Here is a 72,089-nt window from a genome sequence, read left to right on the forward strand (position 1 = left end):
CACGATTCATCGACCGAGAGTGCATGCAGGTCCCCTACCCTCTTGATTGAAGCCAATGCAATCAGGAGAACTGTCTTCATGGACAGGATTTTTAGCTCAACAGACTGCAAAGGCTCAAATGGGGGACCCTGAAGTGCTCTGAGCACCAGGGCTAAGTCCCAAGAGGGTATCGAGGTAGAACGAGGAGGATTTAGTCTCCTCGCACCTCTGAGGAACCTGACGATTAAGTCGTGCTTACCTAAGGATTTACCATCTACTGCATCGTGATACGCCGCTATTGCTGCGACGTACACTTTGAGGGTGGAGGGAGACAGCCTTCGATCCAACCCATCCTGCAGGAAGGAAAGCACAACGTTAATCGAACACTTTCGGGGGTCTTCCCGGCGGGAAGAGCACCACTCGACGAACAGGTTCCACTTCAGAGAGTAGAGGCGCCTCGTAGAGGGGGATCTAGCTGAAGCGATGGTGTCTACCACTGCTTGTGGTAGGCCACCTAGAACCTCCGCGTCCCGTCCAGGGACCAGACATGGAGATTCCAGAGGTCTGGACGCGGGTGCCATAGAGTGCCCCGCCCCTGAGAAAGCAGGTCCTTCCTCAGGGGGATCGGCCAGGGAGGGGCTGTCGCGAGGAGTGAGAGTTCTGGGAACCAGGTCCGGTTGGGCCAGTAGGGCGCAACTAACAAGACCTGCTCCTCGTCCTCCCTGACCTTGCACAGTGTCTGTGCGAGAAGGCTCACTGGGGGAAACGCATACTTGCGTAGGTCGCCATTCGCCCGGAGGTGTCGACTGGCGAGAGAGCTCGTCGGCTGTCTGGTTCAGCGCACCTGGGATGTGAATGGCACGAAGTGACCTCACAAACTTCTGACTCCACAGGAGGAGATGGCGGGCGAGCCGGAGCATGCAACGGGAGCGTAGACCACCCTGACGGTTGATGTACGCAACGGCCGCAGTGCTGTCTGAACGGACCAGTACGTGCTTGCCTCGAAGCGGTTTCTTGAACCGGGCCAGGGCAAGACGTACCGCCAGTAACTCTAGGCAATTGATATGCCAACGCAGTTGGGGCCCCGTCCACAGACCCGAAACTGCGTGCCCGTTGTACGTGGCCCCCCAGCCCGTGAATGAGGCATCCGTGAAGACCACAGCATGCCTCGACACCTGTTCTAGGGACACTCCGGCCCGGAGAAACGAGGGGTCTGACCACGGACTGAAGGTTTGGCGACAGTAAGGAGTAACTAGGACCCGGTACTGACCGCTCTGCCACGCCCATCTCGGGACTCGGTCGTGCAACCAGCGTTGAAGCGGTCTCATATGAAGCAATCCGAGCGGCGTTACCGCGGCTGCAGATGCCATATGCCCCAGGAGCCTCTGAAATAATTTCAGTGGGACCGCTGTCCTGCCTTTGAACGTATTCAAGCAGTTCAACACTGACCGGACGCGCTCTGGAGTGAGGCGCGCTGTCCGGCTGACCGAATCCAGCTCCATACCGAGATAAGAGATCCTCTGCGCGGGGCAGAGTTTGCTCTTCTCCCGGTTGACCCGAAGTCCCAACAGGCTGAGGTGACTGAGCACCATGTCCCTGTGTTCGCACAACTGCTCCCGAGACTGGGCGAGTATGAGCCAGTCGTCGAGATAGTTGAGTAAGCGAACGCCGCGTTCTCTGAGCGGAACAATGGCTGCCTCGACGACCTTCGTGAAGACGCGAGGCGACAGGGACAGCCCGAAGGGCAAGACTTTGCACTGATATGCCCTCCCCTCGAACGCAAAGCGCAGGAACGGTCTGTGTCGAGGAAGGATAGAGACATGAAAGTACGCGTCCTTCAGGTTGATCGCTGCGAACCAATCTTGGGGACGGATGCATTGGAAAATGCGTTTCTGCGTTAACATTTTGAACGGAAGCTTGTGCAGGGCCCGATTCAGAATGCGCAGGTCCAAGATTGGCCTTAACCGACCCCCTTTCTTGGGTACAATGAAGTAGGGGCTGTAGAACCCCGACCTCATATCGGCAGGAGGAACCGGCTCGACCGCGCCCTTCGCCAGCAGGACATCGATCTCGGACCGCAAGACATGGGCATCGCTGCTCCGCACGGAGGTGAAGAGGATGCCCCTGTACTTGGGAGGCCGGCGTGCGAATTGAATCGCATAGCCGAGTCTGATGGTACGGATGAGCCAGCGAGACGGCCTGGGGAGACCTAGCCAGGCCCCCAGAGACCGAACTAGCGGGATCAACGGCACCACAGACGTACCCGGGGTGAGGCAGCGAGGTGGAGTATTCAGACCCGACTCGGGAGGCCCGGAGGCGGCCCGGAGTGTTGCCTGAATACTCCAGGTGGGGCAGAGAGTGGGTGAGAAGGCCCGGGGGCATCCTCGGTGCCCAATCTGCTGCCCCCTGGTGAGGGGTGAGAGGGGAGGAAAGGAGTGGCAAGGCCCGGGGGCGTCGCACACTGCCAACCTGTCCCTCTCTGGGCTCAGGGAGGGAAGAACTGCTCTGAGAATGTGGGTACCGCTGGACTCCGGGGAGCCAGCGGCAGGACCGAAACCAAAAAAAAATATTCTCCCCCCGGTCCTCCTCCGGGGGAGGGAGGGGTGCGGACACCGTCTCCCCGAGCAATTCCTCTCTCTCTGGGCTGCCCGTTTCAGGGTTGCTTGCCCTTGTGCTTGCTAGCAGGCTCGCGGGACCCTGGACGGGTTGGGCACCTCCCTTGCGCCCGGCCACCTGCTGCCTGGGTGGAGGCGGACGCAGGGTGGCGCCCTCGGCGACAAGCAGATGGAGGTGCTGCGGCCGACGACTGGGTGTAGGCAGCAGCTGGTCGTCGGGGCAGGTTTTTTTAATTTATTATTTTTTTATTATTTTTTATTTTTTATTTTTTAGCCACCTCCGTCTGCTTCTGGGCCACCAAGAACTGCTGGGCGAAGTTCTCGTTGGCGTCGCCGAAGAGGCCAGCCTGACAGACAGGGGCGATGAGGAACCGAACTTCGTCGGGCTCACGCATATCTGCCAGGTTTAGCCCCAGCTTCCTGGACCACTGGTGTGGACATCGCCTGACCCAGGGAGCGTGCAGTGACTTTTGTCACTCCGGAGAGCGAGGTCCATCACCGCACGCAGTTCCTGCATAACCCCTGGGTCGGGACTACCCTCATGCATGCAGGACAGAGGGCAGTGAGAGAGGGAAAAACTTATACAGGTTATGGCCCTTTTGGTGTTCCATATTTTGACACCAAATAGTTCCATGCTGTTAAATTTTTCCAATGCACATCCGGGAAGCCACCCCGGAAAGCATTGCTGACAACTCTGAATCTGATTCAGCATGAGCCAGGGGCGCCGCTAGCAATTTTGGGCCCTATGAAAGAATTTGATGTTGGGCCCTCTACCACACCAATCTAGCTATCCAAGATCATCTCAGGGGGCCCCAAAAGTGTGTGGGCCCTTAGAATCGTCCTAACTTTCCCCCCCTTAGCTGCGCCCCTGGCATGAGCACACACCATTATAGTGGGAAACTCAGCATTATCATTTCCAGCGCATAACAGCCCTCTCTCCGATGCAGCAATTGACATCTGTCCTCCGCCAGAGCGCCAAATGAAACGCTAACCCTTTTTTTTTTTTTTTTTTTTTTTAAAAGGACCAGCAATCCCATCTGTAAGCTACCAGCAGGCATGTGAGACAATGAGCGTGGCCGTCAGACTTGACGGCACACAGCGTGCTGAACAATCCAGCCCCTATGAAAGAGCAAGGTGAACAACGCGCCGACGTGGTCATGTTCTCGTGAGAGAACATGAACCACCCACAAACAAAGTCTCAGCACGCTCGTGATGCGATAGAGGAGTGGGGGCCCGAAGAGATGTACTCGGCGGGGAAGCCCCACTGTAATCCTCAGGTCACCAGCGCTTATTAGCCAAAGTAATCCTTTTCTGGAGCCCCAGAAAAGAAACTAGATCGGGGAATAAGTGAAGGGACTCAACCCCGTTTGATGTTTCATAGTCTCGACCGCGCATCAGAGCGCAGAGTGACGCGCTGGGTTGCCGTGACAACTCCCGCTATCAGCCGGCGCGAGACGGCACACGGCGCGCTGAACGCTCAGCCCTTACGAGAAAGGTGAGACGAACAACGCGCCGACGTGACCATGCTCTCCTGAGAGAGCATGGATCACCCACGAAAGCAATCACACATGTTTATATGCGAGAGAGATCGTGGCCGTCAAATGAGGACAGGAAACAACCGCATCCAGAAACACACGGTTTGAATGACATCTTGAAAAAGACGCAGGGTCAAACCGTGTTGCTCTTTTAGTGACAGAGAGAAGAGAAAACCGCTCCGAACGTGCCGAGGCACACAGGGGAATAGCCGCGGCTTACAGCGGTTTAAAGGTGCAAGCCCGCTGTAAGCACTCAGAGGGAAACGCCCAGCGAACCAACAGTTTCACTTCTGGACGCGACCACCGCTGTATAGCACCGTCACACCGACACAGGAACAGGTAAGCTGATCTTCTCTCGTAATGTCTTGAAACTCGTTCATAGAACACACTCTTCGCAGGAAGCATGAAAGCTCGGCTCCGAAGGTGAAAGCAATATGCGGTACTTCCACTTCCGTATTTATACCCGCAATGCGGGGCGGCGCGTGGAATGCGTGCACCGCATGCCAATGTCCATTGGCTCGTTTTTAATACACTCGAAGTAGATTGGTCTCTGAAACAGATCCCAATTCGTCGGTCAGTTCCGACGTACGTCGAACGTGACCGACTGAAAGGGAACACAAATTATCATTCCAGGTTCAATGTAACTTTGGCTCAATAGACAATATTTGCAGCATAATATTACACAAAATAAACTTTAATAAACGTTTTGACTTGCACTCTGAATATTCCTTTAATATGGCATTTTGTGGGAAGCCCAGTGACCTTGTAACATTTTCTTCTATATGTAATTTGTATACAAAATTAACGATCAATGTAAAATATAAGGAATTCATGCATTTACAAACCTCATTTGGATAAATATTAGGGATACCACAATTCTAAACACAATATTGATTACGACATATGATCCATTTCAGTAAGTGTTAATGTATCCTCAATATACCTTAAGATATTAATTCATGTTTATTCTTTAGGAAGACATGATCACTAGTGGCTGCTCCTGTACAGTGATCAGTCACGCCACATTAAAGAGCGTCAAAATGGCATTTATCGTTTGAATTTCGTGATAAAATGAATTTAATATGTTTGTGTGGGAATGTAGTTAACATGACATTATTTTATATAGAAGGCATGGCAAAATTAAACAGTTAAATCTGACACAATTTTCTCTATTAGGCATGGCTGTCTAGTAGGAATGACACAATTTGCTTAGTAGTCTTGACTAAATGAATTTAAAGGGTTCAACAAATTAAAATTAGCCCATGATTTACTCTCCCTCAATTCATCCTAGGTGTGTATTCTTCTTTCAGACGAACACAATCTGAGTTATATTGAAAAAGTCCAAGCTTTATAATCCATCATCATAAAAGTGCATCTTTCCATCATAAAAGTGCATCCATCCATCATAAAAATGCATCCATCCATCATAAAAGTGCATCTATCATCATAAAAAGTGCATCTATCCATCATAAAAGTGCATCCATCCATCATAAAAGTGCATCTATCCATCATAAAAATGCATCTATCCATCATAAAAGTGCATCCATTCATCATAAAAGTGCATCCATCATCATAAAAGTGCATCCATCCATCATAAAAGTGCATCTATCCATCATAAAAGTGCATCCATTCATCATAAAAGTGCATCCATCATCATAAAAGTGCATCAATCCATCATAAAAGTGCATCTATCCATCATAAAAGTGCATCCATCCATCATAAAAGTGCATCTGTCCATCATAAAAGTGCATCTATCCATCATAAAAGTGCATCCATTCATCATAAAAGTGCATCCATCATCATAAAAGTGCATCCATCCATCATAAAAGTGCATCTATCCATCATAAAAGTGCATCCATCCATCATAAAAGTGCATCTGTCCATCATAAAAGTGCATCTATCCATCATAAAAGTGCATCCATCCATCATAAAAGTGCATCTGTCCATCATAAAAGTGCATCCATCCATCATAAAAGTGCATCTGTCCATCATAAAAGTGCATCCATCCATCATAAAAGTGCATCTGTCCATCATAAAAGTGCATCCATCCATCATAAAAGTGCATCCATCCATTATAACAGTGCATCCATCCATCATAAAAGTGCATCTATCCATCATAAAAGTGCATCCATCCATCATAAAAGTGCATCTGTCCATCATAAAAGTGCATCCATCCATCATAAAAGTGCATCTATCCATCATAAAAGTGCATCCATCCATCATAAAAGTGCATCCATCCATCATAAAAGTGCATCTGTCCATCATAAAAGTGCATCCATCCATCCATCATAAAAGTGCATCCGTCCATCATAAAAGTGCATCTGTCCATCATAAAAGTGCATCTATCCATCATAAAAATGCATCTATCCATCATAAAAGTGCATCCATTCATCATAAAAGTGCATCCATCATCATAAAAGTGCATCCATTCATCATAAAAGTGCACCTGTCCATCATAAAAGTGCATCCATCCATCATAAAAGTGCATCCATCCATCATAAAAGTGCATCCGTCTATCATAAAAGTGCATCTATCCATCATAAAAATGCATCTATCCATCATAAAAATGCATCTATCCATCATAAAAGTGCATCCATTCATCATAAAAGTGCATCCATCATCATAAAAGTGCATCCATCCATCATAAAAGTGCATCCATCATAAAAGTGCATCTATCCATCATAAAAATGCATCTATCCATCATAAAAGTGCATCCATTCATCATAAAAGTGCATCCATCATCATAAAAGTGCATCCATCCATCATAAAAGTGCACCTGTCCATCATAAAAGTGCATCCATCCATCATAAAAGTGCATCCGTCTATCATAAAAGTGCATCTATCCATCATAAAAATGCATCTATCCATCATAAAAATGCATCTATCCATCATAAAAGTGCATCCATTCATCATAAAAGTGCATCCATCCATCATAAAAGTGCATCTGTCCATCATAAAAGTGCATCTATCCATCATAAAAGTGCATCCATCCATCATAAAAGTGCACCCATCCATCATAAAAGTGCATCCGTCCATCATAAAAGTGCATCTGTCCATCATAAAAGTGCATCTATCCATCATAAAAGTGCATCCATCCATCATAAAAGTGCATCTGTCCATCATAAAAGTGCATCCATCCATCATAAAAGTGCATCTGTCCATCATAAAAGTGCATCCATCCATCATAAAAGTGCATCCATCCATCATAAAAGTGCATCCATCCATCATAAAAGTGCATCTGTCCATCATAAAAGTGCATCCATCCATCATAAAAGTGCATCTATCCATCATAAAAGTGCATCCATCCATCATAAAAGTGCATCCATCCATCATAAAAGTGCATCTGTCCATCATAAAAGTGCATCCATCCATCATAAATCCATCATAAAAAGTGCATCCATCCATCATAAAAGTGCATCTGAAAGTGCATCCATCCATCATAAAAGTGCATCTGTCCATCGCGGCTCTGGACGGTTAATAAAGGCCTTCTGAAGTGAAGTTGCACGTTTGTGTAAGAAACATATACATACTTAAAACTTTTGTGACGAGTCCACCCAGAGGAATCAGCGTCGCCCCGGCAACTACACACCTGCACATCATCACCATGGGCTGATCGGTCACAGCTGCACCGCATCAGCTCAGAGACATAAAAGCAGCTACGGCTGAGCAGACGGACAGACTCTGGTCTCGAGCTGAATGCACTGCTGGACTAACCTCTCTTTGTTGTTCTCCCCCAGAAAGCAGCGAGTGACCGACAGCCCACTTCACTGGAGCACGTTTGGACACCCACTTTTCATGAGGATTGAGCACCATCGAGCACAAGGATCACCAGCCATCACGCACCGGCTCACTGACTGTTTTCACCTTTTGCACGAGCACTGTAATAAATCCACCCTCCGGGGCCTTTTCACTCAACCTGCCTTGTCGTGTGATTCCTCACCCCGTGACAGTGGTGGAGAATGCGGGCAGAAGCGTGAGGAATCACCGACAAGTTCACCGCACCCAAAATCCTAATCTTCTCTGTTTGTTTTTTTTCTGCACGCCAGGACCCGGAAGTAGCGCGCTCGCTCCCCGAAGATGGAGGAAGTGTTGCAGCGCCTCACGGAGGTGAGCATCCGCCAGCAACAAATCGCGCAACATCTCGCCACCCGCCAGGGCAGGACGGAAGATGAACTGACCGCCATCCGTCTTGCCGCTGCCCAGCGCGTTCCGCTACCTGATCCGCGTGCCCAAGCCACCCGCCTGCTGCCGAAGATGACGGCGGATGATGACGTGGAGGCTTTCCTGCAGGTATTTGAAACGACTGCGCAAAGTGAGGAGTGGCCAGAGGGCGATTGGGCACGCGCGCTGGCACCACTACTCACTGGAGAAGCCCAGCGGGCTTATTTCTCACTTCCCCGTGCGATCGCTGAGGATTATGGCGAAGTCAAGCGTGAAATCCTAGCGAGGTTGGGACTCTCATCCATCTGTGCCACCCAGCAGTTTCACGAATGGGAATTCAAGCCCCGGGTGCCAGCCCGTGCCCAAGCCGCCGAACTCAAACGCATCGCTCAACATTGGCTGATGGAAGGAGGTCCCACGGCAGCTCAGGTAGCGGAACGGGTGGTGGTCGATCGCCTCCTCCGTGCTCTTCCCCGTCCCATCCGGCAGGCGGTCGGTATGAGAAATCCATCCAACACCGCGGAACTCGTGGAGGCGATCGAGCTGGCGGATGCCATTCACCACCGTGAGGCAGGGGAGCGAGCGTTGCCATTCCCCCGGAGGGTGGTCCAGGAGCGACGGCCGCTCGAAGGCGCCCCGCGACCAGTAGGCAGGCCGACGGTTCCCCCGCCGCGAGACGAGCCCATGCCCAGCGCCGAATCCATGCCGCCTCCGCAGGCTGCATCGTCCACCAGCGGATGCCATCGGGAGCCCCGGAAGCAGACGTGGTGATCGACGGGAGACACTTCAGAGCCCTGCTGGACTCCGGCAGTACGGTCACCCTCATCCAGCCAGGGGTGTGCGGGTCCCGAGGAGGCGAGAAGAGCTTCCTCCCCATCACCTGTGTTCACGGAGACACTCGCCAAGTGCCGACCCGTCGAGTCACCATCTCATCGCCCCAAGGCACCTGGCCGGTGGAAGTCGGCGTGGTCGAGGATCTTCCGGTGGCCGTACTGCTGGGTAGAGACTGGCCGGGCTTCAACGCCCTGCTCACCGCCGCCACTCAGCCTGCCAGCCGGGAGGGGAACCGTCGAAGACGGAGACGGCCGCGTGGACCCCGCCGCCGACCAGCCCTTCTAGCCTACGACAGCGGGAGAGATGGTGAGTCCCCCTCCCAATCCACTAATCCATTTCTTGATGTGTATCAGCAGGCTGCCGGAGGGGGCTCCTTCGCCAAGGAACAACGGGAGGACGATCGCCTGAAGCACTGCTGGTCCAAAGTGCGGGTCATCGACGGGAAAGACGTCCTCCCACGGCCCCATCCTCTCCCGCATTTTGTCGTTGAGAATGGCCTGCTATACTGTGTCGCACAGCGGAGGGGGGAGGAGAAAAAATTGTTAGTTGTTCCTCGGACCAAGACCGAAACCATCCTGGAGCTGGCCCATTCCCATCCTATGGCAGGTCACCTCGGGGCAGCTAACACCACCCAACGCATCCGCGACCGGTTCCACTGGCCTGGGCTGGAGGCCGAGGTGAAGAGGTTCTGCCAGGCCTGCCCGACCTGCCAAGTCACGTCGCCCAGGACTCCTCCCCCCAGTCCACTCATTCCGCTGCCCATCATCGAGGTGCCCTTCGAGCGGATTGGGATGGACATAGTGGGGCCGTTGCCAAAGTCTGCCCGTGGCCACGAGCACATCCTGGTCATCGTCGATTATGCCACCCGGTACCCCGAAGCGATTCCCCTCCGCAAGGCCACCGCGAAGAACATCGCCCAGGAGCTGTTCCTGCTGGCCAGCCGGGTGGGCATACCAACGGAGATACTGACTGACCAGGGTACTCCGTTCATGTCCCGGCTAATGGCAGATCTCTGCAGGCTGCTGCGGGTGAAGCAGTTGAGGACCACAGTCTACCACCCACAAACGGACGGGCTGGTGGAAAGGTTCAACCAGACCCTCAAGCAGATGCTGAGACGTGTGGCGGCGGAGGATAAGCGGGATTGGGACCTCATGATTCCTTATGTGCTCTTCGGGATCCGCGAAGCACCCCAGGCCTCAACTGGCTTCACCCCCTTCGAGCTTCTCTTCGGCCGCCAACCACGAGGGCTCCTGGACATCGCCCGAGAAGCTTGGGAGCAGCAGCCTGCCCCTCATCGCACCCTCATCGAGCACGTCCGCCAGATGAGGGAACGGATCGACCGGGTGATGCCATTAGTCCGGGAACACCTCAGCAAGGCTCAACAAGCGCAGCAACGCCGTTATGACCGGGCTTATGACCGGGCAGCCCAACCACGGGAGTTCCAACCGGGAGACCGCGTCATGGTCCGGGTCCCCAGCTCTGCCTGCAAGTTCCTGGCCACCTGGAAGGGTCCGTATACTGTGATTGAGAAGATTGGGCCAGTCACGTACCGCCTGAGACAGCCGGGACGACGCCAGACAGAGCAACTCTATCACATCAACCTCCTGAAGAAGTGGGTGGGGACCCGGGACCAGGTGGCGGCCCTAAGCATCACCGATCCCGTGGTTGTAGACGTCAACCCCCATCTTTCGGCTGCCCAGAAGGCGGAGCTGCAGCACCTGGTCAGTCAGTTCCAGGATGTGTTCTCGACCCAGCCCGGGCAGACCAACGTGGTCCAACATGACGTCAGAACACCACCAGGAGTCATCGTCAGGCAACGGCCCTACCGTGTCCCGGAGGCTCGTCGGCAGGCTATTGAGGAAGAGATTCAACAAATGCTGAAGTTGGGGGTAATCGAACCATCCCGGAGCCCGTGGTCCAGCCCCATTGTGATGGTCCCAAAGCCGGATGGCACCCTCCGCTTTTGCAACGACTTCCGACGCCTGAACGAAGTCTCCGAATTCGACGGGTACCCCATGCCTCGGGTCGACGAGCTGCTGGATCGACTGGGAAGGGCCCGGTACATCAGCACCTTGGACCTCACCAAAGGCTATTGGCAGGTACCACTCTCTGAAACCGCTAAACCCAAGACTGCTTTCTCGACCCCCAGTGGCCACTGGCAGTACCGGACCCTTCTCTTCGGCCTCCACGGGGCCCCAGCGACCTTCCAACGGATGATGGACATCATCCTAAGGCCCCACCAGGCCTACGCGGCGGCCTACATCGATGATGTCGTCATCCATTCCGTAACTCAAAACAGACCTAGAGAAAATATATGAATGACTAATATATGAAACTTTTGAACAGTAGTGTATGTTTGAGGTTTTGCTTACTAGACATCTGGAGATTTTCTTCGACAGGAGTGCAGGCCATCAGCATGGAAGAATCTAGAAACATAAACAATTTACTACAGAGCCAATATAATGTCAGGTTTATTAGAAGGAAACAAGCTAGAGCAGAGGTGAAATGCAGATAATAGAAAGTAGAATATACAGAGTATACATAGAATCATTTCTTAACAGAATTTGTTTTAGGCTTACTTAATTTTACATTGCTCAGTGTTACTTACGTTTGGATGTCAGAACCTTGAAAATTGTAAAAGAAAATAACATGCATGGTGAAATAGATAATATATTTTGTGGGGTAACACTTTAGTATGGGAAAAATATTCGCTATTAAAGGGATAGTTCACCCAAAAATGAAAATTCTGTCATCATTTACTCACCCTCAGGTTGTTCCAAACCTGTATGAGTTTCTTTGTTCTGCTGAACACAAAAGAAGATATTTTGAAGAATGTTTGTATCCAAGCAGATAGAGCAAATATTGACTACCATAGTAGGGAAAAACATACTATGGTAGTTAATGGTTGCTCTATCTGCTATCTGAGTTTCCTACTTCTCTGTCAGCAGCCCATGGGTCCTCCTTTGCCTCCGTTGTTGTAGAATTATGTATTTTTCCTGAAATTACAGAAAAAAAATTCTTGAATGTAATGTTATTAAATAATTAAACATTAAATGTAATCGATTCAAAAACCCTTATGATGCCAAATAAAAGGAGGACCGTGACGTCGCCCGGTATGGCGCAGCCGGGGCCCCACCCTGGAGCCAGGCCTGGGGTTGGGGCTCGTATGCGAGCGCCTGGTGGCCGGGCCTTCCCCCACGGGGTCCGGCCGGGCTCAGCCCAAAGGAGCGACGTGGGGACACCTTCCCGTGGGCCCACCACTCACGGGAGGGACCGTAAGGGGCCGGTGCAAAGCGAATCGGGCAGCAGTCGAAGGCGGGGGCCTAGACGACCCGATCCCTGGACACGGAAACTAGCTCTTGGGACATGGAATGTCACCTCGCTGGCGGGGAAAGAGCCTGAGCTTGTGCGTGAGGTTGAGAGGTTCCGACTAGAGATAGTCGGAATCACCTCCGCGCACGGCTTGGGCTCTGGAACCACACTTCTCGAGAGGGGATGGACTCTTCACCAGTCTGGAGTTGCCCATGGTGAGAGGCGGCGGGCTGGTGTGGGTTTGCTTATAGCCCCCCAGCTCTGCCGCCATGTGTTGGAGTTTACCCCGGTGAACGAGAGGGTCGTTTCCCTGCGGCTTCGGCTCGGGGATAGGTCTCTCACTGTTGTGTGTGCCTACGGGCCAAACAGCAGTGCAGAGTACCCGACCTTCTTGGTGTCCCTGGGAGGGGTGCTGGAGAGTGCTCCGACTGGGGACTCCGTCGTTCTACTGGGGGACTTCAACGCCCACGTGGGCAATGACAGTGAAACCTGGAGGGGCGTGATTGGGAGGAACGGCCCCCCTGATCTGAACCCGAGTGGTGTTAAGTTATTGGACTTCTGTGCTAGTTACAGTTTGTCCATAACGAACACCATGTTCAAGCATAAGGGTGTCCATCAGTGCACATGGCACCAGGACACCCTAGGTCGTAGGTCAATGATCGACTTCGTGGTCGTTTCATCTGACCTGCGGCCGTATGTCTTGGACACTCGGGTGAAGAGAGGGGCGGAGCTGTCAACTGATCACCACCTGGTGGTGAGTTGGATCCGATGGCGGGGGAGGAAGCTGGATAGACTCGGTAGACCCAAACGTACTGTGAGGGTCTGCTGGGAACGTTTGGCCGAGTCTCCTGTCAGAGAGATCTTCAACTCCTGCCTCCGGCAGAGCTTCGACCGGATCCCGAGGGAGGCTGGAGATATTGAGTCCGAGTGGACCATGTTCTCCACCTCCATTGTCAAAGCGGCTGCTCGGAGCTGTGGACGCAAGGTCTCCGGTGCCTGTCGAGGCGGCAATCCCCGAACCCGGTGGTGGACACCGGAAGTAAGGGATGCCGTCAAGCTGAAGAAGGAGTCCTATCGGGCCTGGCTGGCTTGTGGGACTCCTGAGGCAGCTGACAGGTACCGGCAGGCTAAACGGACTGCAGCCCGGGTGGTGGTGGAGGCAAAAACTCGGGCCTGGGAGGAGTTCGGTGAGGCCATGGAAAAGGACTATCGGCTGGCCTCGAAGAGATTCTGGCAAACCGTCCGGCGCCTCAGGAGGGGGAAGCAGTGCCCTATCAACACTGTTTACAGTGGCGATGGGCGGCTGTTGACCTCAACTGGGGATGTTGTCGGACGGTGGAAGGAATACTTCGAGGATCTCCTCAATCCCGCCGTCACGTCTTCCATTGAGGAAGCAGAGGCTGGGGGCTCAGAGGAGGACTCGTCCATCACCCAAGCTGAAGTCACCGAGGTGGTCAAGAAACTCCTCGGTGGCAAGGCACCGGGGGTGGATGAGATCCGCCCTGAGTACCTCAAGTCTCTGGATGTTGTGGGGCTGTCTTGGCTGAAACGCCTCTGCAGCATCGCGTGGCGGTCGGGGACAGTGCCTCTGGGATGGCAGACCGGGGTGGTGGTTCCTCTTTTTAAAAAGGGGGACCGGAGGGTGTGTTCCAACTATAGGGGGATCACACTTCTCAGCCTCCCCGGGAAAGTCTATGCCAGGGTACTGGAGAGGAGAATTCGGCCGATAGTGGAACCTCGGATTCAGGAGGAACAGTGTGGTTTTCGTCCTGGTCGTGGAACACTGGACCAGCTCTATACCCTCTACAGGGTGCTAGAGGGTTCATGGGAGTTTGCCCAACCAGTCCACATTTGTTTTGTGGATTTGGAGAAGGCTTTCGACTGTGTCCCTCGCGGCGCCCTGTGGAGGGTGCTGGGGGAATATGGGGTCCGGGGTCCTTTGCTGAGGGCTGTCCGGTCCCTGTATGACCGAAGCAGGAGTTTGGTCCGCATTGCCGGCAGTAAGTCAGACTTGTTCCCGGTGCATGTTGGACTCCGGCAGGGCTGCCCTTTGTCGCCGGTTCTGTTCATAATTTTTATGGACAGAATTTCTAGGCGCAGCCAAGGGCCGGAGGGTGTCAGGTTTGGGGACCACACGGTTTCGTCTCTGCTCTTTGCGGATGACGTTGTCGTGTTGGCCCCTTCTAACCAGGACCTTCAGCATGCACTGGGACGGTTTGCAGCCGAGTGTGAAGCGGCTGGGATGGGGATCAGCACCTCCAAATCCGAGGCCATGGTCCTCAGTCGGAAAAGGGTGGCTTGCCCACTCCAGGTTGGTGGAGAGTTCCTGCCCCAAGTGGAGGAGTTCAAGTATCTAGGGGTCTTGTTCACGAGTGAGGGGAGGATGGAACGGGAGATTGACAGACGGATCGGTGCAGCTTCTGCAGTAATGCGGTCGATGTACCGGTCTGTCGTGGTGAAGAAAGAGCTAAGCCGTAAGGCGAAGCTCTCGATTTACCGGTCAATCTACGTTCCTACTCTCACCTATGGTCATGAGCTTTGGGTCATGACCGAAAGGACAAGATCCCGGATACAGGTGGCCGAAATGAGTTTTCTCCGCAGGGTGGCTGGGCGCTCCCTTAGAGATAGGGTGAGAAGCTCAGTCACTCGGGAGGAACTCGGAGTAGAGCCGCTGCTCCTCCACATCGAGAGGGGACAGCTGAGGTGGCTCGGGCATCTGTTCCGGATGCCTCCTGAACGCCTTCCCGGGAAGGTGTTTCGGGCATGTCCAACCGGGAGGAGGCCCCGGGGAAGACCAAGGACACGCTGGAGGGACTATGTCTCACGGCTGGCCTTGGAACGCCTCGGTGTCCCCCCGGAAGAGCTGGAAGAAGTGTCTAGGGAGAGGGAAGTCTGGGCATCTCTGCTTAGACTGCTGCCCCCGCGACCCGGCCCCGGATAAGCAGAAGAAGATGGATGGATGGATGGATGTAATCGATATAATTTATTTACCATGAAAGATAATTTCGTTTCATTTGATTTTCACGCTTCCTGTAAGGGATGCCATTAACATAACTTATAGTAAGTTAGTTTAAAGTTAAATAAATTAGCTTACATCCAATTACCCATTGACAGATTGCCAGCAAAACCTAACAAAACTCTCAAAGCCTCTCTTCTGCACATAAAGACGTGATTAGGAACGCAAACTTTCATAAGAGTTAACGTTAAGTAAGTTATAACGTTAGCCTATTAGCAAATCTGTTGTGAGATGCTAACAGACTTTTTCAAAGATACTGAACTATTTCAATAAAGTAAATATTAGACTGAAGCGTGTCAATTACAGGTAAGAAACGTGTCAGGAACAGTTTTATATTATGTGTGTGTGATTTTAGGGACTAAACTCACCTGAAAGCAGAGAAAACAACAGTGAGAGCGTGTCCGTCCGTTACTGTGGTGTTGTTGCTGCCAGGGCGACTCGGCCCGTTTCCATGGTCACGATGAATGGACTCGCGCAAACAGATAAGCGCGGCATCGGCCTCCAGTAGAGTGCCGACCCAAAGCCGACGAGCTGGAAATAAAGCGTTATTCGCCTATGCCTGGCCTTATTCGCCTATGCCTGGCCGATACTTATTAGATGTTATAGATAGGAGGCCGACGTCCCACTCTGCGGCCGACGTCGGCCAGACGTACGTGTGCTATCTGGGAAATAATATAATCAAAAGAATCTTACTAAACGGTTTCAAACTAATCCTAAACTAAGAAAAGAAAGCAAAGAACAAGTTTTCAGCGTTCACAAGCATGACAGATGCTGATTTGGATGGTGTTGTGAACTTCAGTTGTTTCTTGAAGAAGAGACCAGGAGACGTCGGATCAAAACAGAAGTGATTCTTTTAATGAGAACTCTCTGTGCTGCAGGTCGTCCGAAAAGTCTGATTTAACAGTACAAAATAAGGCAATTTATCTACATTTCAGGGGGAGTGGTTATACAGCAGAGGAGGAGACATTCAAACAAAGGAATGCATATGTTGTGTAGGTAAAGGGCACACCCTACTTTGAAATCCCTACCAGTCCTATTGAATCAGCATAACTATTCGCATGCTAATGCTAGAGAAAAGAGAGAAAAGACAAAAGGGGCAACGTCTGGGCTCCGGAAAGGTGGGATCTCAGGGATCTGACTCATTTAAAACACAATAGAGAAAACAGGTCTGGCAGGAAAGGAGACTCTTGCTAGAGCCTCTGAAAATCAGTAAAACAGGTCTGGAAGATTTGCGTAGCAGACTAATTAATCGGATATCATAATTTTTACCTAAAATGCTAAATGCAATGTACTCTCTAAAATTTGTAATCCCACAATTCCCCTCTTTGGGAGTTCAAATAACTCCCAGATAATACAAATTTAAACCTTCATCAGTCCATTCTATAGCTTATGTTTTTTAGCATAAGCCCCATCGTCTAGTCATGTAACTTGGAAAAAGTTACAGGCACATTTCACTTGCTCTGTGTTGATTGTCTGTAGTGACGAATGACATGCTGCCACAGAAACAAACATGCCACTAGGGTCCGTGTAGTTCATTACGGGTAATATTCTTTTGTGGTTGGAACAGTCCTTGTGAGTCCTTTGTTGACCTTACAGGTTTCCGAACCATGAAGAATTATCTTCAGTCATTTGATGTAATTTTGCTGAAAGATCAAGGATGTCTTGTTGGATTTTTGTTCAAGAGTCCTTGACCACCATGTTTGCGCATAAGTGAGTCCTTGAATGCAGCCATCTTCTTTGTTGGTGGTAGGAGAGCAACCAGGGTGCACCTGCCATTGAATTGGCTGAGCAGGATGTTATATATGTAATATCTTTTAGTAATTCCTAGTTAGCTGTTTAGGCTTAATACTTAGGAAAATAAAGATATAATAAAGACACAACACACCACGAGTGTTCACTGTCAAACTGTCTTCTTATTCTGTTCTTTTCAGTTGTCACAACAAGGATACAAGCGTACAGGGCTCCACCTAGTGGTAAGTACCAGCATATATCACATCTCCCTTTTTTTTAACTTTTTTTTTTTTTTAAACACCATTTACCACAACATAACCTTGTTACCAAATCTAATTGCAAATTAGAAAGTCAGTATAGTAATTCAAATCCAAAAAAAACAACAACAAAGTTACAGATGAACAGAATTCAGTCTCTACTTTACTTTAGTTAACAACTAGTGTATTTTAGCAAGAATAACGCTTTGGAGGTCTAACCACTCTACCAGAACGTGTGACTTTCACAGTTTCTTCAACAACACCTTCAGGCATTGAAGACATCTTTTCAGGTGTTGGTAGAGGTGGCAATGCCTGTTTTGTAACCACCACATCTGGAATACAGTCAGTTATAACTGGATTGAATGAGTCCTGAATGTGTGAATTCTGGAAACTCAACTCTTTTGTCTGGAGCAGGTGTTTTCGATTTCTTCTATAGATTTCTCCACCCTGTGTTTGAACCAGGTATGACCTCGGCTTGTCAAGACTTTTTACCACTACCGCTGGCTGCCAACGATTCTCAGCTCTCAGTCTCACTCTTTCTCCTTCACTCAGAGTAGGCAGGTTTCTTGCCCCACGATCATAGTAGAACTTTTGCTTTAACTGCCTGTCCTTCAGGCTTTGCTGAACATCTTTGTGCAGTTGCGGCTGAAGCAGTTTACTCGCTGTTGGCAGTCTGCTTTTCAATCTACGGCCCATCAAAAGCTGTGCAGGAGATAACTTCACTCCACCTAGTGGCGTATTCCTGTATTCAAGAAGAGCAATGTAAGGATCACCTTGACTTTCTTGCACCTTCTTGAGTAGGTTTTTGATGGTTTGTACAGCTCTTTCACTTTGACCATTAGACTGAGGATATCTTGGACTTGAAGTTGAGTGTTTGAACTCCCAGTTATCTTTGAAATTTCTGAATTGAGCACTCACAAACTGCAGTCCGTTATCTGAAACAACTTCATCTGGAATCCCATGTCTTGCAAACATTGATTTCAGTGCCGTTATTACATGCTGGCTTGTTGTCTGTGTCAACTTTGCAATTTCAGGAAATTTTGAGTAGTAGTCCACACACAGTAGGTAGTCTGCTTCGTTGAAGTGAAAGAGGTCAACTCCTACCTTTGCCCACGCTCTGTCCGGTAAGTCATGACTGACAAGAGGTTCTTTGGTATTGTTTCTTTTGAAAGTATTGCACACAGCACACTTTGACACCACATCTTCAACTTGTTTTCCCATGCCGTGCCAAAACAATACATCTCTTGCTCTCTCTTTGCACTTAACAACTCCCAAATGAGCTTCATGAATCCTTTCCAGCATTTCTGCTTGTAGACTTTGTGGAACCACGAGTCTTGTGTTTTTGAACAGCAGTCCTTCTGAGATGGTCAGCTCTTCTCTGAATGTCCAGTACTTTCTTATTTCAGACGGCATGTGTCTGATTTGTTTAGGCCATCCCGACTTGACTACTGCCATCACCATCTGCAGTTCTCTATCTGCTTCTGTAGCCTTCTTGACAGCTTCAAGTTTCTCTTCTGAAATCGGTAGACATTCTGATAATTGATGTACTTCCAAGTCACTGTCCAGTAGTTGTTCTGTTTTTTCCTCCAGGTAGGCTCTGCTAAGTGTATCTGCGATTTTCAACTCCTTTCCTGGTTTGTAGGTTACCTGCAGATCATACGGTTGAATTTTCAACAACATCCTCTGTAGTCGTGTTGGTGCTTTTTCTAGAGGCTTTTTAAACACTGTCTCGAGTGGCTTGTGATCTGACTGCACTCTTACTGGTTTGCCATAGAGGTATTGGCTGAATTTTTCACACCCATACACAATGGCTAAAAGCTCTTTTTCAATCTGAGCATACCTTTTCTGGCAGTCCGTCAGTGATCTTGAACCATATGCTACAGGATGTCCTTCTTGCAAGATGACAGCACCTAAACCCTCTGAGCTTGCATCAACAGAAAGAGTCACGTCCTTGTTGACGTCGAAGAATCTGAGAACTGGTGCATTGCTCAGTTGTGACTTCAGCATCTCAAAACTATTTTGCTGTGAAGTTTCCCAGTGCCACTCTACACTACTTTCAAGAAGTTTCCTCAGCGGCGCACTAATCTCAGACAAGTTTGGGATGAACTTTGCAAGATATTGAACCATGCCAAGAAACCTCATCAAGGCAGCTTTGTCTTGTGGCTTAGGCATCTCCACAATTGCTTTGATTTTGTCCTGGTCTGGCTTCAAACCTTCTCCACTCAGTACATGCCCTATGTACTTAATTTCTGCCATTCTGATCTTGCACTTCTCTGGATTCAATTTCAGGTTTATGCTCCTGATTCTCTCTAGAACCCGTCTGAGCCTTACGTCGTGCTGTTCTACATTTTTTCCCCACACAAGTATGTCATCCATGATGTTAACAACTCTATCCAGGTCCTCAAGCCTTTGAGCTATACACTTCTGGAAGACTTCTGGGGCTGACGATACACCAAAAGGTAGCCTCTTGAAACAGTATCTGCCAAAAGGTGTATTAAATGTACAAAGCTTGGAACTTTCTTCATCCAATTGAATTTGCCAAAACCCATGGTTAGCATCCAATACAGAAAAAACTTTTGCATTTGGCATTTCACTCACCACTTCTTCAACTGTCTTGAGTGGAAAGTGTTCTCTTTTTATAGCTTTGTTCAGATCTTTGGGGTCAATGCAGATTCGAAGTTTGTTCGGCTTCACAACAGTCACCATACTATTGACCCAGTCCGTTGGTTCTGTCTGTTTCTCGATCACTCCAAGACTTTCCATCCTATTTAGTTCGTTTTTTATTTTGTCTTTTAATGCAATCGGCACTTTTCTGGGTGGATGTATCACCGGAGACACTGTCTGATCAATCTTGATGTGATGCAATCCAGGGATGCATCCTAAACCATTGAACACATCGTCAAATTCCTCCATTATGTCTGTGTTTTCTTCACAGTCTACTTTGTAGATTCTTTTGACCAGTCCTAACTCGGTGCACGCTGACCTTCCCAGAATAGCAGGTGAGTCTTTCTCTATAATCTGGAACTCAATCTCAGCTTCATTCTCTTTGAATTGGCAGATGAGCTTTACTTTGCCCTTTGGCTCCATCTTGTGGCCAGAGTACGCCACCAACACGGAGTTCGACTTGCACATTGTCACGGATTTTCCAGCAACTGCTCTGAAGTCTCTATATGAAATCACATTGCACTCCGCTCCAGTATCCAGTTTAAAAGAAAGCGCTCTTTTGTTTACTCTAAGTGTTTCTGTCCACTTGTCTTTTCCCACAACTGTGGCATCAGTTTCTTTGTTAACCTGTGTCTCGGCTTTCTTTCTAGTCTGCTTCTCTTCAAGGGCACCAACGAACAGTTCTGTGTTGTCCTCTTGTTCAATCTCATGAACTTTTCTCACTGTGAACCTTTTGTCTTTTTGTGTTTTACACATCTTTCCGAAGTGATTTTTTCTGTGACACACTTTACATATTTGTCCATATGCAGGACACTTCCTCAGTTCATGCCTGTAACCGCATCTGGAACATTCCTCTTCTTTCTTTAACCATGTTTTCGGAGCAGAATTATTCTCAGGTGACTTCTTGGTTAGCTTGAACTTACTAATTTTGTTCACCGTCACTTCGGTTTCCTCGTGGAGTGCTTTAATTTGGCTTTTTGTGACTTCACTCGCTCTGCAGATATCCACAGCTTTGTTCAGATCAAGATCCGGTTCTCTTAGGAGTCGTGCTCTGATTTGATCGTTGTTAACGCCACACACTATGCGGTCTCGGATCAGTGATTCAGTAAACTGTGCAAATTCACATTCTTTGGCTTTGCTTTTCAACTCCGTCACATACGCATCAATCAGTTCAGTTGGTCCCTGAGCTCGAGTGAAAAACATGTGTCTTAGATAAGTTAAGTTTTTCCGTGGTTCACAGTAACTCTTGAATTTTTCTTTCAGTACTTCATAATTATTCGCTTCCTCCTCTTCAAAATCCATGGTATTAAATACCTTTATTGCTTCATCCCCGGCAATGTGAAGAAAAGTAGCACATTTTATCTTGCCTGATTTTTCGGATGTTCCACTTGCAATGAGATACAGCTCAAACTTCTGTATCCAGGTTCGCCAGTTTTCTGCGGTATTTCCTTCGAAATTGAGCTCGTTTGGAGGTTTTAACTGATCCATTGTGAACTTCTGACACCATGTAATATTTTTTAGTAATTCCTAGTTAGCTGTTTAGGCTTAATACTTAGGAAAATAAAGATATAATAAAGACAAAACACACCACGAGTGTTCACTGTCAAACTGTCTTCTTATTCTGTTCTTTTCAGGGTCACAACAAGGATACAAGCGTACAGGGCTCCACCTAGTGGTAAGTACCAGCATATATCACAATATACAGACATTCCTCCCATCATGTGCCACCCATGGGATTCCTGCTCCTACTGAAGGCAGGTGTGGCATGCAAACGTTCTTTCCAGCAAACAAGGTGTTTCTTGACATATTCATCAGCTCTAAGAATATGTTGTTTCTGGAGTCTACACTTTGTGCGATGTCCATGATGAGTAGTAGCAAGGCAATCTTGATCATGTTGATGGAAGACTGAAGTTCCCGTAGATTATTCTCTGCGTTGTGTTTGTTTTTTTTGTTTTTTTTTTCTTGACAGTTGACTCATTAGTGGGTCTAGTTGTCCTTCAGAGGTTGTGGCTTCATACGCAGGTGAGGATCGGTGCGTATGGATCTAGTTGTCCTTCAGAGGTTGTGGCTTCATACGCCGGTGAGGATCGGTGCGTATGAATCTGGGGACAGCCTTCAAGTGGTATCTGCACAGATAAGAACGAAAAAACAAAAGACAACAGAGCAGTATTTGTTCTAAAAGACAGCAAACATCAGGGTTGTCTCATCTGTTCAATCGGAGTCTGCTATTGTTGTTCCTTCTTTCCCTATTTCTTAATTCCTGTGACACCTAAAGAAACAGTGAGGTAAGGATGGACTAGTGGATGGGGATGCCTACAAGGGAATCTTCGCCGCAGGTTTGGCCCCCGAATGCCTGTTGCATTCAGTTCTTTCCTGGGCTCCTCACTGATCCGTGTCCTACCCTATCCCTGTTGGTTGGAGAACAACTTTACAGTGTGACACATGACTCCAGGTTTTCCTTCCCTGACACAACACTGCAGCTGCTGTAATGTTACCTTCAATCACTTGAGCTGAACCATCAACAAACAACTCCAATTCTGCATTCTCAATGGGAGTTTCTGCTATTTCATTCGTAGTTGCGTATGTAAGCGTAACACAATCATGAGTCATTTCATCCTCTAACAAAACTTCAGTCATTGCTGACATCATACATGAGGATGGGTTCGTGACTGGTGCACGCTGTAAAACAATGTTCGGGGCTGTGAGGGTCGTTAACCAATTTCCCCAACGAGAGGAAGTGACACAAGTAACTTTTGCTTGATTCATTAGTGCGGACACTTTGTGCGGGCATCTTACATTTATCGTCTGTCCTAACACCATTCCTGATGAAGCCTGAAGGGCTAGATGAACTGCCTGCACTGCTCTAAGACAAGGGCCCATCCCTTGAGCGACTATGTCAAGTTTACCAGAATATTAATGAATTGGGTGTAAACTGCCCCCATGATCTTGCATTAGACATGCAGTCATGAGGCCTAAGTATTCATGTACATAAAGCACAAAAGGCCTATCAGATTGAGCAATTCCTAATGCTGGTGCTTGACATAGTGCTCTCTTCAAATCATTGAAAGCTTTGAGCTGAATTTCTTCCATACATACAGTATCAGAATCTTTAACTTGGCCTTTCAACAAGTCATAGAGAGGCTGTGCAATCGAGGCATATTCTTCAATCCAAGGTCTACAGTAACCTGCTGTTCCTAAAAATGATCGGAGAGTTTTAATTATATCTTATAATATAGCGGAGGTATAGCTCTGACAAAAGCTGCTCGATCCTGTGTAATAGATCCATTTCCTGAATCTTCACTATTACACCAGTTAAAGGGTTAGTTCACCCAAAAATGAAAATTCTGTCATTAATTATTGACAGAACTCCACGACGCATGCGCGAGAATATGACGTAGCGCCGGGGTTCGGGAATCCATGAAATGCACACTTTAGTCCCATTTTGAGAACTACGCCGAGACCTAAAGCATGATCAATGTAGAATCCAACAGCTTAGACACGCGCGTCTTCCTCTGCTTGTCAACAAATCGCTTCTGGGTCATCTGTTCGAACGCCGGATCTGCGTCATATTCTCGTGCATGCGTCGTGGAGGCACACACGGAAGGCAATAACAAGTTGGATAAAGGTGTTATTTTGATTTTTTTTTGCGCACAAAAACTATTGTCGTCGCATCGTAAAATGATTGTAGAGTCACTGTGGTGAGATGGACTTTGTAACGACGTTTTAAGGGCCTTTTCTGAGTCTTGGGAGTATTAATGTACTGAATGCCAATGGAGGCCTATCTGAAGCCTTTCTCAGCCATCAGCTTTCAACAAAAATATCTTCATTTGTGTTCCGAATATGAACGGAGGTCTTACGGGTGTCGAACGACATAAGGGTGAGTAATTAATGACAGAATTTTCATTTTTGGGTGAACTAACCCTTTAAACAAAGTTCAGTTTTTTTTGTATGGAATGTTTGAATCTTCAGCCAATTTTGTAGGAATTACGGTAATTTCTGCACCTGTATCAAGCAAAAAATCAATCTCGTTCTGTTGTATGCTACCTTTCACAAAAATTCTTTGGTCATTGTGATGGATTACCGGGGAAAGGTAGCTACTCACAGCCCCTACAATTATATTTTTTCTGGTCTTGTTGTGCTCTTAGAAGAGCGTGAACGAGCTGTCCTAAACTTTCAGTGGACACTTGCGGAACTACATCAGGGTTGTAAGCCGGCTGAGAAGGAGCAGAATTATGCATTCTATTTCTTTTATTATCATGCAACTTCTTCCTACATTCTTTCTCCCAATGCCCTAATTTTCCACAGTAGTGGCATGTACTTTTTAGTCCAGTGGTTCTCAACTCCAGTCCTGGGGACTCACTGCTCTGCACATTTTGTATGTCTACCTTATTTAAGGCACCTGATTCTGATCATCAGCTCGTTAGGAGAGAGCTCCATGACCTGAACTGAGTGTGTCAGATAAGAGAGACACAAAATCTGCAGAGCAGTGGGTCCCCAGGACTGGAGTTGAGAACCACTGTTTTAGTCCATCTATTGTCTTGTTTTGTTGGGTTAAACATAGCTGCTGCTATTCTCACTTGGGTTTTAACATCAGCATCCCTTTCCCATGTAGCTAACCTTTCTAGGTTACTTCTGAGGGTTTTGTTAGACCAAGTTAGATCAAGGAATGGCAATGCTTTTCTGTACTCAGCTAAAAGGCCATCTGACCAGACACGAACAAAAGCCCCCTGGTCATCTAGCACACATTCAGAATCATCAACTATACCGCTGAAAGTTACAGCTGACTGACAAAATCTTTCAGCGAATTCACTCACAGTTTTTTCTTTCCTTTGCACACAGTTAGTGATTCTGGACCAGTCTATTTTGGGTCCCATGATATTCTTTAGAATTTTCAAAACACCCTCTCTCAAATCACCTTTACTGGCATGTTGTAGTTCAGAAGTAACAGCAGACTCAAAACTTTTTAATTCAGATTCAGTTAGAATCTGTGACATTAGCTGTGTGACTTCTGTTAACGACATGTCGTAGAGACGCATTTTGCATAACAATGTCCTTCTAAATTCAGAAAAATGTGTACGTGCTGAGGGCAAGCTCTGGGATAATCTTTCGATGTCTCTAGGTCCTAGCAATTTGGCAGTTTGAACTTGGACAACAGAATTAGCAGTAATACTTTCAATGACCTCAATTCCCTGAGACCTTCTCCTAGCGCCACATACTTTGACTGAATCAACAGCACATCAGATACTGATTGAATGGCTACATCTGTTTCAAAGAAAGCTTGCAAGTCAGGAGAAACGTTGTCAGGCTGACTAGCTTCATTCACATCAGTTTTCTCTGCAGCTTTGTTGCGGTTCAATTTCTTAGTCAAAGATGCTACTCTAGCACAGAGTTCTTTGTTCTGTTTCTCTAGCTCTGAGATGTTCTGAGACTGTTGTCTAGCTAGCGCTAAACTAAATTCTCTGTGACAACAAATAATGCCTTTCAAATTGTTCTTGTGAATACATGCTCCTAAAACTTTTTTACATTCATCAATCGACCAAGTCTTGTCTGGATGGATCTCATATTTCTGCGTTAGTTCTTGCCTTACTTTCTCTGTGACAATTGAATCCATCTGCACTCCTAACTGTGATTTGAAATCACTTTCTGACCACAATGGAGTTGCGAGACCACCTTTTTCAGTTGTGGGGATCAGTCTAGCACTTTTCCTAAACATTTTATGAATTTCTTTGTTACCACACACTCACAAACACTGACTTCTCTGATAATTTCTTTGTTACCACACACTCACAAACACTGATTTCTCTGATCAACAAACTTGTTAACACAGCTCAACTATTGTTAACTTTCTTTGACAAAACAGAGGACAAACACAAATATTAACTAAATGTTAATCTTCCCTGCTTGAAACAGAGGATGACTCATCTCTAAAAACAAACTTTTTTAGAGGGTAACACAAATATTAGCTAAATGCTAATCTTCCCTATTTAAAACAGAACAATTATTAGCTTGTGAGGCTAATATCTTCTTTGCTTGAAACAGAGGATAACTTTAATCTCTAAACAAACTTTTCAGAGGGTAACACAAATATTAACTAAATACTAATCTTCCCTATTTTAAACAGAACAATTATTAGCTTGTGAGGCTAATACTTTCTCTGCTTGAAAACGGAGGATAACTTTAATCTCTAAACAAACTTTTTAGAGGGTAACACAAATATTAGCTAAATGCTAATCTTCTCTATTTAAAACAGAACAATTATTAGCTTGTGAGGCAAACAACTTCCCTGCTTGAAAACAGAGGATAACTTTCATCTCTAAACAAACTTTTTAGAGGGTAACACAAAACACAAATATTAGCTAAATGCTAATCTTCCCTATCTCAAACAGAACAATTATTAGTTTGTGAGGCTAATCTCTTCTCCTTGACAACAGAGGATAACTTAGTTAACCAAACCCAACAGCCGTCCGTTAACTCTTCCCTGGCAGCCAGAGGATAAACAAATTTGTACTGCTCTTTAAGGTTCTTTTGGATAGATCAGCACTCACCCTAACCCTTGGTTGAAAGATTCAGTCTGGAAAATCTTTGTTCAGCTGGAAGTTTCACTCTGGATTCCAGTCTGGAACGTAGGCAGATCTTTATCTTTAAGCTTGAAGTTTCAATCTGGATTTCAGGTGAGGAAGCTGGAACTCTATCCGGGTCACGGCACCATCTGTTGTGAACTTCAGTTGTTTCTTGAAGAAGAGACCAGGAGACGTCGGATCAAGACAGAAGTGATTCTTTTAATGAGAACTCTCTGTGCTGCAGGTCGTCCGAAAACAGTCTGATTTAACAGTACAAAATAAGGCAATTTATCTACATTTCAGGGGGAGTGGTTATACAGCAGAGGAGGAGACATTCAAACAAAGGAATGCATATGTTGTGTAGGTAAAGGGCACACCCTACTTTGAAATCCCTACCAGTCCTATTGAATCAGCATAACTATTTGCATGCTAATGCTAGCCAGGAAACTCCAATTCCAAGAGCCATCCCAGAGCCTTTAAAGACAAAAGGGGCAACGTCTGGGCTCCGGAAAGGTGGGATCTCAGGGATCTGATTCATTTAAAACACAATAGAGAAAACAGGTCTGGCAGGAAAGGAGACTCTTGCTAGAGCCTCTGAAAATCAGTAAAACAGGTCTGGAAGATTTGCGTAGCAGACTAATTCATCGGATATCATAATTTTTACCTAAAATGCTAAATGCAATGTACTTTCTAAAATTTGTAATCCCACAATGGCCAAATAACGAACAGTGACCGAGAGGCTGTATGAGTGTGCCTGTTGAGGGAATGCATGAACAGAGTTGTTTTCTATACATGCACGCTTATTCTGTCTTCTATTGCCTGTTTTATAATGTTGTAAAAAATGTTTTAAACTGCTGAGATATATATATATGTATATATATGTATATGTATATGTATATATATATATATATATATATATATATATATATATATATATATATATATATATATATATATATATAATGTACACATATGTAAATGTATAATTATCCTTACACAATTTCTGTTGTGATTTTGAAAATGGTCATGACTTTCAAGGGTTATAGTTAACTGTAGGCCCATTTAAAATATGCTGTAATTATTACTTATGTAATTGTAACTTACTTATGCTCTGAAAAGGCATTGTTCAATGTTTTTTCTGTTGGCTCTGTTTTACACCAGTAGGTGGTGCTAAAGCTCCATGGTCCACGTCTTTCACGTGACAACACGTAATAACGTGTTAACGCGTAATTGCGTGTTAATCCTAAATGACGCGTTAACACGTTATTACGTGTTTACAATTCATTTTCACACGTTTTGGCCCTGTTGGCCTTCCATATAAGTGGGCGTCGTGCGCATAAGGTACGTGAGGGCATGACTGATGATTGTGTCGTGATCCAGTCATGACAACGCTATTCTCAGCCTGCGCTCCAGCTGGGTCAACTTTATTTTTTTTTAAATAATTTATATATTTTATATTCAAACTGAAAACATGATGTGATTAACACTCAAGTCATTCAAGTCATCGTGTCTCAAGTCAAGTCAAGTCCCGAGTCTTTAACTTCCAATTCCGAGTCAAGTCTCAAGTATTTTATTTTTTGTCAAGTCAAGTCACAAGTCATTAAAATAGCGACTCGAGTCCAAGTCACCAAGTCACAAGTCCCCATGTCTGGGTCAGACTGATTAATTGATCACAGAAAACTTGAAACAATGTGACCAGCACATTCAAGACAAACCAGGATATGATAAATGATAAAAGGATTTGATACGATTAAAAAATCTTTATGCCCCAAACAAGACACTAAAGAGTAGGCTATGTATCTCGTGGTACACATTGCCTGTTTTAGGGTTAATAGAAAGACAGTTAATATAAAGATTTGTAATACACAATATTTTTCCAAAATTAAGTTTTAATAGTATTTTTGTGTCATGGGGGCGGGAACGTGTGAGATGTAGTGTAACAGAAGACTAGAAGGTTGCCTCTAGATTACCATTAAAAAGTGTCGATAAGTCTCTTATAGCCTACTCCCAATGGTAGCATTTTGATCAAAAAAATATAGTAAAAATTGTTAATATTTTAAAGTATTATTGCTATTTAAAATAACTGTTTTCTATTTTAATATATTTCAAATGTAATTTATTAATGCGATGACTAAGCTGAATTTTCAGCAGTCTTCAGTGTCACATGACCCTTCAGAAATCATTCTAATATGCTGATTTGGTGCTCAAGAAATATTTTTTAATATTATCAATGATATTATTGATCTTAATATTTTTGATATATTTTCCCAGATGAATAGAAAGTTCAAATAGCAGCATTTATTTGAAATATACTTTTTTTTCAACAATGTAAGAAAAAAATCTTTGCTATCACTTTAATGTGCTGAATAAAAGTACTAATTTCTTTATAATAAAAAAGGTAGTATGCGAGGAAATAAACTTTTTAGACAGCAAGATTGGGTTTCTCCCCACCATGGTTTCAGATCCCCCCTTGAGCCACTGGATCTTCACTTCAATAAAAACTGTAAATCTATTTTAAATCTTTTAATATGAAACACATGAATTACAAACAGGCAGAGTTAAATCTTGGTCGTGGCCTATAATGACCATCAATGCAGACGGTGATACTAGCTGATTTATATCCAGATGTAAAGAGGGAATGCCTTATTTGGACAGAGAAACTGGCAGCAGCAATTCTATAATGTGGTGTCACACATACAATAATTCATGGATGCCTCAATGAGAAGCAAGAAACAAGTGCACAAAAATGTTCATTTTCATGTTTATAAAAAAATATATACAGGGAGTGCAGAATTATTAGGCACGTTGATTTTCTGATCATATTTTTTTTCCAGGCACATTTGACCAATTCCAAACCACAGTAATCCTAATAACTACTATTGATTTAGTATTTAATAATGTATAAGTGATATATAATTGTTCATGAAGGCTGGAAATGAAAATCACCTTATATTCAGGTGTGCAGAATTATTAGGCATGTTTTCTTTTACAGATAAATTGAGCCAAAAAAGAGATTTAACTCAGACTGAAAAGTCAAAAAGTATTAAATGCCCATGAGAAGGATGCAATACTAATGCAATACTAGACATTGCAGTTAAGGCATGACCATTGGACAGTGAAATGCTCGTTGGGTCAGCAAGGTCAGACAAAAACAGGTGGTGAAGAAAAGACACCTGTTAACTGCAAAAGAATTAAGAATTAAGGTGAAGAATTAAGGGTGAAACCATCAGGAACCCTTTAGTCTCCAGCGCCACCATTTTCCAAAGCTGCAACCTACCTGGAGTCTCCAGAAGTGCAAGGTGTCAGGATCTCAGAGACTTCAGTTAGGTAAAGAATCCTAAAAAATGACCCCCACTAGATAAGAATCACAAGCTGAAGTGTTGTAAAATAAATGAAGAAGGTTTTTTTATAGGCTTTATGGACAGATAGGTTGAGAGTGACTCTTGAAGGACCAGCACCACATCCTCTAGTACCACTGTTTGAAGAATTCATCTTCCAGAATCTGGCAGTACGTTTTGGGAGTTCATTTTTAGTCCATCTCTGCAAAACGGACTTCAGGATGGACTAAAATGAACTCCCAAAACGTCCCAAAAAAGTAGAATTATTGCTGTCCAATATTCTACTAAAGAAAACAGCACAATCTGTATGTATCTGTTTAATTAAATAGGAACTGTGGAACAGAAAACAGAGGAGATTCGAAGTCACACTTTTGCTAGATGCCTGGATTACCAAACAGTCACTTGGATCCAGTCAAGTCAAGTCAAGTCAACTTTATTTATATAGCGCTTTTAACAATGTAGATTGTTTCAAAGCAGCTTTACAGTGTTAAACAGGAAAATAATGCAGCATAATTTTATTCAGCTGTATAGCCATTCTGGAAAAAACGCTGATGTCATCAGTTCATTTAAATTATCATACAGTGACAGTGTGGGCTTTAGATCAATAATTAGATCAGTAATTTAGTTTAAATGGTTAATTTAGTTTATTAATTAGATTTATTTCGATGTTTAGTTGAAAAATGTAGTGTCCCCAACTGAGCACGCCAAGCCAGAGGCAACAAAAAGGCGGAGTCTGAACATTATTGCATTCTTGTGCAATGACTGTCCCATAAAAACATATGTTGACATTTGGAGGATCAGTTTTCCTTTGATAAAACCATGTCCGATACAAAAGGCTGTGGTTCATTTTTCAAAAGCAAGGAAGAGGGTGTACACCTATTTCCAATGATATCCTTGTATAAGTGAAAATTCACTATATATACAGAAATATGCTCTGGTTATCAGATATGCTAAATGCGGGGGCGGGCGGAGGTAAAGTAAGACAAGAAAATCAGAGGCAGTCTGTTCAATAAAGCACTCTTACTTCAGAGTCCGATTTATTAATATAAATTACCCTCAAAACCTTCTAGAGCTCACTCCAGAGGTCCAAGCCTTGGGCCCACTGCGCTTTAGAGGGGAGCAGTGAGGACAACGGTCAGCAGAGCATCAGTCTGGGGAAGAGGCCGAAATAGGGTGTTTGTATTAGTTGGCTTTGGCTCGAAGCTGGGCTCTTTTGCCAGTGACGGCCTGGAAGCCAGTCTTGATGCTGGCTACAGAGCAACGTGAGTGACAGGTTTCACACTGCAGGAAGTAGAGACGCGTGTCCTTCTGCAGAATGGTATCCGGTGAGCGGCAGGTATGACAAGTCACATATTCCTCTGTGAAACAGAGAAAATGCCTTGTCAAAAATCTATTAGGTAAAATAAATGTACTAGCAGAAAACAATGCTGTATTCTTCACATGTAAACCAAAAGAGTAAAGTGGACTGATCTAAACACTATCATACAACACGCCCTACATTTGAAAGGTGGTCACATTGACATTTACATTAAATAAACAGTAATCGTGCAGCCATAGTTTCATCAAGATTACAAAGCATTAACCATAGGGAAATATGTGTCTTGACTCACTGGCAAATGACAGAAACATGCATCACTTGCATGGACAATTGCATTGATTGATTGCTAATGGTTACAGAATACATTAACTGCTTTTAAAATGTTTAAAATGTGATATTTGTTTATCTGAACATGGCCAAACTAAATTATGCCAACAGCAAGTATGTAGGAGTGTTTGATGAGAGGCAATGGCACAGTACATATAGGGGTTTAACAATAAAACTGAAATACTGGTCAATATAGTGTTGGAAGTTTAATGTCTATATATATGCTCGACCTGGTGGCCAATCTTCACTGATTTTACATTCCACTAGTAAAAGCAGAGTATAAAGGTTGAATTAGCAGAGCAATAGCACAGCTGTACATAAAATACAGCAATCCACACATCATGTGAGACATATCAAAAGTTCAATAGAGAACACATTTTTGTTGTGTATCTCGCTGGCTCATCTGTGACCAGGATAACAAGTCTTTGTGGTTTATCAAGAGCAATGGTATCCAGGATAATGTCAGCATACAACTCTGTGGGAAGAACCACATCCAACAGGCGTAACGGTCAATGCAGAGGAAGCTGTCTGAAAGGGATGTCTGGGTACTAACCTGGATTGTAGTAAAAAAAAATAAAACCACAGCTGGCCCAAAGAGGCTTAACACCTGGACTGGAATGTGGACACGTGCACCTAATGGCTCAAGTATCAGCATGATAATACACAAATACACACATCAAGACTTGTGACAGAATGGTTTGATGAAAAGGAAAGGTGAAGTTGAACATCTCTCATGGCCTGCACTGTAACCAGATCTAAATATTTTTGAGCCACTTAACTTTAGAGTATTTTGGAGGAGCAAGTCAGCAAACTTTTTCCTCCACCAGCATGACATAGTGAACTGACCGCTGTTCTGGAAATAGAATGGCTCAAAATCCCTCTGGCCACTGTGCAGGACTTGTACGTGTCATTCCCAAGACAAATTGATGCTGTATTGGCCACAAAAGGAGGCCCTACACCATACTAATTTGTTGTCTAAAAACCATGTGTTTAAATTTCATTGTCCAACCCCTGTATATTGTCATGTAGTATTGGTAGACCAGCTACTAGGGCTGGGACGGTATGGATTTTTTCTTACCGCGGTTGAAAAGCAAGAAATTCCCGCGGTTCAGCGGTAAACCGCTTTAAACGGCTCCCGCTCGACTTTCGCGCACAGCCGCACATGCACACACCAGCCCAGGCAATTGAACATAATAAGGAACATGTTCATTTTGCATTTATTTTTTCACGTTTAGAAACAGGAACAATTAGAACAGAAATGGAATGATATCTGAAAAAAAGTGCTGGCAAAAATGAAATATAAACTAGGCTATGGTTTACATCCCAGCCTTCATATTTTTTGCTGAGAGAGATCTGAAGATGGAACAGCATAAACAAATACAAACAAACACATTTTTATTTATCGGTATTGATCAGTAATATATATTTATTTGTTCATGTTTATTTTTTTTCCATATTTTTACTTTCAGATTACAGTTGTCGTCATCAAACAATCACTTAAACTAACGACTTTCGCGCACACCAGAGCATATAATATAATATTTATAGTATTTATATTTTTATATATTACATATTTTTATATATTCAGGCTATTAATTTACATTTACATCTTGTGTGAGCTTTTGTCTCAGTGGTTAATGAAGACTATTTAACGAAGGCTCACGGCTATTTAATTTAACAAAGTGTCATCACTCGCTGCTCACACTACCGTGATTGTACAGGGAGTGCAGAATTATTAGGCACGTTGATTTTCTGATCATATTTTTTTTCCAGGCACATTTGACCAATTCCAAACCACAGTAATCCTAATAACTACTATTGATTTAGTATTTAATAATGTATAAGTGATATATAATTGTTCATGAAGGCTGGAAATGAAAATCACCTTATATTCAGGTGTGCAGAATTATTAGGCATGTTTTCTTTTACAGATAAATTGAGCCAAAAAAGAGATTTAACTCAGACTGAAACGTCAAAAAGTATTAAATGCCCATGAGAAGGATGCAATACTAATGCAATACTAGACATTGCAGTTAAGGCGTGACCATTGGACAGTGAAATGCTCGTTGGGTCAGCAGGATCTGACAAAAACAGGTGGTGAAGAAAAGACACCTGTTAACTGCAAAAGAATTAAGGTGAAGAATTAAGGGTGAAACCATCAGGAACCCTTTAGTCTCCAGCGCCACCATTTTCCAGAGCTGCAACCTACTTGGAGTCTCCAGAAGTGCAAGGTGTCAGGATCTCAGAGACTTCAGTTAGGTAAAGAATCCTAAAAAATGACCCCCACTAGATAAGAATCACAAGCTGAAGTGTTGTAAAATACATGAAGAAGGTTTTTTTATAGGCTTTATGGACAGATAGGTTGAGAGTGACTCTTGAAGGACCAGCACCACATCCTCTAGTACCACTGTTTGAAGAATTCATCTTCCAGAATCTGGCAGTACGTTTTGGGAGTTCATTTTAGTCCATCTCTGCAAAACGGACTTCAGGATGGACTAAAATGAACTCCCAAAACATACTGCCAGATTCTGGAAGATGAATTCTTCAAACAGTGGTACTAGAGGATGTGGTGCTGGTCCTTCAAGAGTCACTCTCAACCTATCTGTCCATAAAGCCTATAAAAAAAGTTGAAACTTCTTTCAAACAAACAAATTTATAAAACTTCATGTATTTCACAACACTTCAGCTTGTGATTCCTATTTAGTGGGGGTCATTTTTTAGGATTCTTTACCTAACTGAAGTCTCTGAGATCCTGACACCTTGCACTTCTGGAGACTCCAGGTAGGTTGCAGCTCTGGAAAATGGTGGCGCTGGAGACTAAAGGGTTCCTGATGGTTTCACCCTTAATTCTTCACCTTAATTCTTAATTCTTTTGCAGTTAACAGGTGTCTTTTCTTCACCACCTGTTTTTGTCAGATCCTGCTGACCCAACGAGCATTTCACTGTCCAATGGTCATGCCTTAACTGCAATGTCTAGTATTGCATTAGTATTGCATCCTTCTCATGGGCATTTAATACTTTTTGACTTTTCAGTCTGAGTTAAATCTCTTTTTTGGCTCAATTTATCTGTAAAAGAAAACATGCCTAATAATTCTGCACACCTGAATATAAGGTGTTTTTCATTTCCAGCCTTCATGAACAATTATATATCACTTATACATTATTAAATACTAAATCAATAGTAGTTATTAGGATTACTGTGGTTTGGAATTGATCAAATGTGCCTGGAAAAAAAATATGATCAGAAAATCAACGTGCCTAAAAATTCTGCACTCCCTGTATATTATGCTACTTTTATATATAATATAATATAATATATAGCCTAATATGAATATTATTTATCTTTATTTTTTATATTTTATAACATTTACATATTTATATTAATTTACATATTTCGTGTGGTGTGCGCTTTTGTTAACGAAGACTATTAAGGCTAATTTAACAAATAGTCGCACACTACGTGATTGTATATTACTTATATAAATAAATAAATAAATATATATATATATGTTATTTATATTACATATTTATATCAATTTATACATAGATATATGCCTATCTCGTGTGCTCTTATTTAACGAAGGCTATTTAATTTAACAAAGTGTCGCTGCTCACACTACCATGATTGTATATTACTTATTATTTATATTACATATTTTTACATATTTATTTTAATTTATATATCTTGTGTGCACTTTTGTCTCAGTGGTTCAAATATTTAACGAAGGCTAATTAATTTAAAGTGTCGCACACCACTGTGATTGTAAGCCTGTCAGACGGATATCTTTTTCGATAGCCTTTTATTGAAATTTCAGAATCACATAGCCTACTTATATTTATTTGCCTACAATAGATTATTTATTGATTATATTGAATTAAATTTCGCATGCCCAGCTTATGTGTAGTCAATCTTTCCCAAACAGAGTTGGAAGAGAGTTAAAACTTACCAGTAGCCTTCTAAGGAGTGCTGAGGCAGGTCCAGCTCAGTTTGTTCTTTCTGAAGCCGTTGTTTTTTTTTTGCCAGCTATGGGAGAAAGCGGTCACCAGCGTTCGACACAAACCCATGGCCCGGGCGGTGCGTTCTTTTTCTGCTTTCATGACTTCTATCTACCTACCCGCTATTGTCGGCTGCGCAACCACGTGAGAGAATTGTGTTAAGCACGTGCAATTAAAAACTGAGGTCCTGCTTATGCGCCTGTATTTCATGCTTTAGTAAAATTAAATTCAAATTATAGGCTACAAGACATTACACAGGTTTCTCGCATAGAGGCCTAATAGTCGATACAAATGGAGTGTTATAATGGAACAATGCGCTCCCCAACTCGCGAAAGGTCGGATTTGCTCCATCTTTTGATGAAGTTTTGTTTAGAAAACCTTGAATCCATATAAGACACACATGTCATTAGTCCCAATCCATGTCTTTAGAATCAATTAATCCATGGAATTAGACACAACGTCCACACATGTGCAGGCCAATGTTTTTTTTGTTTTTTTTTCGGTGATGGTGACGATCTCAGACCCGCGGTAGGTGTCACGTGACCCCGGCATTGCGGTAATGCGGTAACCGTCCCAGCCCTACCAGCTACATATTCACATATTCAAAATATTCTACTTACTTATATATCTTCTCAGGACATTCTCTATTTGTTTCTGTTGAAAGCGTCCTTTGATTACAAGCTGGTTATTTCCATCTATGGAGCCACTAGAAATGAGAAGACTTATGATAGAAATCACCTTTTCACATCTGACATAATTATGGAAATGCATTTAAAAACTCACCTTGTTCCTAACTCAGCTAAAAGGAATGCCAAAAGATGTTTGGGCTGTCGATGCAACCTGAAGATGGAAAAAGTAAACACGCAATTCAAATATTATGTGCAATTTGTTTTTTTACAAATATTATGAATTATATTTATAATATTTTAATGTATATTTTAGTTATTTATTAATACAGAAATATCATAAGACATGTCATTTTACAAGCTGGACTAACATTGTCTTGACAATTTTAAAAACGACCTTGAGACTTATGTTTTTTCTTTCCTTTCTTTTATTTTGCATTTGAGTGCACTAGTGTTTTTCAAATATTAATTATATCATTTATTTTATGATATTAGGACAGTCCCTGACAAGTCCCTTTAAATTGAATCTTCAGAAATTTAAATGTCAAAAAATGCAACTTCCAGAAATAATTTAAAAAAAACTTCCATAAAAATGTCATTGTTAGCATGATTTTTTGTGCAGCTCTAATGTATTTTTGAACAAGTTAAAAGGTAGGACAAAAATACCATAATGTGACTGACCCACTTGTTTTTTTTTTTACAAGACCATAAGCATTCCTAGTTTTCTCAGGAACCCAGACTCAGAAAACATGCTATATGTTTGCACTCACAGTTTGCAGATGTCAGTGAAGTTTACAAAAGATGTTTTCTTGGTCCCAACTCGGACCACCTGAGGTGGCTTCATCACAAACTTCCTCTTTTCCCCTGCAACCATATCAGGGTTTTTCTCCCTCATAATGTTAAACACCCGGCTCAACAACTGTAAAGACACAGACAAGAAAATAATATAATAAATTAAAGGAGAACTATGTCCCAAGCACTGGTTAGAGTGATGTGTGAGATAGAAGAAGTGAGAAAGTACTCATCATATGAATCATCATCATCATACCTCATCATAAGTGTAATCTCTCTCTGAACCTGCCCATGCTGGGCCCGATTGTGAACTGAATGTGATCCCTTCTGTGCTTTTATCATCCTCAATTACTGTAGTAAAATATAAGCGAAGAATTCAGACATTCAAATACTTAATCAGAGCTAGTAACTGTCATAACCTCAAAGAATAGAAGACATTAAACGATTCCTAATTTGAAACAGTACATCATGTAGTGCATTAAAACCCTTAAAAGGGAGAAAAAAAAACTAAGAATATTAAAATCAATTCATGTTCATGTTTCTTGACACCAGTCAGGAGCCTAGCAGCTGCATTTTATACCACTAGAATGAGTTGCACTGTATATCAAACTTAAGAAACTTAAATCTGACATATGGACAAAACATAGAATAGAATAGAAGTTGTCTCTTGCAGAAAAAAAAGTAAAGTAACAGTAGTTTTTTTTTGTTAAAAGCCATTTGAGGCTGATGTGAATTTAGAGTAAAATTTCCTTATAGATTTAATTAAATATTTATAATGCAGCACATTCTAATTAAATGAAGTGTATGTTCATACCATCATCTTTTTCCAGAGTGTCTCTCTCCTCAACAAATTCCACTTTTTTTGCTTTCTTTTTTTTAGCTGGAAGCAACAAGTCCAAATCATCTTCCTCCAATATTTCCAGCTGGTCTCCTTCAATTTTCAGCTCCTAGTAACCAAAAAATGAAGAGTCAACAGCCGTTAGAATAACTATCAAATACAAGACCCTGATTCTTGAGATAAGGGACAAAACGTGTCCCAAACACAAAAGCTCTATTTATGTTAAATAGTAAGAATATCAACACAATAAAAATACTTAAAAAGTTACATCTAAGGGAAATGTGTATATTCAGGACATTTATTGCTTATACTTTTAAATAATTTCTTTAGTATTATTTTAAAAGCACACTCTACACTTGGAAACGCATGTAATCTAACCTGTCCTCAGCATTAGGTCACAATGTAAAACTGCCAAACAAAGTGTTTAAAAATGCAACAAATTAAAAAAAATACACAGTTATATTAAAAGGCGGAGATCTTTAAGAGTATATCAAACAATACAAAAAGGTAATATTTTATTATATTTTCCATTAAAAATAGCTATAAAAGTTGTGTCCTTACTTTGCGTCAACTCCATCAGGATTTTTTATAATTCTGAATAAATCAGGCAGTGACATGGGCAGCTTTAACTCTGAGGAGCACTTACAATTTCCTGCTCATTGTGGATCTCACAGTAGGACACAAAGTCCTAGAAGTTATATATTTTAAACAAACAATATTGAAATCTCTGCGGTCACAGCCTTAAAGCTACACTGTGTAACTTTTTTTGTTTATTCTTAGCTAAAAACACAGTTCTTTCAAAAATATATGTGCTCATTAATGTATATTTACTTCTTTCAAGTAATAAAGTATTCTCGTAAGTTTATAATATGCCATTGAAAATACATACGGGTGAGGGGTTCGAATGCCGGTCGCCATGTTGCCCCTCCATCTTGAAAGTACATTAGCAAAAGAGGGAAATACCCGTAAATTCAAGCTTCGCCTTTCGCGTTTTAACATTCAATGGCACCGTGTCGAATGTGGAGGAGGTCGAACTGGAAGCCATGTTAATCTTGGACTAAATCGGCCACCGTAGGAGTTAAAACGAAATCGGAATTGAGAGGAACAGAAACTAATATTCACTGGATCGTCATATACCTTTTCACCGCTAGATGGGGGAAAATATCACACAGTGTAGCTTTAACATGTCAACTCCGTCATCGCAGTGTAATAGTTTCTGTAAATAGTTGTGGGATAAATCTTGCCATTTTGATAAGTTTATTAAGGCAGCTACAACTGAGGAAAAAAACTAAATTGAACACTTGGTTAGGGTGGAAAAAAATTCAATTTTGTCAACCGCATCACACGTCAACTCGATCAGGTTTTATGTCTGATGGTACAAGTGCTCTCAAAAAGTCTGTATAATGTGATATAATATGTGTTTTGCATATGGGGAATTCTTCTAATGCTGTTTCATGATACCATTTACATATACTGTATATTTGGCCTCAGCTCGACCTGTCAACTCCGTCAGTATTTGTCAACACTGTAGCAACAATGCCCCGATTCAATCAGACTTTGGCCGAAATGATCAACAGGATGGACCTCCACACTCCAACTCGTGACTTTCCTAATCAAATCAGCCATAAACAAAGGACTCTTTGTGTGTGATAGGGCTATCGAAGTTAATTAACAACCCGAGGAGCCACGATGTCTTCGCAAGAGAATGGAGCGTTGAATGTATTAGCCCCGAGACATTCACATGACTTCACGTCCACACAAACACCCTTCTTACGAATGGATACACACATGCATAGCGGAGCACGCCGGAATGTTCATGTCCACACACACACGCATTATTTGAACCATGTGGACTAAAACTTGTCTCAATAATGTTCAAATGTATATATTTTGTTGATTTAATGTCTTTATACGATGTATTAGAATAACTAGGATGTTTACTGTATGTAAATCAAATCCTGTATGCCAGTAACTGTGATAATCTTGTATATCTGCACGCTCACGGCGCAGAATGACAGTTCTCAGACACTTACACGACAAAGCCCTAATGCAAGTATTCTATTTCACACTCAAACTGCTTGTAAAAGGTTGTCTGAATTATTCCTGATTCACGGAATTACGCATTTCTTGAGGGCTCTGGTGAAATTGGGTTGAAGCTGTCTCTCTTTCTCTGTCTTTCTTTCTCTCTCTCTCTCTCTCCCTCGTTGATTCTCTCTTTCCATCATTCTTTTCCCTTTGATTTTATTCATTAAGTTTGATTTTTCCTTGTTTGTACCATTTCGTTTGTTTTCTCCTACATCTATATGCATATTTACCCCCGTGTGACTCGTAGCTTTGTATTCTGTAGTTGTTTTATTAAAACCCAATAATTGCATTAAATTGAATCCGTATAGTTTTGCTCAAAAATATGGAAGTCAATGAAACGTAAGATTTTAGCTACCCATTTAAGCTTGATTTTCCTGTACTACTTCAGTAATACAAATTGTACAAACATAAGAGATATTATTTGTCCTGATCAAACAGATCAATGTTTCTTAAGGTTTGTAAGATTGATAATTGATGAAGAAATCAATTTGGATAAAGGTTACTTTTAAATGATTAAAGGTTCCTATATACGTAATATTGTCTGTACAACAAGCAAATCTATTCATAGACTCATGAATATTCATACCATTTGAATTAATTATTCCCCGAAACTCATTGTTGTTACAACACCGTCAGCATTTGTCAACTCCATCAGTATTTTGCACCGTCAGGTAAAGGTTTTTGTTAATTTTGAAATGTCTTAATCTTTTTTTCAATTTATTGTGTAAAAATGTTAAAACGTCAATGGAACTACATGATATTATGTCTTAATTACCTAAGAACATTGGTGATATACGTTTAATATTAAAAGGAGGGAGGATAATTAAGGAATTTAGAAACGGTGTTGTTCATAATAGTGTGAAAACAAACCAAAAAATATAGCTGCAAGCAGCAATACCGGGGCCAAGCGCAAATAAGAAGACAAGACATGCCAACATGGCTGGCAGTGTCAGATCAACTGCAACAATGAGCAATTAAAGGCATTTTAAGATGATTTTAGGCAAAAAGTCTTAAATGCATTGTAGTCTACGGGAATTTCATGTTTTGTTCGATTATAGCGCCACCAAGAGGCACAATCCTAAAATTTTTTGAGAATGAGAAAATATCTAATTTCGTTTTTGAGTTATAGACCTAAATATGAAAAAACACGTAAAAAACGACTGACACCTGACTTTGATTGGATTTTACTACCCCTTGCTATCAATATTTTGACATTTAAGAATTAGCATTCAACTAACGACCCATGTTTCCGAACTTCTGACGCTGGTTTCGTCTCGATCGGACAAGCAGTTTCTGCGCTATCAGCTAACGTTTTATAAGGGCTAAATTACAATGCTGCACAAACCATACACCGAAACCTGGCAAATCTGGTATCGTTGGACTCGGCAAGGATTCAGGAGACAAAAAAACGTTACTCCCATGAAAATAAGTCAACCACACCCAAAGTTATAACCGTTTGAAAAAAATAATTCTCCACTAGGTGGCGCTGTTTCAAAACTTCTCAGGCTCCTTCAAGGCATCGTGCTGATGACCGGTACCAAGTTTCGTAACAATCCGTTCATGCGTTCAAAAAATACAGCATTTTAGCACATAATTCAAAATGGCTGACAGCCAAAATATCCATATCAGACGACTCAGCATGCCGTCCTGAATCTAACGAGACCCCTTTTATGATTTTTGGACAGACAGTTCAGAAGTTATAAGCAAAAATAGCCATTTTTCATATCTCCGGACCAGTAGGTGGCGCTGCCCCGAAACGCTGCATGTTGCCTACGGTCATGCTTGTGATGACATGTAGTCAAGTTTGGTTTGAATACGATAAAGCGTTGCGGAGATATAGTCGTAAGTGTATTTTGGCAACCACTACGTAAAATTTGTTTGCACGTTTATCGAAAACGATTTGACGAATCAACTTGAATTCCATAACTTTTTGCCAGCGTGATCTGAAGATGATCTGGTAAAAAAATTTTGAAAATTGGAGCAACGGCCTAGGAGGAGTTCGCAAAAGTAGGTTTTTTTGGTTAATTAAAAATGGCGGGAAAATGATTATGATGGAAAATTAGGTCATATGGTGCAATCAAATTGGCTTGAACCAAGGAATCAGAGGAAAAAAAATATTTTGTTTCTAGCTGTGACGGGTCTCCCGTTACTAGTGCTGTTGCCGACCGGTGGGTGTGGCTGAGAGACTCATTGGGAGAACGATGTGCACCTGGGCAGGCTCCTTGAGCAAACTATGTGCACCTGTTTCTTCCTCTATTTAAGTTGAGCCTTTGAGAGTCAACGAGAGACTTGAGGGACTTGGAGAGAGCTTCAGGTTGTGCAGCACCATCACGAGACCCTCCTGAGTTGTTTGCTCCCTTTTCAGTTTCGTTATTGTTTTGTTTGTTTTCTTTTATCATTACTTTGAATTTGGTTCTGTCTGACACATTAACATCATTTGTCTGACAGAGAGTGTAGTTATTTTTGCCTTGATTTATTGTATTATATATCTTATTGTATACATAAATAAACCTTATGTGTTGCAAAACCTCACCAACCTACTATATCCTCCACTTATTTGTCACGGCTTTGAGCCGGTCGTGACAAATATGGGGGCTCGTCCAGCCAATTTGTTAAAAGGTTTGTTCATTATTTGACGATTATGTGGACTTGTCCGACCGTTTTTTTAGTATGACAAATGTGAATACTTGTCCGTGCTAATTGATAAATGTTTGTTTGGTTTGATTAGGTCTGATTAGGTCTATGTTTAAGTCTTTTCTGTTTGGTAGGAAACAAATTTGGGAGTTAAATTGCTCCGGTTTAATTTAATTTGGAAAGGAGTTGCTTTGTTTCTATTTCGTTAATTTAATCATTAATTCGTTAAATTGGTTTTTCTTTGATAATATTCGAAAAATTTCCGGAGGTTTATAGTGGTTGGTTTGGTGGTTTTTGTTGATTGTTTCGTGGGAGTTTCAACTTAAGGATGGTAAGTATGGCTACTCTTTGTATATTTGAGGGAAGGGTTGTTTTGGATTAGACTTTTCCCAGGGGCCCGTTCTTCGTACGTTGCTTATTACATCTGAGATGATTTGACAGATCCCAGATCTTTTAATCGTGATAACTGATGTCTGGCTAATTTGGTTCTTCAGACGAATTTGCGGATTGGATTAAAATATCTGGATTAAATGATCTAAGATCACTGCACGTTCTTGTTTTCCCTGAAGAGGGCAGATGCATCGATACTCGAAACCACGATCAGCAATGCAGCGATTGGCTGGCGTCAAGACAGCAACGTAATGACATCATCTAATTAAAAAAGCCACCTGGCAAAAAAACTTGACAAATTACACAAAAAAACCCCACGAATTTCTGAACCTTTATAAGGAAACAGCCAAACGACCAAACCAACATAAAAGTTATAATTGATAAATGATAAATGTTTTTTTTTTTTTTAACATGATTACCAATTATTTATATTCACGATTTTATACAGTATTTGTACATCCTTTACATTTTTATTTCAATGTTGTAATTAAATTTTTAATTCAATTTGAAGCAGATTTGTAACGTGACAGTATTCAAGTTTCTTATGGGTCAAGATCAAATTATCCTCTCTTGCGCTGCATCAAGCCACTCCCATAATATCAGTCATCACTTAAATTAATGCACGGCTCAGATTAACTGCACAACGTGTGTAAACCAATAAAAATAAAATTATATAAAGTAATTATTCCATCACAAATAAATCGCTCAATCAAGTGTCTGGCTATAGTATTATACACAACATTATACATTCTCATATACATATACAATATAAAATGTTTATATTATTTTTTTAAATTATTATTATTGCTATTATTATTACTGGTTCAGTAATGAACTCTTGTAATAAAGTAGCAGTGGCTGGGACAGATTTTAAGTATCACCTCAATATGCAATCTAATCCTGTTTACATGAAATAAGCCTGCTCCCGAGCAGGTTTAAGCTCACGGACCTGTTACTATGACAGCAAGTCCAGGATGAGCTTCGAAGAACCAAACAATCCAAGATCATGCCAAATCGTCAACAATCAAATCCAGCTAACTGAGTTAGCGAGGTACGAAGAACGGGCCCCTGGTTAGGTTTAGCAGGGTATCCTTAACCGGATGCTCCGATCTTTTTTTATTTTAGTTTGTTTTGTTTGTATGGTGAAAGCAGTTGGAGCATTTGTCTCGGGAACACATCCGTGTTTTGTAATGGTGACTCGTTAATCGGTTGCTATTGCAAACGCTGGTTTATAGTGTAAAAAACCCGCTGCAAGTAACTGTACGAAGATTAGGGATGAGTTTAGGTAGTTTCTAAATTTAGTTAGAGGGAATTGTTTGTCCAATTTCTTCCCCTCAAATATTTTGGTAAATTAAGTAGCCTTATGTTACAATGGCCTCAAAGGTTGAGGAATTTATTAGTGCTCCGTCTGAAGATTTGTTGAATGATTTTTCTAAAGATCAGCTAGTAGAACTTGCAACTCATTACAAAATTAATTTGTCATGTCAGGATAAACGTCTGAAAGATAATCTTAAAACCATGATAAAGATGGAGTTACTTGAACGCGGAGTCTTATGGTGCGTTCACACCGGACGCGATTCGTGCAAGTGATTTACATGTTAAGTCAATGCAGAGACGCGAAATGGCATTCTGCGGCGCGATTCGCGCGATTGAGGCGATGCGAATTGAGCGTTTTGAACGCTCAAGTTGAAAAATCTGAACTTTGGCGGATATTTCGCGCCGCGTTAACCAATCAGGAGCTTGCTCTAGTAGTGACAACAATGAGGAGAAAATCTGTATATTAATATCTGGTTCAGACAATATGATTATCACTGTGATAACATTAAATGACATGAAACACAACCCAGTCTCTTTTTGTTAAATGCAAGTTTATGTATGATCAATAATACAAAAGTATAAGTAATGTATAACAAGCTATACATGAAATAAAGCAAACAATGCAGTCAAACATTCAAAGTCAGTGCTAGTAGGCTAACGTTACAACTGCAACGTACAGTTATAGCCTAAAAATATAAAGTAATGAAACTTATCTTTGCCCTCAGCCTAAACGATTTGCCAGGGAACAAATTATAGATCCATGAGACCAAAGATCGGCCGTTACAAGACGAATTATAGCTCGAGACACACCACAGAGACATCAGAGCCAGCGGTAGACGGCAGAAGGACTGGCCGAGGAAAGGTTGCCCTCGCCGGCTTTCACGTGCGCTGAGCGCGCTGTCCGCTGGAGCTCACAGCTCCGACAACGGCAGATAAAATGCTCAAATAGGCACTGTTTATGTAAATGAACCACAGATTTGAGCTTTAAACAACTACATTATCAACTGAAAAAGTCTTAAAACTACGTTTTGTCACACATTAACAGTAGATATGAACAAAAAAAAAGACATGTAAACACAGCCCATGTCAGCCATTTCTCAACGAGACGAGCTGCTGGCGGAAGCCCCGCCCATGACGCGAATTCGCATCTGTTGTGCAGTGAATGTCACGCGCGATTCGCGCGAATTTCATGCGCGAGTAAACTCAAAATGTACACGCGTCCACCTTCGCGCGATAAGCGCGAATCGCGTCCGGTGTGAACGCCACATTAGAGTCTCAAATTTCGGAAGACGCGTCAACTTTTGATATTGCGACATCACCAGAGTCTCATTTAACTTTTGAACAACAAAAACAATTGTTGTTAATTCAGGTTGAAATGAAGGAAAAAATGTTAGACGCACAAAATCACATTGAGTTACAGAAAATCCAGTTACAACAACAGCGGTTTGATCTGGAACGCTATCGTTTGGATCTAATAAGAGATGGTAAACTTTCCGTAACTGGAAAACAGATACGTGATTCGAGTTCGTGTAAGTTTGATATTGTGAGTAATTTGAGGTTGATTCCTAAATTTGATGAAAAAGAGGTTGAGCGATTCTTTTTATTGTTTGAACGTGTTGCGGATGCACGAAATTGGCCAGATGAAGAGCGTACTCTTATGTTGCAGTCTGTTTTTACAGGCAGAGCCCAAGAAGCGTATTCTTCACTTAGCGTAGAGGACGCTTCTGAGTATAAAGCGGTAAAAGCGGCAGTGTTGAGGGCTTACGAGCTGGTTCCAGAGGCCTACAGACAAAGATTTAGGTCCTGGAAGAAAAGAGAAAAGCAGACGTATGTTGAATTCGTACAGGAGATCTCGGTTAATTTTAATCGTTGGTGTGTAGCTTCTAAGGTAAAAACACTTGACGATTTAAAGGAGTTAATGATGCTTGAGCAATTCAAGAGTTCAGTTTCAGGTCGTATTGCGACTTACATAAACGAATGTAAACCTGACACCGTGTATGAGGTGGCCGTCATGGCTGATGAATTCTCTTTGACTCATAAAACTGTTTTTGGTTACAGATCCGCTGAAGAGAATTTTCAAAATGAACCATGGCGAAAATCCAACGCATTTTCCAGGTTTGTGCCTGATTTACCCAGTACACAGTTGCACACTTCCTTTGAAGAAAAAGATAAAGCAAATATGTGTAATTATTGTCATGGGTTTGGTCATTGGAAGAATGAATGTCCGTTATTGAAAGCAAAAGCTGACCATTCTAACGTAAAATCTAATTCTTTGTCTCCTGTAAGGCCTGTTGCTTTAGCAGTGACTGCTTCAAGAAGAAGGAATATGCAGGAAAATTGTTCGCCGTGTGTTTCAGCATTTACTCCATTTGTTACAGAAGGTTCTGTTAGATTGGTGGATGCAAAAAAAAGTGTACCAGTTAAGATTCTACGTGATACAGGATCCTCAGAAACCTTTGTGCTAGAGTCTGTGTTGCCTTTTTCACCGGATTCTTATACTGGAAGTAATGTGTTGGTTAAGGGCATTGGCCTAAATGTTATGCCTGTCCCAATTCATAAAATAATTTTGCACTCTGAGTTGATTCAGGGCGAAGTGAAGGTGGCTGTTCGGTCCTGCTTGCCTGTGGAGGGAATACACGTAGTTCTGCGGAATGACTTGGCTGGTGATCGTGTCTGGCGAAATGATTCACCACATCTAGTGGTTACACCATGTCCGAAGATCTTGAAATTAGATGGTGATGAAAGTTTGACCAGTCCTTTGAATGTTTTACCGTCTTGCGTGATAACCCGATCTATGAGTAAAACACAAGTTGAGGGAAAAACTGAATCTGAGACAGGGTTTCTGCAGGTTTCATCAAATCTAATTTAATGCTTTTTAATGCATTTTTAATGCCAATTTTTTTAAATTTTAATGCCATATATATGTCGCTAAATGTCGATAGATGACGTCATACGGCAATTAGAATATTTGCATTCACATTCTGCCAAGTGTCAGCCCTTTAGATTTGTTTGCTTCTCTGCTGCTACCATTTATGCTCCCATTATATATTTTAATACAGCCAAATTCCCAATAAAATTGTTTCATCTATATATTTTTCTGTTTTTGTTGTCAGACAATATAAAATGGTGACTGAAACGCGGCCCATTAATACTACATACAGGGCTCGACATTAAGCCTTGTCATTCACTTGTACGAGTGAAAGTTGCTTGTCCAGAAAAAAAAGAAGGATTTTTAGTGGTGTCAAATTTCTAAAGCAATATCCTTTCAGAATATTGGAGCTTTGACATACTTGAATCTGCATATGTGTGATAGATTTGTGTCTGTTATCAATCAAACTAAATAATTTACAAATTTACAATAAAAAAAATTACAACTGCATTAAATAATTTTATGGGATTGTAAGAAATGTTAAGAAATTAAAAGTAAACCACCAGTAGATGGCGTCAAGTAACTGTCTTAAGTGAGTCATTCATTCAAACGATTCATTCCAATGGCTGATTCATTCAAGAATGAGGCAGGTGTTTATGAATGAGTCATTGAATCTTTGACTCAACCGATTCGTCAAAACACTGAATCATTCAGTAACGAAATCAAGGCTGAGCCTGCGTCTCAATGTGCATTCTATCCATCCTAAAGACATTAGTAATATTCAATACTATACAGGGCGGATAGTATGCACATTGGGATTCAGGGTTGCTACGCTATGGTTCTGCTGTGATCTTTGACTGTTTTTGTTCTATTTTAGCAGTGAAAATAATTTCAAACAATGTTCCTTCTAAAATGTAAGGGACTTAATATTAACTATTTGTTAACTGGACTGTTGTATGAAATCACGTTTTTAATTGAGATGCTAGCCTGCTTAGGAAAACAGCATTCTTGGTCGTGTGATTTCGCTTAACTGTATCAAGTTATAAAAACTCCACATTTGGAATTTTTACCGCAGTATGTTTAACTGAGTTTCTTTATGTGTGTGCGTCACTCATGTGTCCATTTCTCCTCGAGATGATGCACAAGCCTCAACAGCTATTTTTTTCAGGAGAGCCACACTGATAGGGCCAAATCAATAGCCACTTTTACCGCAAAGTTATCAAAAGTTACATCGAGTCATAAATAGCATGTCTGCTTATCAGTCCGTCATCCCTTAACATACAATATGCAAAGCAATAAATACAAAAGGTAGATAGATAGTAGGTATGCATAATATATTTTAATGTAAACTTTCTGTCAAACGATTAAAAAAATTAACTAGATTATTCACACATTTTTCTGTCTAAAACATGTTTTTAATATATTGTATAATGTAATAATTCCACAGTAAATCACCAAATGAATGTAGAAAAAATAAAGACAGTATATTTTAAATATTTGTTCAAAGTTAATTTAAGACGTTATTTAACTCATTTAAAACTGTTCTTATGAGGATACTTGACAAAACGTACATTTAGGCATAATTCTGTGTGCTATTGTTTGTTAAAGAGCGAAAGAGAATGTGATTCTGGCGCACTGTCTGTGCTCATGATGCTGTCACGTAACCCACACCACTAGGCTGCGTCCGAAATCTAGGTGAGTAACGTTAGGTACTACATTTGAATTTGAACGAACTTCGCGACCGTTAAAAAAGTATGTTCTATATAGTATGAATGAATGTAGTATGAATGTAATCCGGACGTACTATATCCGCCATGTTGTCATGATCATGTGACCTACCAGCGTCAGTTGCGTCCCTTCACCTCCATTCATAAATCGTCTTCCGTGGCCTCATGGAATAGTAAAGTGTCCATCGTATGCACACTTCAGAATCTCACCGGAAGTAGTAGGTCATCCGGGTACTTTTCGCCGACTGTTTTTCGAATACTATGAATTCGGACGTACTACTCTGTTGGCGTACTGTTTTTCGCACTATATAGTAGAGAACTATTCGATTTCGACGCAGCTCTAGTTTTTTTTGTTCTCTGGCAGAGCGCACAGCCTCAACTGAATGCGCTGCTCCTCTCAGCCAATCACTGAACAGCAGACGCAGAGAGAGGTGCGCCTGCGCAGTGGCAAGAAAGCAAGATCTTGCGCTCGTGCGGCAGTAGCGGGGGTTTCGGAAGCTAGATCAGGTATATAGATCAGGTATATCAGGTACAAGTATATTCATCACATTGCGCTTTCTTATAAAGGCTATATTCAATATAAACTGATTATCTAAAAAAAATTAATGCCTGTAAGAATAAAATTCAATGCTTTTTAATGCCATTTAAGGCCTTAATTTTAGCAAAATCCATTTAATGACTTTTAATGCTTTTTAATGCCCCGCGGATACCCTGTGAGAAGGTAAAACTAGTCCCTTCAATTTTGTCAGTGTCACGTGATGAATTGATCGAAAAACAAAAAGCTGACTTGACTCTTGTTGAATTATTTGACCTAGTTGTCTCTCAAGATATAATTGTGAATCTTTTATCTGGGTATTACCTAGATGAAGGATTGCTGGTTCGAAAATGGGTGCCACAGGCAGAGTTTGCGATTGGTGATCCCATGGTGCAAATTGTAATTCCTCAGTGTCTCCGGCAACTAGTGTTCCAGACCGCACATGATACTTCCGGCCACATGGGAGTGAGAAAGACGTACAAGTTACTTTTGACACATTTCTTTTGGCCGAAATTGAAACTTGAAGTGTCCAAATACATTAAGTCTTGTCACACATGTCAGATTACTGAAACCAAATCAAACTTTGAAATCTGCTCCTCTTTATTCAATTCCAGCCATTAGTCAACCATTTGACCATCTCATTGTAGATCGTGTTGGGCCATTGCCTAGGTCAAAGGCAGGTAGTGAATATTTGCTTACAATCATGTGCCAAGTAACTAGAGATCCGGCTGCATATACGTTACGTTCTGTAACGGCAAAACTAGTCATACAAGCGCTGACCCAATTCATTTCGGTGTTTGGAATACAAAAAATTATTCAATCTGATCAGGGAAGTAATTTCACCTCTAATTTGTTTGGTCAAGTTTTGAAACCGCTTAATATTCAACATAATCTCTCCAGTGCTATTCATGCCCAAAGTCAGGGAGCACTGGAGAGATTTCATCAAACACTGAAATCTTTGTTGAGATCGTATTGTGTTCAAATAAGTAAGGACTGGGCGACTGGTCTACCTTGGTTGAGGATGGCAGCTCAGGAAGCTGCCCAAGAAAGTACTGGGTTCAGTCCAAATTACCTTGTTTTTGGTCACGATGTGCAAAGTCCGTTGGCGGTTTTATCTGCAGACTGGGAAAAGTCTGATCCGCCGAAAAATGTGTTGTCATATGTTAGTGAGCGACTTTTTGAGGCGTGTCAGTTGGCCAAGTCTTTTCTGAAAAAAGCTCAAGATTCAATTAAACAACTTTTGATCGTCGAACAGAGTTGCATTCGTTTCAACCTGGTGACCAGGTACTGGCATCGTTGCCTGTTGTGGGATCGCCCTTTCAGGCTAAGTTTGTTGGACCCTTTACTGTGGCTAGTCAGATTTCTAGTCTGAATCATTTGATTAATATGCCAAATCGTAAAAAACAGACTAGAGTATGTATTTCCTCTGACTTTGTCTCTCTGTTTCTTTCTTAAATGTGCGTCCTAGGAGCCAGGCTGCTGAAGGAGAGCGAGTTGACGGGATTGGGGAGATTTACAAGTCGGCCTAACTATTTCCACGGGATATTTGAATTGTAGAAGTTGTTTTGTTTTAAGACTGTGCTCTCTTCTTTTTAGGGGGGGTGTGTGACGGGTCTCCCATTACTAGTGCTGTTGCCGACTGGTGGGTGTGGCTGAGAGACTCATTGGGAGAACGATGTGCACCTGGGCAGGCTCCTTGAGCAAACTATGTGCACCTGTTTCTTCCTCTATTTAAGCTGAGCCTTTGAGAGTCAACGAGAGACTTGAGGGACTTGGAGAGAGCTTCAGGTTGTGCAGCACCATCACGAGACCCTCCTGAGTTGTTTGCTCCCTTTTCAGTTTCGTTATTGTTTTGTTTGTTTTCTTTTATCATTACTTTGAATTTGGTTCTGTCTGACACATTAACATCATTTGTCTGACAGAGAGTGTAGTTATTTTTGCCTTGATTTATTGTATTATATATCTTATTGTTTACATAAATAAACCTTATGTGTTGCAAAACCTCACCAACCTACTATATCCTCCACTTATTTGTCACGGCTTTGAGCCGGTCGTGACACTAGCCCCTAAGGTTCAAAAGTTATTAGCATAAACATGAGTGCAACTTTGGACAGGTGGTGGCGCTAGAGGGATTGAGTCAGACTCAAAATTTGCAATAGTGACAGTTGGGACTATCCTCTATCTGTGTGCCAAATTTCATAACTTTCCCAAAAGCGGTTCTATGGGCTGCCATAGACTCCCATGGCGGAAGAAGGAAGAAGAGGAATACTTCGGTGCTTGGCCCCTAATAAACAGAAAATTGCGTGCCTCATATTCATGTGTATTTTGCAGTCACAGAAACACAGCATGTTATATAAACAGTAGGCTATATTTAAACGTAAATTATGAGAAATAACCCAGGGATCAATTCAAGTGTGAAGTGTATCAAATTCAAGTGCATCAAATCATTAATTTTAAACATTAGCACACAGTAAAGTCACTTAATATGAGGTCCAATTTTTTATAATTATAATATTAGTTATGATATTAGTAATATTAGTTATGCAGCACACTCTAAGTTAAAGTCGACAATAAAACAGAAGTTGCTATTGTCTTTTCGTCCTCATTGTGACGCATATCCAAGCGAAACAAAAGAGGAAAATGTTAAAGTTTTTGATCAAAGATTATGAGGACATTCTTTTTTTAAACATTTATTATGTAAATGGACAAATTATTTAAGTGTTAGTATGTAGTACTTAAAGACACTTAAACTAGTTAATATTATACAGTTATGTAGGCTACTGGTCATAGAAAATTACGGAAGCCCTAAGCGGCCATGGATAATATTTTTTTTCTGTCTTGTTTTCTCGTGATCACAACCTAATTTTCTTGTGATCTCGAGACAACAAAAGTTGTTTTCTCACGATCACGACTTAATCTTCTCAAAAGCCCTATTCGCACGGGATTAGTATTATCTGGGGACCTCATGTGATTTAGAAATTACCCACCCACATCTGAATTTTGCGTGGCGCATTTGCATGGGATAAGCAAGCCTGTGATTTTACTCGAATTTACTGACTTCTCCCGGATATGATGTCAAGACTTGTAAATGTTTTTTCGTTATAGATATAGCTGTATGAAATTATAAACAGTCGTATCGATATCATTTTGATTGTTTTATAGGAATAAAAATTATTTAGTTCAGTTAGAGAACAGACGCTACAATTAAAAACTGAACTGAGCAATAATAACAATATACGGCGGAAGATTCAGTTTCAAACCTAAATGTAAAAGTGCCCATTTAAGCGAGTTTGTCATTGTCCTTTTCTGTTTTTGTGTTTTTCATTAAGAATAATATTAAACACACCATTCAAGCAATTTACTCCCAAATTGGTGCTCATTCTAAAGTGAAAGTATAATCCGCGCGGCCGCACGGGAATTCATAACGGTGCGCATTTTATGCAGCCTAGCTCCATTCTTCGTGAAAGATAAAGATAAAAATGCGCACAGGAAACAAAAACCTTGCAAAAATGATATAGCCTACGATCCGCCTAATCCCGGCCAAATCACAGAGATGCCGGTTCGCACGGGACTAATATTATCACAGGACCTCGGTGTTTGGCGATATATGGTAAGTAATTCGCGGCAGAATTTTTACTTTACATATTACAGACATGGCCGATTCGCACGGGATTAAGATCACAGACATTCTCTGCAATTATTACAAATCACCAGAGGACCCCAGATAATACTAATCCCGTGCAAATAGGGTTTAAGTTACACAACTGCGCCAACAGGTGGCAGTATCGAACCAAATAACTGATGAGGTGCCGATCCACCTTACTGTGTTAAGGCCCGGGTATACTTCGGCCGTCCGCGTTCGTGCACCGCCCGCATGACGTAATTTTCGTCATTCGGAGGGCTCGCGGCCGGCCGCACACCCCGTCCGCGCGCAGCCCAAATTTTGAGACCGCGCGGACGGTCCGCGTGCAACAGCGCGTGCGCCAGCAGTACAGAAGAGTCCACTAGGTGGCAATACACACAGTATTGAGCACAGTGTTCAGCCGTCGAAGAAGAGTGTGCAAAGACCGGTTTAAAAACAACACGCTTGAAAAAAAAGAGAGAATTTTTGATTCTTCAGTGTTTCTTCCAAACTATGTTGCAATGGTGGATCCACTACAGTTCTTCTCCGATCATGCCCAGCAAATGTCCCTTTGATGACAGGACTCAGTGCTGCCCTCCGATGTCTGGTAGAGCATAGACACTTTTTTACTGCGCATGTGTCGAACGCGATCCTCCGCGCGCATCCGTTGTGTAGTATACTTTAAAAGACGCGCGGACAGGGCTGCGCGCGTGACGCGTCCGGGCGCGGTAAGTGAAGTATACCCGGGCCTTTAAGGCCTGTTCACACCGGGACGATTTTCGCACGCGTTTATCGCCGACGTTTAACGCCTCGGGACTAAACAATGGGCGCCAATGTGAGTGTTCACACCGACGCGCAAAACGCCAGGCGTAAAAGCGTCATTTTAAAAAAAACGCCTCGGGTTCGTTTTTTTATTTTGACGCGGCGCGTAAAAAACTGTCCGACCAATGAGATCGGCGCTTTTGTTCACGTGCCTGGAGCTGCTGAAGTGACTGTAAAACACGACTTGGTGGCGCTCAAGCACAAAACGGTCTTGCCAAGCACACATTGATCCGACGAAGAAGTAGTAAGTAGACAAAGAAGATGAACTGCTAATGCTGCTTGCCAGTTAGCAAAAAGTGTGTGAATGGTTTTGTCCATATACATAATATGTCTATGGTTTTGGCAAGCACGTAAATACTGTCTCTCTTCTCCTTCTGTGTGACAAGCGAGTGTCAGAGGCTTAAAGTGCCGCAGCACCACCTTGTGTACCGGGAGCGCATCTACTGAATGTGCACGTTCACTCGGCGCAGCACCAGTGAAAAACGCTTGGGTGTGAACACTCAAGACGCGCCGAAAAACGGCACGAAAAACGCTGGCGATAAGCGCACGCGATATTCGTCCCGGTGTGTACAGGCCTTTAGACAGTTCATATTGGCCCACATTGAATGCGTTGAAGACCTTTCGTGATCATTATAGTTTGTGCATGTAATTAATTTAACTAATGCTAAATGGTTGAATGTGATTAGTTTGCTTGAAGGTGTATCTGTATTATCGTTACGTTCTACTGCAATAAATGGACGACTCATCACAGCTTCACTACCACAATAGGGTTCGGTGATACTAAACTTATAAGTTTAAATATAAACTTATATCTAAATTGATCTGTTTAACTAATTTTGATGTCACTGTATTCTGTTTGCACCTTATTGTGCATTTAAGATGCCATCTTAAATCATCAGTAAGTAACTGTTAGTTTACCGCATTTTGTCACTCAGTGTACAGCCTATCGATAAGAAATATGATTTATAGCCTATAAAGATGTGTAGCAGCCTATAATTTAATTCAGTGATACTGTGTAAAACCTAAATAGAGCTGAAGATCTTTGTTCGGGTCTTTTTTGGTTCGGTCTTAGTTTCTATCATTTTACACGGACTCGGGCGGTAAAATGAGCAGTCAGGTGATGCGTTTTTTTTATCGCGAAAATGGATGCTGAGGAGGTGAAACGGAGGCTGGCCTCTGGCGATTACGTATTGGTTGCACCGGCAAAGAAAGCAAAGTCTGAGGTGTGGAAAACATTTGACCATGTGCATAATGAGAATAATGAGCCAGTGGGTTATGTAAAATGCAAAATATGCGGCATTCTGTTAAAGTACGACAGCAAAACGACAGGGAATTCGTCACTGATAAGGCATTCTGATCGAAGCTGTTCAACACCTGCCAGTTCCCAGGATCAACCAACAATCACATCGTTCGTTACAGCATCAAAACCCATCCCTGCAAAGGTGAAACAAACGGTGATGGAGAAGTGTGTCAGCTTATGCTGTAAAGACATTAGGCCTTTTAATATCGTAAATGGCGAGGGGTTTGAAGAGCTGGCACAAGAACTAATCAATGTCGGGGCTGCGTATGGGAGGGTTCCCGTAAACTCTGTTATTCCCCGCGATGTGACAATTGCGAAAAGGTGCACTGAGATGGCAGAAGAAAAGAGGGAAGCTTTAGTACAGAAACTTAAGACTTTGTTGAAGGATGGCACAGTCGCAATGACCACAGACATGTGGACAGAGGATTATAGGAAAATCAGTTATTTGACAATCACATGCCATTTCATAAGTGAGGATATGGAACTGGTGAATAAAACCCTGACAACTGCAATGTTCCCTTTGGAAGAGGCAAAGACGGGAGAAAATATCAGACGGGAGATACTGAAACTACTGGTGACAAAGTTTGGCCTTGACGCTTCCTCTCTCAGCAAAATTGTATGGGTGACCGATGAGGGGGCAAACATTAAATTAGCTCTGCGGCCATACCAGAGATTGGACTGCATTGACCACGTCATTAATACGGTGCTGCGCCATGGACTCGACATTGCCGAGTTATCCAAAGCCGACGGTGCTCCGGACATAGGAGATACCATTTCTGCTGCTAAATCATTAGTGAGGTACTTTAAATAATATATGTGTTATATTACATTAAATAATATAAATAACAGTGGATAAGATATAAACTAATGATTAATTATTTTAATAATTCCTCAGGAAGAGCTTTCGTCACGTCACCTCGCTCACACTCGTTTGGTCATGGCTAGCAATAATGGCTAGCATGGCTTTTTTTTGAGTAACGTTACTACTAACACGGTTAAGAAAAGTAAAATTGGGAATTCTTCTCAAATAAAGGATGTAAACAACGACGGCGACGAAATCCGTGCCAAATGCTGACCTTGACACCAACACAAACTCTGTTCAGACATCTGCGAGCAGCGAGGTTTGTGAGCTGGACGTTAACATGGACTCTCACCAGTCTGCTGAGGTCGGGACTAGGGATGCTCATATTGACCGTTTAACGAAATTAAAGGTGAACTATGTAGGATTTTTGCAGTAAAACATCCAGAAACCACTAGGCCAGTGTTATATATTTTGTTCAGTTGAGTAATTAGAATATATCAAATGTTTTCAACTATTTGTAAATCGTGAGAAAATTGCTATTTTAACCAAGGAGCCGGGACGTGTGAGCTATGCGTGTGAGGGAGTCGCCTGTCGATTGCGTCATATCTGCGTCACCCTCGGTCTCCGGTTTTATTCAGTGAAACACTTTACTCTCACTGCATTGTGAACAAGTGTCATAGCAGCCGCCGAGCGAACGTCATAACTTCCTTTTCAACACACTCAGATATATCTAATACGATAAACAGAGTTGCGTTACCTCACACTCAGCACTGGAGAAGAGGAAGTGGCGCCGGCAACCGTGTCATAATAAAAGTCCCGCCAGCGACTATGCCATAATAACAGTCCCGCTCTTGAATCGCTCCTGCGGCCTTGCTCAGCTCCACAACACTCGGTCCTGCTCTGCTTCAGACTACAGTAATGTTAATAATCGCATACATGAACATGATTTCTGTCCGAGTCCTATCCTGACTGTTTCCCACCGGCTGTGAGCTGAAGACCACATGTCCCGAGATTCTGCGCTCAAACGTGGCGTCATCAAACTACGCCTTTGTTTTGAACAGGCGACCTCTAGTGGACGGAAAAGTTACATAGTGTAGCTTTAATTTTGACCGATTAATACTATCAGTTAAACGGTTTAAACGTTTTTTTTTTTGTTTTTTTGCTGCATCACCACATTTTTATAAGAAACAATATCGAGTCTATTAAACACAAAAGAACAACAAATATATCGGTGAGAACACTCGTTTTAAGCCTACATACACTGGGACTGCATATCACAATTTTCCTAATGTTGATTCTTCTTGCAATCGTAATGCAATGGACTATGGCCTACATTAAACTATGGTAGGAGGTGAAAAACATTTTGTGTATTGCAACAGAATGAGTCAAAACAATTCCCTGACAATTTCCTTATAAACAACTGCTAACCTTCATGCCTTCTTCAACATCATTTTCAAACAACTTCTTTGGTTTCTTTTTCTTCTTTTTCTGATTGACGAAATTCAGATCATCTAAATCATCCAAAGGCTCTGTGAAGATAGTTGGAGAACACTGTCATAAAGGTCCAATCTCATATTGCACATTATAGACAAACTCCTTCACACATGCAATTAACTTTTCAAGGTTCTGGTTTAAATACATTTGTTAAGAAACATGAAGCCACAGTACAAAAGCAAAACACTTCATGGTTTATAGGAATAAATTGACCACTGATGATGGTTACTTGTATCCTCTCACCCCTTGTCTTGACGTCATCATCTTCAGGGTCCATTTCTCGCTCCTCTCCTGCTTCAGCCTCAACTTCTCTCTGTTCAACCTGTTGGGCCTCCTCTCCAAGTCCAAGTCCATCTCCATCTTCGTCGAGCATGAATGGCTTCTTCTTCTTCTTTTTCTTCTTTGTTGTGGTGGGGTCGAATAAAATCTGAGAACACATAAGGCACCACGCACCAGGTTCATTTGCTAGCTAAAGCATGCCTCACTGCGCTGAAGGAAATAACACTCCGTTTTACTGCTCAAGCAATGTTGAGTGTTCTTTGTTAGTTTTTGCAATTTATCCAAATAGAAATAATACGGAATACAATAAAAAATAAATAAAAAAAACAGCCTAGCGCACGTTATGGGCAACACTGTGTAACTGCACTCCAATCAAAAGAAGATTGGATATTTCCACTCAACTATGAATATCAAGAAAATATACAAATAGACCACCACAATACCTCGTCTTCTGACATGATGACTGAATTAAATAGCAATGCGTCTCGTCCTGTTAAATATCGATCACACGGTTAACGCGACTGCGCTCATCCATCCACTGTCTTGCATTAGCACAAGCTGTGAGTGAGCTGAGCTTAGCGCGCAAGCGTTCTTCCGACGACAAATGATTACATCATCTCCACGACAACACTATGCGACTTTCCGTTTCGATTTACTAGTCTCATACGGTCTCATACAGTGACATTTTGGTGTGATGTTTGTCACTTTATCAAAAGCTATGTTAATCCAAATTTTGAATTTACTTATAAAAATGTAATTTTTGGTTTTCATGAAGGTGAAGAGAAAAATTATATTTATTTTATAAATCTTATTCCTCTGTTAGCCAAATATCACATTAATAAACATTAACATAAACATTAAATGTAAATTTTCTAACTGTAAACCTCGTTTTTTTCAGATTTAAACTTGAGGTGAAATTTATTTTGAATCCATTGAGTTTTCTAAAAACGTAAAAGCTACGAGAACAATGGCTGTGTTTAGGACTTGAAGATTAATCTTGACTGAACCTTGGTGTATTATTCCTTGATATGACAATGATGAAAATTGTTGTTATTGTTCCTTTATGTATTTAATTAAAAAAAAAAATGCATAAAGGGTGCGTTTACAGGGTGCCTACCTGCGCGTCCGGGCAGCACAGTAGACCGGTCGGTGCACCAGCTGTTAACCCACCAACTAAAGGAGCTACAGTATGACTTAGGTAGGTAGGTGTGTGTGTGTGTGTGTGTGTGTGTGTGTGTGTGTGTGTGTGTGTGTGTGTGTGTGTGTGTGTGTGTGTGTGTGTGTGTGTGTGTGTGTGTGTGTGTGTGTGTGTGTGTGTGTGTGTGTGTGTGTGTGTGTGTGTGTGTGTGTGTGTGTGTGTGTGTGTGTGTGTGTGTGTGTGTGTGTGTGTGTGTGTGTGTGTGTGTGTGTGTGTGTGTGTGTGGACTGGTAATCATCACGTTATGGGGACAAAATGTCCCCACAAAGATAGCAATATCCGAAATCCTCATCCTTGTGGGGACATTTTTAGGTCCCCATGAGGAAAACATCTTATAAATCAGACTAAGTGATGTTTTTTGAAAATGTAAAATTGCAGAATGTCTCCTGTGAGGGTTAGGTTTAGGGGCAGGGGCAGTGTAGGGGGATAGAATATACGGTATGTACGGTATAAAAACCATTACGCCTATGGAAAGTCCCCATAAAAGATGAAAACACTACGTGTGTGTGTGTGTGTGTGTGTGTGTGTGTGTGTGTGTGTGTGTGTGTGTGTGTGTGTGTGTGTGTGTGTGTGTGTGTGTGTGTGTGTGTGTGTGTGTGTGTGTGTGTGTGTGTGTGTGTGTGTGTGTGTCACGTCGTCTAATTATGGTGAGTAGCTTGTTTCTCCCTTGTAAATCGTGTATGTTTTAAGTTGAAAGTGTAATAAATGTTTACGTTTAGGGTCCTCGTTAAGGCATTGCATTGCGCCTTCTCTCCCCTCCTCTCTCTCTCTCCAATCCGCGCTCTGGGCCGCGCTGCTGCTTTGGGTCATCAACACTTCTAGTCCAGTGGCGGGCCGGATATTTGTTTTCTTTTTTTGTTGTGGTTGTTGAGCCGTGATCAGTTCTGAGTTTGTGATTTTTGCTGTTGTGACAGTATACGTTGCCTTCTTTAATTTTTATTTGTAACGATTTTGCTCATTTTAGTATTGTATGTTTTCTTGGTTTTGTTTATATCTGTTCAGTACTTTGATTCTGACTGGTTTGTTTGTTTGTCTTCTAATGTGATTCTCTTCCTTGTGTGTTTTGCAGGAGCTGAGTGTTCCTTGGGAGTGGGCTGGTGCTGAGTTGCACAGGCTTCACTTTAATACAGGTCGTCATTTATTGCTGTGTCACTATTTCTGGTCATTATTTGCAGTGATTCTTTGTGGATGTGATTCTGATTGGTGGGATTTATTTTGTGCACTGGGTGCGCCACACAAGCCCGCTTCTCATAAAGGAAGCCTCAGCCTCCCCCCTTGCATTGATTAATTTTTGTTTTTTCTTTTCCATGTGACTACAACAATTAAATGCTGTGTTTGGGATTTTAAATTTTGTAAACTCTTTTTAACTTTAATAAAAAATATCTGTTTAAACGGAACTCACGCCTCTTGCCCTTTCCAAGTGGAGCTTATTTGAGTGTTCTTTTTGAAAATGTCCCCGCTCTCGGGGTGGCGTAGTCATTACAAATCAGCCACATACTACATACGAGTTGTTGTCCAGTTCTGCACTCGCGCTAATCCTCTCTAATAAAGTGTAGACATGTAAATAAGATTCATTGTGCCGTCAGCTTCACTGATTAATGTAACGGAACTTTGTGAGATCGCGTTCATTGAATGAGTGACAGCTTTTAGTGATTATAAAGGGAGCAGCACTATTTGAATGCCGATTCTTGATGCAGTGCCGCCTGAGGGATCGGAGATCACGGTTGTTCAGCTTAAAGGCCCGGGTATACTTCGGCCGTCGGCGTTCGTGCACCGCCAGCATGACGTAATTTTCGTCACTCGGAGGGCTCGCGGCCGGCCGCACACCCCGTCCGCGCGCAGCCCAAATTTTGTGACCGCGCGGACGGTCCGCGTGCAACAGCGCATGCGCCAGCAGTACAGAAGAGTCCACTAGGTGGCAATAAACACAGTATTGAGCACAGTGTTCAGCCGTCGAAGAAGAGTGTGCAAAGACCGGTTTAAAAACAACACGCTTGGAAAAAAAAGAGAGAATTTTTGATTCTTCAGTGTTTCTTCCAAACTATGTAGCAATGGTGGATGCACTACAGTTCTTCTCCGATCATGCCCAGCGAATGTCCCGTTGATGACAGGACTCAGTGCTGCCCTCCGATGTCTGGTGGAGCATAGACACTTTTTTACTGCGCATGTGTCGAACGCGATCCTCCGCGCGCATCCGTTGTGTAGTATTTTTTTTTTATTTTTTTATTTTTTTTTTTTTTATTGCAACCACTTATAGACAAATCAACCAACAAGGTACATAGACAAATCACAAATTAAACCATATGATCAGTCATAGGTTGAGCATAGTCAGTAACAACCAGAGAAAATAAAACCAACCGACATACGAAAATTAAAAACAAATAGATACCAAAAAATAAATAAAATAAATAAATAAATAAACAAGATGACACACAAAGGGCTTTTAAATTAATATGTACTTATCTAACAAAGAAATCAAGTTTAGGGCTTTCCTGTTTTTAACCAAATTTAACGATTTACACAAGAGTTTGAACTCATTCCTCCACTGGCTAAAGTTAGGTTTACATTTAAACCATCTGCACTTATGAATGAAAAACTTTCCGAGACATAACAAAAAATTACCAACAAAATCAAACTCTTTGTTTTCCATACATAAGCCAAACCTAATTATCTTCACAGTAAGGGACGGGAGTCCAACCCCCCTACACCTTAACCAGTTCTGCATGTCTCTCCAAAAAGGTTGCACCCTATCACAGTAAAAGAACACATGCTCTAAATTTTCAATATTTGTTTCACAGAAAACACAATTGTTCACATCAAAATTAAATTTCAATCTTAAAAATTCATTAGTAGGATAAATTTCGTTCAAAATTTTGAAGTTCACCTCCTTAGCTTTAGGAGGGAGGGGAAACGACAAGTAATGTTTCCTTATTTTTTTAATTTCAAAGGTATCAAAATCCTTAAGTATGTAATCCCGTTTAATAGGGTTTGGATAATAAGCATGTAAAAGTAAGCTTCTAATGACTCTGTTTGTGCAATTTTTGTCATAAAAATCATAACCCTCTAAGGAGAGCTGTCTCAGTTCTGGGGAGACTTTTGAGTACAGAATGTCTTCTCTAACCATTAATCTTACAACAATAGGAATAGCTCTAATCATTCGCTTGTAAATATTACCTGAACACTGCAGTTGGAATTTCTCGCAAAATTCTCTATGCAGTAACAGATTTCCATTATCATCTAAGAAATGAGCAACTGCCCAAATCCCTTTGGATTTCCATTCGTCAAAATATACAGATTTTCTGCCAAACCTAATATATCTGTTATTCCAAACTGGAGTGTTGTGAGGTGTAAAGTTATGTTTAAACAATAGTTTCCAATAAAGCAGCACTTGCTGATGAAAGGTTGAAAGTTTAACTGGTAGCGAGGTAAAATCAAGATCACAACGCAGCAAAAAATGAATTCCCCCCAGTTTGCTGAAAATCGCATTGGGGACAATAAACCAAAAAGAGTGACTATTTTGAATAAAAGATTTTAACCACTTCAATTTCAGAACCCCATTCATAATGTCAAAATCAATCGCATTTACACCGCCGTCTTCATAATTTTTTATCATATCATCCTTTCTTATGTAGTGACATTTATTCCTCCAAATAAATTTGAAATTCACCTTATTTATTAATTTAATCATTCGTGTTGATATGGGCAAGGAGAAGGCCGGGTATATTAATCTGGACAAACTTTCCATTTTCGACAAAAGAACCCTTCCAAAGATTGAAAGATCCCTCTGTAGCCATCTATTTAGTATCAATTTACATTTATCTATGTTATTCAACACATTTTTATTCTCCCTTATATCACTATCTTTAGAAATAATAATCCCCAAATATTTAACTTCCCTCTTGATTTGTATATTAAATAATGTCTGTAAAGGGAAGTCATGTAATGTTAACATTTCACATTTTTTTAGGTTCAAATGTAACCCAGAGGCTTTAGAAAACTGGTTTACAGCATGTAAGGCTAGTGGAATTTGGTGTTCATTTTTAAGAAACAGCGTTGTGTCGTCAGCAAACTGACTTATAATTATTTGTCTATCCAACACTGTTAAACCTTCAATACCATTATTCTTAATCAATATAGATAAAAGCTCTGCAACCATTATAAATAGCAATGGTGAACTACCACATCCCTGACGAATCCCCCTTTTAATTGGGAATCTTGTGCAGGTTCCATGACCCAGAGCTACAGAGCTATTTATTCCATTATATAACATTTCAATTAAATTTATAAATCGTACTCCAAAACCAAAATGCTGTAAAGTTTTCAAAATAAATGGGTGCTCAACTACATCAAATGCCTTGTAAAAATCTAAAAAAATAAGAAACCCACTCCCTTTAACCAAATCACTATAGTCAATTAAGTCAAGTACCAATCTAATATTATTATGGATTGACCTTCCACCCATAAACCCTGATTGTGTTTCACTAATTATAGAAGAAATACCTTTTTTAAGCCTCGCAGCAATAGCCCCAGAAAAAATTTTATAGTCAGTGTTAAGCAAAGTGATAGGCCTCAAATTGTCTAACAATCTTTTATCTTTGCCAGTTTTGGGAATCAATGTAATCAAGCCTTGCTTCATACTTTCCATCAATTCTTTTTTTCCAATACATTCTAATAAGGAATTGAATAACAAATTTCTTAAATCCTCCCAAAAAAATTAAAAAAAATTATTGGAGAGCCCGTCAGTCCCTGGGGATTTATTTAAAGGCATCTTCTCCACCACTAAATCCAATTCTTCAATCTGAAGTTCTAAATCACATAAAACTTTAAACGAGCTCTCAACACAAGGAATATTGTTTCGGATTTTAGCAAAGAAAAGATCTGACTCAACTGAGGAGAAATCTGAAGAATACAGTTTGGAATAGAACTGAAATACTTCTTTTTCAATTCTTTTAACATCTTTGCATTCCTCTTCTTGGATCATTAAACTACTGATAGCGTTTCTTTGTTGTCTATTTTTTTCTAAATTACTAAAATATGAAGAGTTCTTTTCACCTTCCTCAATCCACTTGGCACGTGATCTTATGAACGCTCCATGTGCCCTCTCTAAATACAGATGATCTAATTTACTTTGAAGTTCCATCACCCTATCATTTCCATCATTATTTAAAACTGGTTTGTTACAGCACTGACTTATTTCACAAATTAAGTTCCTTTCATACTCTTTTTTTTCTTTATTTAGTTTCTTAGAGAAACTTATAGATAATTCCCTAATTTTAAATTTTAGAAATTCCCATTTACTTGTATTACTATCAAAAGCATCATTGCTCTCTATAGTCCTTATTAATTCTTTGATTTTTTTACAAAATTCTTCATTATGTAAAAGAAAGGCATTGAACTTCCAGTAGCCTTTATTTCTAAATTGCTTGGATTTGGGTTCTAAAACAATATCTATAAAGCAATGATCCGTTAATGGGGCTCTAGAGATTGTAGATTGTGAAGTATACTTTAAAATATTGTCACTGACCAGCCAATAATCTATTCTAGACTTGCTCTCCCCATTAGGCTTAAACCATGAAAAACATTCAGCCTCAGGATTTAAATATCGCCAAACATCATTCAAATTATTTTCTGCTTTCAAGAAATCAATACTAATATTGAGCCGCCCTTTGTTTAGTCTAGGAGGCCATCTATCTTTCCATTCATCTGGAACCATGTTCCAGTCCCCTCCAACTAAAACATTATCAGATGGGTACAACATTTTAGTTTCTGAAATTATTTTTGAAATATCTTCAACTAACTTTTGGTTTTGAGCTGCATTATTAAAACCATAGATATGAATTAAAATAAATAAAAAAACGTCAATTCTCAGTACCACCATCAACCAATGTCCATTTTCATCAGCTTTATGAGTAATGACTTCTCCAGGACATCTATTGAAGCATATAGCCACTCCTCCAGAACGATTTGAGCCATGGCTGAAGAGGATCTTGTCACCCCATTGATTAGACCAGAAAGAAGCATCCAAATCAGAAGAATGAGTCTCTTGTAGAAACACACAGTTAGCTTTTTGCCCTTTACAAAATAAAAAAACAGCTTTTCTTTTAACAATGTCCTTCAAGCCCCTAACATTCAATGAACCAAAAAGAATTTTGTCCTTAATCATTAATTTTAGAACCAACAAAACACAGAAAAAGAGAACTAGTAAGTAAAAACACAAATTGAACTCCCACTAGTAAACGCAAACTCAGTCTCTATGTGAACTGTAGCCTTGGATAGAGCTCCAGTGCCCCACTGAAAAGTTTCCAACTACCTGACCATTTAAACGCAACGCTTCATCCGTCAACTTCAATCCGTCGTCCTTCTATGAAACCGTGTGGACCACGAAAAAAGGCAACCTTTCCTGCCCTCCTTGCATGATCGATTTGAGGCCACAGTTTACGTCGGTCTTCCAAATCCTCCCTTGGAAGCATCTCGGCGAATCGAATTCCCTCAGCTTTGCAGATAGGAGAAGTTTTGGTACGACGCCAGATTTCATCCTTCATCCGCCTTTGAGTGAACAACACGATGACATTCCTGTTTTTATTGTCCATCCTTCTTCCCAGCCTATGGACGATGTCAACCGCCTCATCCATCTTTGCATCCATCTCCGGTGCAATTTTATTGAGTATTTGGATGACATGTGATCTGATGTCTTCCTCTTTTTTCTCTTCTATGCCTTTGATACGGAGACACCACCGCATTCTATATCTTTCTTGTTCTCTCACTCTGTCCTTAAGATCACCGTTCTCCTTGCGCAAATGTTCATTTTGTATCTCCAGGTCCTTTACTCTTTTCTTGCACTCATTCACCTCTTCCGTGTTGAACTGAATCGCCTTCGTTAAGCTTGCAATCATGGCGCTGCTCTGCTTCGCTTGCTCACTCAAATCCGCCAACTTCTCATCTACCCTCTTTTCCAGACTTAAAATTGCCTGCAAAATGGTTTCGTTGGAGATTTCTTTTTTTCCCCTGTCATCTGTTGGTTTAACCCTTTTTTCCATCGGAGTTTTACATGGCGTTGAAGGAAGAGAGCCCTCACCACGTTCTCTTTTATTTAGCACAGTAACCTCCATCGCGTAATCGTGCTCCATTCCTCTAGCCTCGACTTCCTTTTCAATATTAGGCGTCAGATCTTTCGCTTTAGGGTCTAATTTCAGTTTGGCAGGTTTAATCAATTTTTGTGTTGACATCTTAACATAGACAGTTGGAGTTACTCACTTTAGACAGACTTTTGGGAACAACTATCAGGAGCTTCAGGAAACACGACTGCTCAACCCGCCATCTTAGCACCCGCCTCCGTTGTGTAGTATACTTTAAAAGACGCGCGGACAGGGCTGCGCGCGTGAAGGCCCTCGCGCCTGGCTCCGCAGCGCGAGCTCCGCAAACTGCGCGCGCTCCTCCCCCAAACGGACGAGGCGTTTATAGTCGACGCGCGCGCCGTTGTAGTATTCTGTGAAACGACAGGGGGCGACTTGGAGTAATTGTTCTTAAATCCGTCGAAAGCACGAGCGAAGAAGTAGTTTACCGGAACAGGTGAACATGGCGTCCCGCAAGCCGTTCGTGGAACATAAACGAACCCACATGAGCCCCGTAACTTTACAAGAGAGACTGGCCGTCACACTACGTGTTCTTGCGTCTGGCAGTAACCAAAAATGTGTTGCCTACAGTTACAAGTTGGGCTCGACCACAGTTTCGTTGATCGTAGTACAAGTACATTCCCCCAAATTTTGCAGATGGTTTTTATACTAATATATATATATATATATATATATATATATATATATATATATATATATATATATATATATATATATATATATATATATATATATATATATATATATATATATATATATATATATATATATATATTAACTATATTAGTTCACAGTGCATTAACTGAAGATGACAACTAATTTCTGATTTTGTTTGTACATTCTGAAATTAACACTAAACAAGCACAATAAATGCTGCAGAAAGTGTCTTGTAAACTAATGTACTAAATTAAGCCTCTTTGTACAGTTACTTTTTATAAAACATGCCTTATTTTATCAAAGGTTCTATTTCAGTTAGTGTAGGCTCATTTTGAAAATGTAAGCAGTTACTTAAGACAAGTGCAAACTGGGTGCTTAATGCAAATGTATTCTAAAGTCTTATTCACAAAAGGAATGGATGGATGGTTGGACGGATGGATGGCCATCAATGCAAACTTTCCATGAATTCTGTGCCATCTGGCTGTCGCGATGATCCCTCATGGAAGGGTCATAAATGTGCCGGGACTGACGCACCAGCTCGGACAAAGTCGCCTCAAAATCGTACATCTTCGGATGCGGAGGTGCGCGCGGAGTTACAAAAAATGCGCTGCGCACCGCCAGGCGAAATGGGGTCTTGCGGAGCCAACGCGCGAGACCGCCCCCTCCGCGTTGACGTCATTTTTGCCGCGCGCACCCTCGCGCTCTTGCGGCCGCGGCGAGTATAAAGGCCCGGGTATACTTCACTTACCGCGCCCGGACGCGTCACGCGCGCAGCCCTGTCCGCGCGTCTTTCAAAGTATACTACACAACGGATGCGCGCGGAGGATCGCGTTCGACACATGCGCAGTAAAAAAGTGTCTATGCTCCACCAGACATCGGAGGGCAGCACTGAGTCCTGTCATCAACGGGACATTCGCTGGGCATGATCGGAGAAGAACTGTAGTGCATCCACCATTGCTACATAGTTTGGAAGAAACACTGAAGAATCAAAAATTCTCTCTTTTTTTTCCAAGCGTGTTGTTTTTAAACCGGTCTTTGCACACTCTTCTTCGACGGCTGAACACTGTGCTCAATACTGTGTTTATTGCCACCAGAGAATGTCTAATATGGCGAGAAGTTTCACTCTCACTGAACTTCCGGCTTCTGAACTGGTTGCAGTTCCTCTCTGATTCCATATGAGGGCGCTCACAGGACGAGTGCAGAATGAATGGAGGTCTATGGCGCTATACCAATAAAAATCCACTTTTCTCAGGATATAATTTTTTATCTAGTAATTTGAATGTTGTATTCGAAAGGAAATGCAAATAAATTACACATTGCTGGGTGTTAGATTTTTTAGAGTCACTTATTTGCTTTAAAAAGTCTTTTAAAGTGTCAATGACGTCATACACATGTACGACCAGAGATACTGCTTAACGGCAATCCTTCAGTCGCTCTGGTGCTTTCGCGCTCTGCACTTTCTTTTCTCTCGAGGCATCGACAACACAGCTGACACAGGTAAATACACGTGCTAGAAGAGTTTTTGTTTTGTTTGTTTCTGGTCCCGCTTCAGATGACACGATGCCATCAAGCGGGATCTCTGGTCGTAATCAGTCCTTCACTGACCAATCAGCGTTCATTAGCAGAATGCTAGCGTGTTATGGACAACAACAACTCAACCTGTAAGAAATCAAAAGGACATAAGTACTCGTTCATTCAACTTTCGACCTAAAACCCATGTTGAACTTGCAAAATCTACAATCATTTCTGAGATTTCTCAACGGCAATCGGGTGAAAGAGACAAATTTAGCCGTCAAGCCCCATTGACTTCCATTCATTTTGCACTCATGGCGATCGCCCCCAGTGGAACTCTGGTGGTACTACAACCAAAATTCTGTACAACAGGGCTTAATAGGGAGTGGGCAGGCTCTCCGTAGACGGGCTCTGTTGCCACCTAGTGGACTCTTCTGTACTGCTGGCGCATGCGCTGTTGCACGCGGACCGTCCGCGCGGTCACAAAATTTGGGCTGCGCGCGGACGGGGTGTGCGGCCGGCCGCGAGCCCTCCGAGTGACGAAAATTACGTCATGCGGGCGGTGCACGAACGCGGACGGCCGAAGTATACCCGGGCCTTAAACAAGGCTTGACGCGTCCGGGCGCGGTAAGTGAAGTATACCCGGGCCTTTAGGCTTGCGCCCTTGTCCTTTACGCACTGAAATTCCTCCAGATTCCTTGAATCTTTTAATTATGTTATGCACTGTTGAATGTGAAATATCCAAATCTCTTCCTATCTTTCTTTGAGGAACATTGTTTTTAAACATTTCAATAATTTTCTCATGTATTTGTTGGCAAACTGGCGATTCTCGACCCATCTTTGCTCCTAAAGGATTAGACCTTTCTTGGATCCTGCTTTTGTACCAAATCATAATTACAATCACCTGTTGACATCACCTGTTTCAAATCACATCATTAGTTAACCATTTTACCTCATTACTAGCCCAAAATTGCTCCTGTCCCAACTTTTTTTGAAATGTGTTGCAGGTCTGAATGACAGGACAGGATGCATATTTACAAATGACATGAAGTTGACCAGACAAAGCATGAAATATTTTGTGTTCATATTGTCTGCAATGAAATACAAGTCAAAGTAAATTTAGAAATCACTTCTTTTTTTTTATTTGCGTTTTCCATACTGTCCCAACTTTTTCTGATTTGGGGTTGTATAAAACTGACATTTGGATATTTGACAGTGACAAAATGTTTACTGCACACACATGCATACTGAGGAATAGGCCTACTGATGCTGCGTCCCAATTCGCATACTATCAGTATTAAATAGTATTCAAAAAAAGAATTAGTATGTCCCAAATCGTAGTATGTTGAAAAGAATATTCCAAAGTTTCCCGGATGGTCTACTATTTCCGGTCAGAATTCGAAGTGCAGATCGATGCGCGCTCTAACCAAGGGGGTAATCCTACACCCGGAAAGCTTACCTGCTGTTAGCATCCCTACGGGAAGGCTTAGGCTTGTTTGAGATGAGCGAAATCTGCGCAGAACCGATCACCGGTGATCAGCGCGAGATGCATTCCGGTTAGAAAAGTGTCCGAGGGCGGTCCGCCTTGCTCTGATGTCATGCTGACGTATGTCAAAAAACTCTCGCGAGCGAAAGGCGGATGTGTCGGATTTTGCAGTCGAGCGCATTTGCTCTCCACCGACTGCGCGGAGCAAAAGCATGATGGGAAACGACTTGCTGACGACACAGCTTAATGCTTATTGGTTTAAACAACCGTGATGTATGGTTATTTTTCAAAATGTTTGATTTTAAAACTCTGATATCATGTTTTTATGTGTGAATATTCCCAAACTCTCTAACAAAGGCGATCTCTCTGTGGGTTATGTGATTGTTGTCATATTTATTAAAAAAAATATATATATTTACAAACATGTATGTAGGCCTAATTAAAGTAAAAATGATTGATAAACACGTCTTTCGAATGGAAATAAATAACAAAAACTTTGGGTGTCTTGTTCATAATATTTATTTTCATATAAAAGTAACAGAACTTAAATTACATCCAGTTTATCAGCAACAAAGCGCACGAGTGTGAATCCCACGATATCCGCCTTTGATCTCGCAGGTGTCTGATCCACTACGAGAAGAGAGAACTGTCCGGCTTGCCTGCACTTTTTTCACTCCTCCCCTCACTGCAGCCGCCTAGTCTCGGCTGAATTTCAGGCGAGGCGAGGCGCATCTCAAACAAGCCTAGTGTCTGACTTCACGTCTGTGTTTGCAGCTCCTCCCTGCCTGTACGCGGCTACTCTCACCGATCAGTTGCATCCAGCCGCAGCCGATGTCGAACACACCTTTTGCTCCGCGCAGTCGGCGGAGAGCAGCTGCACTTGACTGCAGAATCCGACACATCCGCCTTTCGCTCGCGTGAGTTTTTTGACATACGTCGGCATGACATCAGAGCAAGGCGGACCGCCCTCGGACACTTTTCTAACCGGCATGCATCTCGCGCTGATCACCGGTGATCGGTTCTGCGCAGATTTCGCTCATCTCAAACAAGCCTACTGGTTCACTCCTGTAGTGAACCACCTGACTCCTTTGACAGCCCAATCCAGTGTTGACAGGTTTGAAACCTGGCGGCTGAATTTTTTATGAAAGTGAAGCCAAACCATGGCAACACCGTGGTTTAGTAATCGGTGTTTGGATTGGCGTTATTGTTGAGGAGAGTGGATTGAGTTTATTTTTTTTATTATTAATTAGAGAACATATGAACATTGTTACATAAAAACATGCATCAAAGACAGAAACTTCAAAAACCCTCTGCTACATTATATAAGTACAACCAGTTACACAAGCAGGGGCGTCGCACCCGTGGGGGACTTTTCCCGGTGGGAGGGTTCAACACCCACACTTTTTCTGCAGTTTTCCCGCAGTTTTGCACAAACGCTTTAGGGATGCCACAATTCTCATTATAATAGTAAACCGTTCGGTATGGCATTCACGGTTCAATAAGCGCTTGAATTGCGTTGTTTTTGTTGTTTTGTTTTTGCAGTGTGTCTGTGAGTCTACGCGCTGATATGAGCAAATATCCAATCACTATACACAGTGCTAGACACGCTTGCAATGCTGGTGTCAGAGAGTTATACTCACGGAACTATAGTTATTCACAATCACGAAAGTTCATTATTTGCATGCGTTTTAAAGCCTGCCGGTTATTCGCGTGCTTATGCACCGTTTTAACGCGCAGAGCGCGCACTAAAAGCCTGTCAAACACTTGATTATTGGACTAAGTAGTCTTACTGTGCTAATAGTGTCAAATACACACAAGGTTAACATAAACACATTCGGTTATGTGTAAAGTGAAAGTAAATTTGTGTGTGTCATATATTAGATGCACGTCTTAAATTGACAGGAGCGCAGCCCTTAAAGGGACAGTTAGCCTCTAAAATTATGTAATTATTTACTCATCTAATGTTGTTCCAAACCTGTATTAATTTCTTCTGTTGAACACAGACGGTTGATGGTAGCCATTGACTTCCATATTATTTCCTACTATGGGGACTTTAATGTTAATAAAACTACAAAAGACATAGAAAAGCACTCTCTGTTCTTGACTGAAAAACATTAATACAGTAGCTTTAATAAGAATCAATGTATATTTTATAGTGAAGTTTATGTAGTGTTTTATTTTTACATCTATTCATTAAATTTCATACTTAAATGCTGCTGTAAAGCTCTGAGCTGCCAGTGTAAATCTTTATATATTTATTTTATATTATACTATACACTAGGAATGTGTACAAGGTTTTTTTAAGTAAAGTTTTAAGTTTTTAGTAAG

At 42.0% G+C, this 72,089-nt stretch overlaps 1 protein-coding gene across 1 annotated transcript; it reads right to left on the reverse strand.

Annotated features, from left to right (window-relative positions):
• Nucleotides 1–29,180: 29,180 nt before the first annotated feature.
• On the reverse strand, nt 29,181–58,396 carry LOC307133265 (eukaryotic translation initiation factor 2 subunit 2-like). Its single transcript, XM_079828233.1, has 9 exons — nt 58,219–58,396; nt 57,740–57,923; nt 57,431–57,531; nt 37,876–38,008; nt 37,318–37,412; nt 37,040–37,188; nt 36,427–36,483; nt 36,264–36,349; nt 29,181–31,360 (listed from the first exon to the last, which is right to left on the reverse strand). The coding sequence occupies exons 1-9, from the start codon at nt 58,231–58,233 to the stop codon at nt 31,185–31,187; spliced, it is 996 nt and encodes a 331-aa protein (XP_079684359.1). The 5' UTR covers nt 58,234–58,396; the 3' UTR covers nt 29,181–31,184.
• Nucleotides 58,397–72,089: the final 13,693 nt, after the last annotated feature.

Source organism: Gobio gobio (assembly GCF_949357685.1).
Source record: "Gobio gobio genome assembly, chromosome: 10".
NCBI classification, from domain to species: domain Eukaryota; kingdom Metazoa; phylum Chordata; class Actinopteri; order Cypriniformes; family Gobionidae; genus Gobio; species Gobio gobio.

Bases quoted from the DNA above. Each gene is read 5' to 3' on its own strand.
- LOC307133265 (XM_079828233.1), bottom strand. The intron at 37,413-37,875 runs GTATGAACATAC...ATTTTACTACAG, and splicing joins CACTCTGGAAAAAGATGATG to TAATTGAGGATGATAAAAGC. The intron at 36,484-37,039 runs GTGAGTGCAAAC...TTCCATCTTCAG, and splicing joins TTCACTGACATCTGCAAACT to GTTGCATCGACAGCCCAAAC.